Source organism: Humulus lupulus, chromosome 6 (genome assembly GCF_963169125.1).
Source record: "Humulus lupulus chromosome 6, drHumLupu1.1, whole genome shotgun sequence".
Lineage (NCBI taxonomy): Eukaryota > Viridiplantae > Streptophyta > Magnoliopsida > Rosales > Cannabaceae > Humulus > Humulus lupulus.
In genome coordinates, this window is record NC_084798.1 from 220,087,511 (window position 1) to 220,159,599 (window position 72,089).

Sequence of the window (72,089 nt, forward strand, 5' to 3'; positions counted from 1 at the left end):
TTTATTCAACAATGGCATCGTACAGTCCTACAAAGTGTGGCATTACCATGGAGAGGCGCTGCCGTCGCCACCAGCTGTGGTACGAGATCATGATAGAGATGAGATAGCGGATATCCTGGAGGATGTTTACGCTGAAGATGACGTTCCCCATGGAAACTATAATGATCCTCCCCAAGATGATCCTCAACATCGCGACAAGTATGACAATTTATTTAAGGAGATGTCAAGTGAACTGTACCCGGGTTGCCGAAAGTATTCCGCGTTGAACTTCTTGGTGAAGCTGATGCATCTCAAAGTAATTAACAAGTGCAGCAATCATTACTTTGATGGTTTGCTGGAATTGTTAGTCGACGCTATGCCTGACGGAACAATTTTACCTAAGTCTAACTATGAGGCGAAGGCAAAGTTGCGGAGTATTGGATTGGGATATGAGTCCATCGATGCTTGCAAGCATGACTGTGCACTGTTTTGGAAGGAGAATGCGAATTTGGAATTCTGTCCGGTTTGTGGTGAGTGTCGCTGGCAAGATAATCGTGGGAACGGGAAGAAAGTGGCCCATAAGGTCATGCGGTACTTTCCGTTGACGCCGAGATTGAAAAGGCTGTACAGTTCCAGATATACTGCAGAGGATATGAGATGGCACTATTCTAAAAGGCCAAGGGAAGATGGTGTGATGAGGCACCCCGCTGACAGTAAGGCGTGGAAGCACCTTGATGAGTTGTACCCATCTTTCGCAGCCGAACCTCGAAATGTTAGGCTTGGGTTGGCTACAGATGGTTTCAATCCTTTTGGGAACATGAGCAACTCTTACAGCATGTGGCCTGTAATACTTGTCCCATACAACTTGCCGCCGTGGAAGTGCATGAAACCACAGTCATTAATGTTGTCTATTCTTATTCCAGGTCCTTCTTCACCTGGAAAAGATATCGATGTCTATATGAGACCTTTGGTTGACGAGTTGAAGGAGTTATGGATGAATGGTGTCGAGACAAGAGATGCATACAATAGTACATTGTTCAATATGCGTGCAGCAGTCTTGTGGACCATTAACGACTACCCAGCTTATGCTATGATGTCTGGGTGGAGCACAAAAGGGTACAAGGCGTGTCCCACATGCAATGAAGAAACTCCCTCTGTAGGGATTAGAAGTAAAATTGCATACATTGGCCATAGGAGATTTCTTGATATGGATCATGAATGGAGGAGCAAACGAGCACTATTCGACGGTAACAGGGAACTCAGGCCACCACCGAAACATTACTCCGGTGATGATGTTTTGAAGCAATTAGAGAATTTGCTGATTAGACATCCTGGGAAACACAAAGAATTTGGTGGTGTGAAACGCAAAAGGGCTCCGATTGAACTTAATTGGTCGAAGAAGAGCATATTTTTCGAGCTTGATTATTGGAAGGAGTTATTGTTGAGGCATAATTTGGACGTAATGCACATTGAGAAGAATGTTTGCGACAGTGTCTTGGGAACTTTGTTGAACTTAGAGGGAAAATCTAAAGACACTGACAAGGCAAGACTTGATCTAGCAGACATGAAAATTAGGGAAAAACTCCACCTCCGCAAAGAGGGAAACAAGTGGAAGAAACCGCACGCCAGTTACACCCTCAGTGTCCCGGAGCGTCGAGTTTTCTGTGAATTTGTGAAGTCAGTTGAATTCCCGGACGGTTTTGCTGCAAACCTTTCGAAGAATGTCAATGTCAATGATGGCAAGATAACTGGGTTGAAATCACATGATTGCCACGTGTTGTTTCAGCAGTTGTTGCCCGCCGCACTTAGGTCGTTTTTGGTTCCGGAAGTTCGGAAGCCAATTATTGAGTTGTGCGGTTTTTTCAAAAAACTTTGTGCACGGACTTTGAATGTGAAAGACCTTGAGAAGATGGAGACAGACATTATCACCATTTTATGCAAGTTGGAAATGATATTTCCTCCAGCATTTTTCGATATTATGGTGCATTTGGTTTTGCACCTTCCGAAAGAGGCAATTCTTGGCGGTCCCGTGCACTTTAGGTGGATGTATCCCATTGAACGTTCGATGGGAGTTTATAAACAATATGTAAGAAATCGTGCACGTCCTGAAGGTTCAATCGCAGAAGCTTACGTGGTGAACGAGGCTTTAACCTTTTGCTCAATGTACCTGCGGGGGGTTGAGACTCGATTCAATCGACCTGAGAGGAATGACGATCGCGTTGAATCCCAACCAAATCGGGAATATTCTATTTATAAGGCTGTTGGTCGTCCATTTGGTAAGAAATCAAGTATGCTCCTCAATCCGCAGTTAAAGCAAAAGGCTGAGTGGTATATCTTGAACAATTGTGCCGAAATTAAGGAGTACCTTAGGTGTGTTTTCTAGTATTTTTTCAATAATGATGTTTGGTTTATATACCGAGTAAATGCCAAAATCATAGTTTTTTTGTTCATTTGTAGTGAGCATATGGATGAATTAAGAAGACGGGGGGGCTTGAATCTTGAAGTTCAACAAGAAACTGATTTTCCTCAGTGGTTCAAAGAAAGAGTATGTATATTAGTCAATTCTTTTCTGAAACCTCACTTAGTCAATCCAAAACTAACTTTCAATGTTAATGTTGATAGGTGAACGGTTTGCATGAGTCAACACCTACTGAAGTGAATAATGAATTGTATGCTCTCGCAAACAAATCAAGCGGCACCGTGTATTCATATCCAGGGATGATAATGAATGGTGTGAAATTTGTGACTCGTGGTCGTGATATGAAGCTTAAAACACAAAATTGCGGTGTAATGGTGCCAAGTGAGGAAGGAGTGAACTACTATGGAGTTTTGGAAGAAGTAATTGAATTGTCCTACTTGATGGGTTACAGTGTTGTCCTATTCAAGTGTAGATGGTTCAATACAAGTAGAATTAAAGTGGAATCCAATTTTACGAGCGTATATGTGAAAGAAGAATGTTATAAAGATGATCCTTTCGTTCTCGCATCTCAAGCGAAGTTGGTGTATTATCTTCGAGATGTGAAAAATGGGGATGATTGGAGGCTCGTTAATGAATACATTCCAAGGAATGTATGGGATTTCACAAATTCCGATGTTGATGATACTGAGACCACAAATGATATACCAATATTGCAAGAAGTTAATTCTTCTTCATTTCAGTTGTGGGTAGAACTTCCAATTTTTGATAATCTTCAGTATGATCGGGTTGATGTCAATGCCACTGAAGTGCACAACGTTGATGATTTGGTTGGCGAAGGTTCAGATGAATTTGTTGTCGATGATGAAGTTGAATTTGAAGACGACACGTTGGTCGAGTATGAAGACGATGAGGATGACGATAATGTTCTAGTCGATAGTGATAGTGATAGTGATGTTCGTAATGATGTTGTAGTTAGTGATGACGAGGACAGTGATATGTAATTTAAACAAGTGTATGTAACTTTTTATTTAATTCAATGAAAAGTTTATTTATTATCATTAATTAATGATAGTATTAGATATAGGTACACATGCACCTATTGGATGCTTTGGGGATAGTCAATGTATTCATGTACTGGTACTCATTTTTTCAATATATTTGATGAAATATGTTGAAAAAATGGGTAGTCGCACATGTCTGCTTACTATCTCCAAGGGATCTATTAGGTCGGAATAGGGTAGGTTGGGAAAGACAATAAGTAATAAAATGTTAATTCAATAACAAAAAATAATAGTGATGCACCTAGTGGATGCCTTGGGGATAGACAATGTATTCATGTACTGGTACTCATTTTTTCAATATATTTGATGAAATATGTTGAAAAAATGGGTAGTCGCACATGTCTGCTTACTATCTCCAAGGGATCTACTAGGTCGGAATATGGTAGGTTGGGAAAGACAATAAGTAATAAAATGTTAATTCAATAACAAAAAATAATAGTGATGCACTTAGTGGATGCCTTGGGGATAGACAATGTATTCATGTACTGCTACTCATTTTTTCAAAATGTTTGATGAAATATTTTGAAAAAGTGTGTAGTCGCACATGTCTGCTTACTATCTCCAAGGGATCTACTAGGTCGGAATAGGGTAGGTTAGGAAAGACAATAAGTAATAAAATGTTAATTCAATAACAAAAAATAATAGCGATGCACCTAGTGGATGTCTTGGGGATAGACAATGTATTCATGTACTGCTCCTCATTTTTTTTAAATGTTTGATAAACATTTTAAAAAACTGAGGAGAAGTACATGACTTCTTACTATCTCCAAGGGATCCACTAGGTCGGAATAGGGTAGGTTTGGAAATACCATAATGAATAAATGTTAATTTTATAACAAAAAACAATAGACATACATAATTTGAATTAGTTAATTAATGAATATTTTAATGTAGAATGGCCGAAACAAGTAATGACACAGGTGGTGGCTCCAAGAGAGGCAGGGGAGCTTATTACGGTGCCAATATCGAGAAGGAGCTGGCCATCAAAAAAGTTACTCATTTGAAAGTAGAGTTTGATAAAGAAACTGGAAAAGCTATTCAAAAGTACGGCAAGTGGTTCAACAATTCTATGGCTCGTTATTTGCGTAGCACCGTACCCCCAACTACACTAGCTTGGGAACAAGTAAAACCAGCTGATATCGAAGTTATTCGAAAGAGACTATCTGTAAGCATTCTTTAAACCTTTAATAACTCATTATTAAATATTTTGTCTATCTTCAAAATATTTTAACAAATTCCAATTTTAATTGTGATTTTAGGAAAAATTCATTTATCCAGAAGACAATCCAGTAATCAACGATGCCATGGTAAGACAAATGCAAAAACATCTGACTGATTGGCGCCACACGATGAAGAAACACTGGGTAGATGTTGGAGGAGAGGTGGACAATGAGAGAGCGAAGTCAAAACCTTTTGTGTCGATCACTTCTTCTGATTGGGCAGTTCTGTGTGATTTTTGGGTTTCTGATTCTCACCAGGTATGCCGTACATTTTACATTAATTTTTAATTATAAAATTACAATTTAGATTAATGAGTACTGTTTTCTTTTTGAAGCGTATATCGAAGAAAAATAAAGAAGCTCGAGCTAAAATGACCATACCAGGAGGACACGGTTCCAAATCCATCGTTGCCCATGTTTATGATCACATAAATTATAATAACGTATATCCTTACATTTACGAAAATATTATAAATGTCACAATGTTTAAATAATTTGCTTTTTTAGATGGACCCATCTACTGGCCAGCTCCCGAGCATGATCGACACATTCGAGCACCTGCACAAGAAGAAGGATAAGTGGATTAGTGATGCAGCGGCGACAAAACATGTAAGTTGCATAACCTTAACTAATTTATGATCATTTAACTTTAAAAAAGTTTAGTAAATAATTAATAAATATTAATTATTAATTGTTGTTGTCAATTAGTAATTATTTATTAATTATTAATTAAATTTTTAACAATGAAATCTTTATAATCTATGTGCCAATATTTTTATGATTAATGATTGTGGACTAAGATAAAAAAAGAATGTAATTAATGTTGTCCCCGTATCAGGGAGCTTGTGGACTAAAGTAAATTTGGTCATGAAAATCCATATCTGAATCAAAAACATGTAAATATAGTTGATGTATATGTTTGGAGACGTAAATTCCTCATTAATGGAATTAACTGCACTTACCGTATATATCAACAACATCTTCATGATTTTGATTCAGATATGGATTTTCATGACCAAATTTACTTTAGCCCACTTGCTCCCTGATACGGGAACAAAATTAATTACATTCTTTTTCAGTCACTGGTCTGCAGTCATTAATGATAGGATGTTGGCAGATAGATAATAAAGTTATATTTTATATGTTGTTATATTAAAAATTTATAAGTTAGGTTTTCAAATAATGTTATATTGGAATTCGAAATACGTGCTTTTTATTGTGCAGAATGAGATGACCGAACGTCGAGCATCGCAGAGTACGGCCCCTGCATCATCTGCTGCTTCTTGTGTCGGCGATAATGTCGACGGTCATTTCCCGCCTGATATGGATATTGTCACGGATGTCCTTGGACCCCGCTCGCGTTATAAGAAAGGGTTTGGGGGGTTGCCTAGGTTGAAGGCAATTGGCGCAAAGAGGGCAGCATCTTCGTCAACTTCTCAAATGTCCGGGCAATTGCCACCTGAAGTGGACACCATTTTGCAGCAAAATCAGGACATTATGCTAGAAAATCAGAACCTAAAGAAGCATACGACTAAACTTGAGAGTCGTCAACGGCGTCAAGATCTCCTGCTCAGTGCTTTGTTGAAGCAGGTTGGTCAATTGGCTCCTGGTTTTACTGTTGACTTACCAGACCAGGATTCGGACGAGGACGATGATGCTGATGGGGGCGGGAATGATGAGGCGGCCAGTACTCATTTGTAGAACTTTTTTTCTATTTATTTAAAATTTAATTTATGAGACATTTATTTTACTAAATTACTTTTATATTTTAATGTTTGGTGGAGACAATAAATATTAATAGTTGTAATTTTTTGTTTATTTATTTATAAAATTTTAATTTTATTTTTATTTCTAATTAAATAATATTACTAAAAAATTAAATAATTATTAATATATTAAAATTGAAAATTATTAATTAATATTAATATATTGAAAATAATATTAATAATTTAATACAAATTATTATTTTAAAAATACTTTTACCGGCGCAAAATTACGTCGGCAAAGAGTTTCAATCTTACCTTCACATATACACTTTTACCGGCGCAAAAATGCGCCACTAAAAAATTAAACTATTGCCGGCGCATTATTGCGCCGCTAAAAGTGTTTTTCACAATATCGTGACAGATTTTTTTACCGGCGCATTTATATTTTCACCGGCGTATTTTTTCGTCGCCAAAAAAGTCCATTGCCGGCGCATTATATTTGCGTCGGCAAAAGTGACATTAGCGACGGAGATACGACGCAATTCTTTGCCGGCGCAAAATTGCGTCGGCAAAAACTCCATAGTTTTTGCCGGCGCAAAACCATACTTTTGCCGGCGCAAATTTGCGCCGGCAAAAGTCTCCTTTTTTGTAGTGTCTATTAACTGTCGACGTAGCCAGCAACGACGACACTTATTAACTGTCGGCGTAGCTACTTCTACGCCAGCATAAGCAAATACGACAGTTATTCGACTTTCGTCATTGTTCAATAGCGACAGTTAAAAACTCTCAGGAAAGCCCGTTTTTGTAGTAGTGCACGTTGAATGAGACATCATTTTCCACATCATATATTGATTGGTGGGTTAAAGTGAAAGTGAAAAAACATATGTACATCTTTTAATGTTTTCTGTGGCTTTTAAAAACAAATAATTGATTGGAGCATTTTGTGTGAAGATTATATTGGTGGATTTTTGTTATCATTTTCATTATTATTGTCAATTTGTGAGTGTGGTTTTGCCTTTTCCCACGATGTTGAATCCATTTATTTCATAGAATTTTTTTAAAGTGAAGATATATATATATATATAGTTGAAATATAATTATGTTTTTGACAAAACCATTTAAAATTTATAAGTAACCTTGTCGTGGTACAATCACCACCTTTGAATTTTAAAAACTGTATCATCCTAACCATTATTTTAAATCATAAAATTATTTAAATGTTGAAATTTTAAATTAGTATTAAAGTGTCAACAATAAATTAAATTATAAAAATGTTAATTAATAATTTTCTACTTAGACTGTAATCACGTATTATGTATTTTAATGAATAATTAATTTAATTTTTTAATTTTATATATAATTTTAATTCTTAAACAAAAGTGTAAATATAATTTTTATTATTATTTATAACTATTAGAGAAATTAGTTAGAATGATTACTTTTTTTTTTAAGTAATTTTGTACTCTGACCTACTTTTGATAATTTTCTATAAAATAGCATCTATCTAAAAATTCAATTAGTTATCGTTCAGTTGACCCTTATTATTATTATCATTATTATTAAGTTCTTAACGTAAAGGTTTTTTTTTTCTTTTCAATTTTCTCTAAAATAATTTTGTACTATAGCTATGGAAATATTGTAGTGAAAAACACTTACTATCATATAATTATTTTTTTATATGAGTACGGACTAGTAACCAATAATAGCATCATCACGGGTACATTCTTAGTGATAATAGTTAGGGTTATTAGGGTAAAAATAATAATAATTGAGAAATTACACAAAATTATTATTTACCAATAAAAAGATCGACAGATAGAAAGCAATTGAATTTCATTCCCATTAACACAATATTCTTTTTTCATGACCACACACACACTAGCTAGCCGTACGTAGATATTGTAATGTGGGGCACCAATGATAGAAATATCACAAAAAGTAGATTCTTAAATTGCTTAATTAATTATACTTTGTTTGAATTAAATAATAAATCAAGATGATTCCTCTTTTTACATTGATTATCACTTTATCTAAAACAAATTGTAGAATTGTTATGGACCATACAAAACTGAAATTCCGTTTTTAGTAATTACCAAATTAATTAAACCATGAATTAATTAAAATGCAGAATGGTAATTAATTATTTACACAGAAAGCAGTTCTGTCGGAACAGAATCCGAACTTGTCACGACAGAACTGAACACAATAAATAGACAGTGCAAAAATTAAAGAACACATCGAATTTTTACAAGGTTCAGAAACCCTTCCGGATAACCTACTCCTTGGGGCCACGCCCAGAGAATAAACCAATTAGTAAAGAAACAAAGTGTACAAAAGCATTGACTTAAACAATATAAGACTCCATCTTAAACTATTGCCGCAATCTTGTTGTACTCTTCTCTACGAATCTGGTTTGATGAAACGCTGATTCTCTTGAACTCCCTTCAAAGAATAGCGAGTGCACACTTCCTCCCGAAGTGAGACTTGGATAGAATCCTCTCCCGAAGATCCTTATAAACACGTTCACAATAGACACTATCTGTTTATAATGGACTAGATAGATATCCACAAGTACACTCAGCACTCTCACAAAGATTAAGGTGAACAAACTTAATCTCTACAAATAAACACACTCTTCAAAATAACATAATGTTTACAAATATTCCAAATGGAAGAGGTGAGAAATCCAAAGGCCTTGGCAAGGAATTTATAGGCAGGGAAATCGTCCAAGGCCATCATATTCTGGTATCTTTGAAATCAATTTGCGAATTCCTTTGATTTAGGAAAACAGCCAGCCAGATGGATTCTGTGTCGACAGAAAAGGAAATTGATGAGTCAACAACGTAATCAGTTTTATCTGGCAGAACGAACATGGTTGTTTCTTTTGACCATGTTTATTTTCGACACATTCTTTATTTCCGAAATAAACATAATCCCATATAATCCCTGAAAATAATCTCAAGATATTTGCACAGTATATTTTTACCAAAAATTGATTATTTGAGATAAATAAGGCAACAAATATATTCACACTTAAAGATCTTTTCACATTACCAAACCAGCTGAAAATATTGCCAATAAAACCGAAAATCAATATGGAGGTATGCTACTGATTTTTCTTTAAACAATTAAAATATTTTGTCTAAATTAAAGTTTAGCCAAAAAAGGATTTTACAAAACATTAAGCTTAATCATATATAGACATGCACTGTTTCAATTATGGTACCTAAAACCCTAATTTGCAATGTTGAATTCTAATACAATAATATACTTCAATTACTTAAAGATTAAAAGAAATATAATAAAGCCATAATATAAAGGAGTATGTCAGTTGCCCCATTAGCAATGTTTCCCCTATTCAGACTCATTGACCATGAAACAACTTTCTACTTATAGGAATAGAAAGTTTTCAGTAGGTGAATGCATAAAGTAGGGGTGAACATTTGACCCGAAAAACTCGAAAACCCGCTCGATCTGTAACCCGAAAACTCATTTTTTGGGAAAACCCGAAAGATTCAGGTTAAATCCGACCTTAATCCCAAAAAAAAAGTCGGGTCGGGTTCAGGTTTGAATTGTGTTAAACTTGGGTTCGGGTTCAAACCCGAAATCCGAAAAAATGGTATTTTTGAATAAAAGTGTAAAAAAATGGTATTTTTGCAAAATTTGGCTTTTCGGCCCAAAACCCATTAGCCCCAGCCCAACCCAAAATCAAACCCGAAATCTGAAAAAAAAAATGGTAGTTTTGAAAAAAATATATAAAAAAAGTGGTATTTTTGCAAAATTTGGCTTTTCTGCCCAAAACACAAATGGTCCAGCCCAACCCGAACCCGAGTAAAACCGAAAACTCGAAAATTTTGGATCAGTTTCGGTACCATTTTTCTCAACCCAAAACCTGTAATACCCGGACCCGATGAACCCGAAACTTGAAGATCCGACCTGTGTGCACCCCTAGCTTAAAGTATATAAGACATGAAGTATATATATTGAAATTCCGTTTTTTATGATTACCAACTTAATTATTCAAATTAAATAATTAATTGTTGAACTGTTACAGAAATGTTTAAACAGATACAAAGACTGTTTGAACAGAAACCAGATATGTTTAAACAGTTTGTGACGAGAAGATAAAAACGAACATAAAGTAAAGAACACACGAATTTTTACGTAGTATCAGCAATCTTTGCAGATTGCTACTAGTCCACGAGGCCACGCCCAGAGAATGAAATTTATTAGAAGAATATCTAAACGATTACAAAACCAAATTGACTTATACAAATAAAGACTCCCTCTTGAATTTGTCGCAACTGTTGTAATCTAAACTCCTAATCAAATTTATGAAGTGCTAAGATCTTGAACTCCCTTCAAATCATAACACTTGCACTTTTCCTCCCGAAAAGTGACTCACGAACAAGACTTCTCCCGAAGCTTGATGACCAATGTCCAAGTGTGTTCAACCTGCACAATTAACACAAAGAAAACAATACAGAAGTACACTGTAATAAACCACTAAGAGCTTGCTGGACTCAAGTTCTTCACATAATAAAAAGTCTCTCTAAAACTTGAAAAATATTTGGAAAATAATACACCAAGAGAGATGATCAAAAACCAACGACCTAAGGATGATTATATACATTTTAGAATCCCTTTAGGTCGTGAAAAACCAACATGTTTGAAGCTAGTTTTCGGTACTGTAAACTATTCAAAATATTCTAAAAATCGCGCCGATGGTCTAAATAGATATAATATACACGATCATAAAAAATGCGCAAAAAACTATTCAAAGATCGAGAATAGTGAAAGCTCTACCAATAAGACTTAAATATTCACTATATTTATATACAACAAATATTATATGTGTTAGGATATTCCATATTATTTCTCATTAAGGTAAACTATTTGCGGCAAAAATACAAGATAGCAACAAGGAACCATTGTTGGACTGGAATATGAAAAAAGCAACACCGTTTGAATATGGTTCAGGCCATATCCAACCAAATCGAGCTATGGACCCTGGACTTGTGTATGATATAAGTATTGATGATTATCTGAACTTTTTATGTGCTCATGGCTATGATGAAAAATTGCTTAAAAAATTCTCCAAGAAACCACATAAATGTCTTACCTCATTCAACCTAGCCAACTTCAACTATCCTTCCATTGTGGTTACTAGTCTAAGTTCAAAATCAATGATAGTTACTAGAAAAGTTAAAAATGTGGGTCCTCCAAGTACTTCCAAAGCATATGTGAGGGCTCCAATTGGAGTTTCTATTTACGTTAAGCCTGCAAGCTTGAAATTTAGCAAAATTGGTGAGGAAAAGAAGTTGTCTTCACAACAAAAGACAATTAAAATAAGATAAGATTATAAAATCAATTTGATGAGGTTAAGTCAAACTAAATACATATACTTTAAAGATCTCTGCAATATTACTTAAAAATCAGTTACCAAAACTACTATCGAACCCTTATTAATTAATCAACAAGTACATTTCTTGGCAAGAAAATATCTATTGAGATAATAACCCTCCTCAAAATCCATTCAACAAGTAAAAAGTTCGTGTAACCATAAAAATTATAAGAATTTTTAAATTGCAAAACTAATAACAAATAATGGTATGACAATGTGTTGCTTACTCGAGCTCGTTGAAACAATGAGCCTTTCAATAATCCAAGAATTTTTTAAATTGCATTAATTGTGGCGGTTGGAAAAATTTGCTGATTGTAGCCTATGAAGACATAGGCTACGATCAAAAAGTGAGCGACACAAAACTACTCAAAAGTTGAGTTGTGCCGCAACACTTTCAACATGGAAATGACTAAAGAATATGCTATATATATATTACTTATTTTATATCTACTAAAAGAGTTAATATGAAATGAGAGTTATACACACTAGCAAAATACTTCAATTTATATCTACTAAAAGATTATATATATATTTAAATTTAGGGTGTCTTGGTACAATGATTTATTTTTTAAAGTTATTTTGCACTCTAGTCTAGTTTTAATAATTATTTGTAAATAGTCTCTCATAATTTAGACAGATTGTCGAAAATTTTAACAAGTGGTCGAAAAATTTAAATAGTCAGTTGAAAATTTTAGACAAATGACCGAAAAATTTAGATAACTAGTCGAATTTTAGACAAATGTTATTTTGCAAAAAATTATCAAAAATAGACCAGAATACAAAATTACTTAAAAAAAAAAATTATTTTCACCCATTTATTTATTGATTTTAATGACTAGTTGAACAATTAAAGCAAATCACTTTTAATCGAGTCCACTAATACAATAATATATGTTTTGACCGATTATCTTACACGTTATACACACTAGCCATGTAGAGCACATGTGAAATGATTACTTTTGTCTCTTTCTAAGTATTATTATCTATTCATCAATTATTAATAGTTAGGGATAAGGAATCTTGAGGTGACCAAAAGATGTATTTATTGGACTCGTGTCTTTTCGTAATAATTATATATACAGCTCCAATTCCATTGGGTTTCACAGTAATTCTAGTGTTTAAATCTAGGCTCGTAAATTGCTTAATTTTTATATTTTTATCCAAATGTCTTAAATTAAGAGTATTTTTAATAGAGTGTTAAGAATGTGGTGCATTATTATATTTAGCAAATTATCACTCTAATAATGTTGTAAAAATTATGTTAAATTTGACATATAATACTAAAAATTATATCAAATTTAGCACATGAACTAACTATTATATTTTATTTATCATATTGACATTAATTTATTAATTGAAGATTAATTACTACTTTTTTATAATAAAAATTTGAAAAAACAATTATTTTTTGTATATTATTAATAAATATTAAATGAACTATTAATTTTGTTTAATTAATTTTTATCTTGTGCGTTGTAACACAATTATAAATATTAAGCAAAATATAATATTAACTTATTTTTTTGTGTCAAAATCAGTACAAAATTTACATCTTGTATTAAAAATATTCTAATAATAGTGGTCACTATCCGAATCATTATAGACATCCACTAGCTAGCCAGCTACCACACTATAGTAAGTGTACTAATAATAAGGAGTGAGCCTTTGTCCACTCTTTCATATTCTTATCATGGTTGTCATCACTATCAAAATAACAATTTTCACACCGGAGTTAATTCTAAAAAAAAAAAGAGGTGAAATAACCGAATGTGTTTTTTTCAATTGTGTGTTTTTTTTTTTAAATAGAAGCTTGTTTGAAGAGCATTAAGAGAAGGAAATTGTCAAAATTCAGGAGAGAATTCCTTGTGGCTATTATGAATGCTGTTGTTTATTGTATTTTGGAAGCAAGGAATGTTAGTTTGTGGGAGCAAAAAGTCTATACTGTAAATAATATAGTCAAAAAGATTAAATATGATGTTTGTAATATGTTTTCTCATTTTAAAAGAGAGAAAACAAGTAAAGTAGATAGAGATTGGTATGAGACTTTGAGCTCTAGTTATGGAGCTCTTTGATTATTGTTGTAAAGAGTTGTAAAGAGATTGTTGAGCAATAAAAGTTTTACTCATTTCTCAGAAAAAAAAATTATGAAAATATTTTCATTGTAATTTTCCCCTTAATGTTTTGCCCCCTCATTGAAACCAATTTCCAAAATAAAGTGTTGGAGTAAATTATATTCCACAAAAGCAATTGCTTTATCTCTGCTTCAAAGAAAATATAAAACTACGTCATTACATTGTAGTAGTGTTGTTTCTGCTTCTCTTCTTTCAATATGTTGTGACTAATAATTGTTACTAAAGAGTACTTTTTAAAAATAAGAGATAATTTTTTGTTGGGACTAAAAATAGTATTTAGTCATACAAATATATGTTGTGACTAAAAAGTTGTCACTAAAAGGTATATTTATTTACCGTGAAAGTAATATATATATAGATATATTTTTTATATCATAATACCAACAATATAAAAAGATAAGATTACATGAGAGGTGACAAAAGTCTAAGATGATCGTTTATGATAGTAAGAATGTAGGTTTAGTTATATAATTTTTAATATTTATTTTTAATTTAAACAATTTATTAATATAACATAAAACTCTTTTTTTTCAGGCCAAGAAAAAAAGAAGATATACATACAATACACACAATATCAATTCTGTTGTATTTTAAATTAAAGGAAGAAAAAATGAATTTGTAATTCCCAATCAAGTGGTGAATTATAAAAGCAATAAATTTTTTTATCACATTTATACAATATTCTGAATATTTTTTTTTCTTTTACCTCGTTCATCGGAAAGATAGGGACATCTAAAGTGACAAGGAATCCTATTAATTTACTTAGTCAATAATAGAAGTAAGAGTAATGTAGGACCTTCTTTCGATTACAAGTAGTGATGCACATGAGGCAGGGAATTGGCGGGAAGTGCTCCCCCGTCCCTGTCCTCATTTATATTTTTAATCCTGTCTCCGCCTTATGCCCTCTTATTTCTTGTCGAAGGCGAGGTGGGGTATCCTCTATTGGGGCGGGGAATCCCCACATAAAATCTTATTTATTTAAAAAATAAATTTTAAAATAAAAATAGTAAATTATATGTAAATTAAAATATTACACAATATTTATTATTTAAAATATTAAACATTATTCAAAATAAAATTTAAAATATTAAAAAAATTACTACTATACTATAATAACACATAAAAATATATATAAAATACATATATATATATATTATAAAAATGTATAAAAATTACAACAAGTCCTGTCAGAACGGAGAGTGCTAAGATGCAAAATATGCATCTCTAATTACAAGATGCAAAATATGTAATTTTCTTATCTATAAATATGGAAAAACTATGGCAGCCTACTCTCCAATTCCATCTATGCTTTAAAGAAAAACTATGGCCCCACAATGTAGTAGTGTTGTTTCATCTTCTCTTCTCTCAATATTTCTTATTTTCATTTTGCTTCAATCACCGGTGGAAGCCCTTAAAAAGGCAGGCATATAAGTATATACAAATATGCATTTTTATATATATACATATATATTTTCATTTTGCTTCTATTTTCTGAAGTTTTTCTTATATGTATATATGCAGCCTTATATTGTCTACTTGGGAACACATTCACATGGTGTGAACCCTTCCTCAGAAGATCTTGAAAGGGCCACAAATTCTCATTACAGCCTTCTTGGATCATACTTAGGAAGGTAATAATAATTCATTCTCACACAATATTTTATTTTATTTTTAATTTTAGGAATGTAAATAGGGCAGATTTTTCTCACCATTTCTGAAAAAGATTTTCGGGCAAGTCTAGACAAACACAAATTTAAAAAAAAAATATATATCTAATTGGTTCTTTCTTAATGAATGCATAATTCTTGTGCAGTGAGGAAAAAGCAAAAGATGCAATCTTTTACTCTTATAATAGACATATAAATGGATTTGCTGCAATTCTTGATGAGACAGAAGTTGCAGAGATTCAAAGTAAGCTTTTTTTTTACTCAATGTGATGCAAAATATATGAACTCTATTGTTTTGTTGTATATCTAATAATATTAATTATTACATATAGAGCATCCAGATGTGGTATCAGTTTTCTTGAGCAAAGGAAAGAAATTCCACACAACTCATTCATGGGAATTTCTTAGATTGGAAAAAAATGGTGGTGCTGTCTCTTATCAATCAATTTGGAACAAAGCTAGATTCGGTGAAGATGTAATTATTGCAAACTTGGATAGTGGTAAATATTTACTAATTTATATTTTGATGCTTCATTAACTCACTATCAAATAAACTATAGCCACTGATCTATCATCTCACTAGCTAACTCTTATATATATTATATATAATGATTGTTATATATATATATAGTAATAGATGACAATAATCTGTGTTTTTTAAGGATAGTAAGTGTTGGTTTGGTAGGTGTTTGGCCTGAATCTAAGAGCTTTCATGAGTTTGAAGGAATCGGACCTATTCCATCAAAATGGCATGGAGGTTGTCAACCAGTCATCAAGGATAAAGTCCACTGTAATAGGTTGGTCCACATTCTTTTTTTTATATATATATATATATATATATATATATATGGTTGAATGAAAAATAAAATTTAAAAAAAAAAGTAAATTTTTGACATAAAAACTCAATATTTTTACTTTGATGTAGTTATATACTTTTTTTTTTTTTTGGCAAAAATACACAATCTTACTAAACTAGTGATTATGTTACTATCTCATCCGTTTTTCTCTATTAATTACTGACTTGCAGGAGCTAGAACACGTGCTAGTTCCTCATTGATACGGGCCAATTAGAGTGGGAAATCCATACCACCATATACATGCTTATCATTTAAAGAAATAGCTAATTATTTTGAGACTTAAGTGCACTTTTTTTCATACCAAAATTTTGTTGAATAATACCTTTTTATTTTCCACAATACATAATAAAGTAATTAAGAAAAAAATAAGAAATGAATTGCTACGACATATCTATATGGAAGGACAATTTTGTTGATGCATATCAAATATATATATGCTTCTTGCACTTACATTTCTTAACCTGTAAATGGTGAGATTTAAATCTTTCTCTTCCCAATGAAGAGGTGAATGAGCCAAATTTAAATTTCTAAACATGTCACTGTACATTTTTTAAATTAAATAATCTCTTCTCTGTTTTCCAATCTCTAGGAAGCTAATAGGAGCAAAGTACTTTAGCAAGGGCTATATGGCACTTCTAAAGACTCTCAACACTTCTTCTCTTCAAACTTATATACGCAAGGCAAACTTTTTCACCAGTCGAGACTTTAATGGGCATGGGACTCATACTCTTTCCACGGCTGGTGGTAGTTTCGTCTTTGGAGCAAATGTGCTCGGCAATGGGAATGGCACAGCCAAGGGTGGATCCCCCAAAGCCCGTGTCGCCGCTTACAAGATTGGTGGTTGGCTGCAAACTGAAGATGCACCTGCTTACACCGATGCTGATGTTATGGCTGGCTTTGATGCTGCAATAAGTGATGGTGTGGACATAATCTCGGCCTCTATTGGTAGTGATCACCCGATTGAGTTTTATGAAGATGTGATTTCAATAGGGAGTTTTCATGCCGTTATGAATAACATTGTTGTGGTTGCCTCGGCTGGCAACGAAGGACATGATCCAAAGACTGTAACTAATGCATCACCATGGACCATAACCGTGGCAGCTAGCACAGTCGACCGTGAGTTCAGCAGTTATGTATCTCTTGGCAATAAAAAACACCTTGAGGTACGTAAAACGCCCTGAAGTATCTCAAACTTTTGATATGAAAACAAATATAATTAAGTGTTCATTTTTTGATATAATCACAGGGAGCAAGTCTTTCTTCACGCGGCTTGCCATCTCAAAAGTTTTATCCATTGACCTATGGGTTAGTATAAAAAATAAGAGTAATAATACGTGCACCTAAAATATACACTCAAACATTACACACAGTGATGTGGCAGTTTAGCCTAGCCAATCACATTTATAAAAACATCACCCACTGTTTTAAAAAGTAGTGACACATCACTGTATGTTTATGTGTTTTCCAGGGAGTTCTGCAAGCCTAAAAGCCTAAATCCAAAGAATGTAAATGGGACTATTTTGGTTTGTTATGTTGGGGATGAGACTTCAAAACTTGAAAAGGGCCACCAGGCATTTCTTGCAGGTGCTGTTGGAATGATTCTAGTTAATCATCCCTTAATTGGGAATGAAACAGATCCTGAGGCTCATGTGCTCCCTGCATCTCATCTCAATGCTATTCAAGGAAATTTAGTGATCGAATACCTCAAAACTACCAAGTACAAACAAATAATCTTAAAAGCTGTATTTCTTTGTAGATTTTATATCAAAGACAATAAATTTAATTTGACATAATAATTATGATACTTTTGTGATTCTAGGGCTCCCATGGCTTACATGACTCGACCAAAAACTGGAGTTGGAGTTAAGCCAGCTCCAGCCATGGCTTCATTCTCATCGAGAGGACCTAATGTTATTCAGCCAGCTGTGCTTAAGGTCTACTTTGAAAATTTTCTTATTTAGATTTTACTATTTTTGTATAAAGAAATGTTAACCAATTTTCTCAATTGCACACACAGCCGGATATCACAGCACCAGGAGTCTATATTATTGCTGCATATAGTGGAGCTGTTGGACCAACTGATGAAATATTTGATAAGCGTCGAGTCCAATTCAACACAATTTCAGGTACTTCAATGTCATGCCCTCATGTTTCTGGGATCGTTGGCCTTCTCAAAACTCTTCATCCAGATTGGAGTCCAGCTGCAATTCATTCAGCTATAATGACAACAGGTATATTTATTCACATATGCCCAAATATAATGGATAATTTTTATATAGGAGTTTCACTTTAAGTCCTACCGGTGGGGCTCAGTGTTATCGACTCTTGAACAGTTTTCGGCAAATTTTTTTTTTTATGACCGTGTATATTGTAGTTGTTTAGAGCTTCCTGCAATTTATTCAGAAAATTCTGAATAGTTTACAGTACCAAAAACTAGGTTCAAATATGTTTTCCACGCGTATAAAAAAAAATTAGTTACGCGTGCAATAATATGTTTGAACTTAGTTTTCGGTACTGTAAATAATTTGGATTTTTCTATAAATTTACAGGATACTCTAAATAGCTACAATATACGCGGCAAAAAAAAAATCGCGCCAAAAACTGTTCAAAGGTCGAGAACACTGAGAGCTCCATCGGTAGGATTCAAAGTGATGCTAATCTATATATATATATATGAATATTTGACAAATACTGGTATTATTCTTTACTTCTCATCGAGCTAATCTATTTGCAGCAAGAGTTAGAGATAACAACAATGAACCGATGTTGGATTGGAACATGAAAAAAGCAACACCCTTTGAATATGGTTCAGGCCACATTCAACCAAACCGAGCTATGGATCCTGGACTTGTGTATGAAAGAACTATTGACGATTACATGAACTTTTTATGTGCCCATGGCTACAATGAAACAATGCTTAAGAAATTTTATAAGAAACCGTATAAATGTCCCAAATCATTCACTCTAGGAAATTTCAACTACCCTTCCATTACAGTTACAGATCTAAGTTCACAATCAACAACAATCATTACTAGAAAAGTTAAGAATGTTGGCCCACCAGGCACCTACAAAGCATATGTGAGAGCCCCAGCTGGAGTTTCTGTTTATGTTAAGCCCACAACATTACAATTTAGCAAAATTGGTGAAGAAAAGAATTTTGAGATTATTTTGAAGCCAAAAATTGTTGGACAACCTAAAGATTATGTGTTTGGACAATTGAAATGGACAGACGGGAAGCGCTATGTTAGGAGTCCTATAGTAGTCAAGTACTAAAAGGAGTCAGAAATTAGTATGGCAGATTAAAATGTAAAATATTTATTTTATTCAAGCACATTCATCGAGAAAGATTGTATGCATTGTCTGTCATATGAATTTAGTATAATTACGTGTTTATATATTTTTGGACTATTTGTTTTGTTCCATTATGTGTTTGGACCATTTATTTTGACAAATTACTTTTTAAATCTTATATTTTGTAAAATTGTTAAAATAGAATCCTAAACCCGATTTTGGTCAATGATTTCTCAACTAAAATCACAAATAATTTACTAAACTAATAATTCAGAACAAAAATAAAATCATTCTACTTAAAAACTGTGTTGTTATATTCAATTTTTTCTTTATTAAAAATGAGTTTAGGGTTCTATTTTAACCATTTTACAAAACATAGGGTTCAAAAAGTAATTTGTCAAAACACAGGATCCAAATAAGTAATTAGACAAAACACAAGGTCCAAAAACGTATAAACTCTATAATTATTCATAATACGAATATTCATTAATAGAAATTCCAAGAATATAATTGGAGTTATTTAATTAATGTGATCAAATAGTATTTGGAATATATCTAACTATTATCTCATGTTGTTGGATTGAGATTCCTTGTTATTGTACTACCAAACAATTTGTTGGAGTTTTACTTTGGCCTTATATCAGCACTAGATACAAGCAATTCAATCCGGTGTTTAGTTTTATTTATAGAATTTATTAATTATTTTTATTAAATTTGTATTATAATCATATAAATTTCAAATAAATAAATAATATTAAATATAAAATATTGACATAAACATATTAAATGAAAAATAAAATCAAAATATTGTTTATGATTTTTTTTAAATATATATATATAATATGATAACATTTTTAAACATAAATGATCATTTTTTATAATAAAAATAAAAATAAAAATTATGTATTATATATTATTATTATGATATTTTATAATATTTAAATTTATATTAATAATATTTAAATATATTAATATTATATAATATTATTATAATAATATTTAAATTATATTAATATAATTATTAAATATCTAGTCTTGTATTATATATTATTATAATAATGATATTTTATAACATTTGAATTTGAATTAATATAATTATTATATATGTAGTCTTATATTGATTATTATTATTATAATAATGATATTTTATAATATTTTTTAATTTATATTAATATAATTAATAAATATCTATTTTTAGTTAGTTTTAAAAGTATATTCATTAAATATTTAGAACATTCTTTTAAAGTTAACAAAATAAATCGTTTGAAAATTAACTTTTAGACCTCATGTTTTGTCAAAAGATCAAAAGTATGAAGAGATATATTATTTATTATTATAAATATTTTTTATTGACATATATTATAATTATTAGTAGAATAAAAAAAATTATAAAATAGATAGAGTTTCTCCCGTAATTAATTAATAACAATAAACTTAAAATATATAATAATTTGTAAAAATATCTCTAAAAAAAGTAGAATAATTTTTTTATATATATATATGTAGAAAAAAACATTAGAAAAATTTAGGAAATAGATTAAGTAGTTTGGAGAGATTTTAGAGTGCCACATTAACTCATTGTAGCTCTCCTTTATATAAACATTTGATACAAGTAATGTGTAATACACGTTTGCTTAGTTTTATTTATAGAATTTATTAATTATTTTTATTAAATTTGTATCATAGTCATATAAATTTCAAATAAATAAACAATATTATATATAAAATATTGACATAAACATATTAAATGAAAAATAAAATAAAAACATTGTTTATGATTTTAAAATATATATATATATAATATGATAACTTTTTTAAACATAAATGATCATTTTTTATAATAAAAATACAAATAAAAATTACGTATTATATATTATTATGATATTTTATAATATTTAAATTTATATTAATATTAAATATTATTATAATAATAATATTTTATAATATTTGAATTCATATTAATATAATTAGTAAAAAAATTAGGATTATATAATATTATTATAATATTATTTAAATTATATTAATATAATTATTAAATATCTAGTCTTGTATTATACATTATTATAATAATGATATTTTATAACATTTGAATTTTGAATTAATATAATTATTATATATGTAGTCTTATATTAAATATTATTATAATAGTGATATTTTATAATATTTTTGAATTTATATTAATATAATTAATAAATATCTATTTTTAGTTAGTTTTAAATGTATATTTTATTAAATATTTATAATATTCCGTTAAAGTTAACAAAATAAATCGTTAAAACCAATTTTTTTTTTATTTACACACTTTTTATATAGAAGATATATATATATTAGGGGTGTACATTAAATTCAATCCACATTATATTGCTCATAATTTATTTGATGTGCAATAAGTGTAAATTCTAAATTTCTAATCCATTCAAATCCGCCATAGTGCGGATTGAATTGGTTATTTTAGTGCATTTTTTTAATATTAAATTATTTAATCATTTTCTCTAAAGTATACATACATTTTTTTCTCATAACCAATTAATCACGTAAATATTAAAATAAAGTATTCTTATTAAATTTAAATATCACAAATAAACAAATTCCAATTGCATATAACATTAAGCTCTTTAAGGCTTCAATCTCTAGCAACAAAATAAATATATATGTAAAGCAAGCACATTAATACAATTATTTAAAATATCATATATTAATTTTTTAAAATATTAATATATTATTTTTGAATATTTAAAATGTTAATTATATATTTATAATTCTTTAAATATATATATATATAGATGTTGATTAGATTGCATCAATTACTTTTACAAGTAAAAGTGCATCCAATCCTCACCAATGCGAATATCCGTACTTTACCTTAGTGATAATAGTTAGGGTTATTAGTGTAAAATTAATAATAATTGAGAAATTACACAAAAATTATTATTTACCAATAAAAAGATCGACAGATAGAAAGCAATTGAATTTTATTCCCATTATCACAATATTCTTTTTTCATGACCACACACACTAGCCGTACTTAGATATTGTAATGTGGGGTACCAATGATATAAATATCACAAAAAGTAGATTCTTAAATTGCTTAATTAATTATACTTTGTTTGAATTAAATAATAAATCAAGATGATTCCTCTTTTTACATTAATTATCACTTTATCTAAAACAAATTGTAGAATCGTTATGGACCATACAAAATATTAAGCTTAATCATATATAGACATGCACTGTTTCAATTATGGTACCTAAAACCCTAATTTGCAATGTTGAATTCTAATACCATAATATACTTCAGTTATTTAAAGATTAAATTTTTTTTAATAAAGCCATAATATAAAGGAGTATGTCAGTTGCCCCATTAGCAATGTTTCCCCTATTCAGACTCATTGACCATGAAACAACTTTCTACTTACAAGAATAGAAAGTTTTCAGTAGGTGAATGCATAAAGTAGGGGTGAACATTTGACTCGAAAAACCCGCAAACCCGCCTGATTCGTAACCCGAAAACTCATTTTTTGGAAAAACCCGACGGATTCGGGTTAAATCCGACCCGAATCCGATAAAAGTTGGGTCGGGTTCAGGTTTAAAATTTGTTAAATTCAGGTTTGGGTTCAAACCCGAAATCCGAAAAATGGTATTTTTGAAAAAAAAAATGAAAAAAAATGGTATTTTGCAGAATTTAGCTTTTCGGCCCAAAACCCATTAGCCTCAGCCCAACCCGAAATCTGAAAAAATGGTATTTTTGAAAAAAAATATAAAAAAATGGTAGTTTTGCAAATTTTGGCTTTTCAGCTCAAAACACAAATGGTCCAGCCCAACCCGAATCAAACCCGAACCCAAGTAAAACCCGAAACACGAAACCGGAAAATTTCAGATCGGTTTCGGTACCATTTTTCTCAACCCGAAATCCGTAAAACCCGAACCCGATGAACCCGAAACCCGAAAATCCAACCTATGTGCACCCCTAGCATAAAGTATACAAGACATGAAGTATATATATGTATAAAGTTGAATTAATGTACTTTTCTTCTGCTTCAAGATCTTGTAATATATATTACTTTACGCCACAATTAGGGATGGAATTATATAAATATATATATATATATATAGCTAGGTTTTGAAAAAGAAATGATTAATTACTGTGAAAGACATTTATCAACAATTTTCCACATAACCTTATGGATTGATTGTGTAGTTAAAAAATAAAACACTTAATAATTTAAACAAAAGCTATAGATTTTAAAAGAGTTCTTAGTTAAATATATTTCCTGACTAATAATTGCAGTTAATAATAGTGTGTATTTAATAGTTAATAATTTGGAGCTCACGCGTATCTGAGGAAGGCTTATGACATGGTGGAATGAGATTTTATAGAGGAGATGTTAAGTGCTTTAAGGTTTCCTGAGCATTTAGTAAAGCTTATCATGATTTGTGTTCGAACACTCAGATTTTCTATACTGCTAAATGGCTCAATGCAGGGATATTTTCCACCACAAAGAGGACTCAGGCAAGGAGATCCCATGTCACCTCTACTCTTCGTGTTAGGAATGGAATATCTCACGCGTATCTTGAGGAAAATAGGTAACAAACCAGAATTTCAATATCATGAAAGGTGTGCCCAACTCAAGTTACATCACTTATGTTTTGCGGATGATGTCCTATTATTTTGCCATGGTGATTTTAAATCAATCTATTTGTTATTACAAAGACTCAAGTTATTTTCTCAGACTTCTGGTTTGCATCCTAATGAAGCCAAATCGGCTATATATTGCTGCGGAATGAGTACCATGGAAGTTCAAAAAATCATGGATATTTCTGGTTTTGGGAGAAGTAAGTTACCATTTAGATATCTAGGCATCCCAATTAGTTCAAAAAAAATATCAGCTGAAGAGTGTGAAATGTTAGTGGAGAAAATGACTCTTCGAATTAGAACTTGGAGCTCTAGAAATCTCTCATATGCAGGTAGAGTTGTTTTAATTAATTCAGTTTTGCTCACAATCAGTTCATACTGGTCTTAGATCATGATTTTGCCCAAAGGAGTGCTGCAGAAAATAAATGCTATTTGCCGAGCCTTTTTATGGAAAGTAAAGTCCAAGTTCTTGGGGCCTGGCTTGGTTGGTTGGGAAACACTCTGTAAATCAAAAAAGGAGGGTGGATTGGGATTTAGAAATGTCCTAGAGTGGAATAAAGAAGCGATAGGGAAATATATATGGGCTGTGGCAACAAAACAGGACAATCTTTGGATCAAGTGGGTTCACCATGTATACTTGGGTACAGCTGACTGGTGGAGTTATGAAGCTCCATCAGCAAGTAGCTGGTACTGGAAGCAAATTGTCAATGTCAAAAATAGCTTCAAACAGCTGGTGGATACTCAGGAATTTCAGTCTGAAGCATACCAGATAAAAAAAGGCTATCGATTTTTATGTCCAATACAGAGCAAGGTCATATGGCATCATCTGGTTTGGGATAACACAGCGGTACCAAAACATAGATTTCTGTGTTTGGATAATCATGTGTGGAAGACTGCCAGTTAGAGAGAGGTTACAGAAGTTTCATATATGTCAAGAGGTGGAATGTGTAGTGTGTGAAGTTGCTGTAGAGAGCATACAACATCTTCTCTTTGAATGCACGTACAGCAGTAGAGTATTAACAGAAGTAAAGAATTGGCTAAAATGGAGGACACCAGCTACTTCGATCCATGGATTGATGAGCAATATAAGGCATAGCAAGTTCAAGAAAGGCGTGCTCACAGTCACTCTGGCTGCTATGTGCTATCAGCTCTGGCTAAATAGGAATGAAGTGTTATGGCAACTTAAATGTAAACAGGCAGTTTTACTTGTACAAAATATTAAAAATGTGGTCAAATATAGGATAAAAGACATCACAGGCAAAGGCTTCACAACTAGTGATTTGAATTGGCTGGATCAATTGTAATTAGAACATCAAAATTCAGGCCTTTTTTGAGGTGCTGGTAGGATGTAAATATGTTTGGTCTAATATGTTTGGTAGGATGTAACTTGATTGTCGGAGTATTTTTGTCATGACTTAAATGTTAAGATCAAACTTATTACTTAAATCATGCTAACACTGACTAAAAAAAATTCACAACTTATTACTAATGCCTAGTTTTAGTTATAATAAATTGTAACTTTTATAACTGATTTACTTCTAGCCACAAACATTTTAGTAACGATATAAACAATTTTTTCATTTTAGGCTTGTGTATATCTTAAGTTTTAACCGACACTACATACTTTAGATGATGAAGAAAAATGAAAGCAATTAACATACTTTTAAAACATTATGGTACAATTATTCCATATCAATCAATTTAATTGATTCAATTATAAACAGTTTAGGTGAACAAAGAGTCTTGGACCCATATCTCAAATTAAAGTGACAAGGAATCTAATAAATAATTACTTTAATTCTATTATTTAACGTTAATTGAGTCCTGTCAAAAAATCAAAATGCATCGCACATCATCACTTTATCTAAAACCCTACACTTATAAATATATGTGCTACAAAAATACAGCACACAAATTAAAATTTGTCCCCCTTTTATTTTTGTCAATAAAAAATATCCTTCTTATATGTATATATATATATATTATTTAACTGACATTAATTAAACTTTCCTATAGTTAGAAAATAAAATTTAATGCCAGTTTAAAAAATATACTTATAATAAGATGAATAATAAATAAATAAATAAATAAATAAAATATGTGTAATGATCCATATTAATTTTTCTTTATCACTTGAGACACTAAAATTCAAGCTATATATCTTTTTAGTGTTTGGATTCTCATCACATTTCAAATATATATCACATATCTTCAAAAAACTCATATTTTTGGCACAAGAATATTTTCTGTAGTTTTACCATGGTACTTTTCCCTAGGCCTGGTATTCCATGTCCCACTATCCAAAAGAAAGTACTGAATCAGTAAATATTAATTCCACAAAATTAAATTATTGATGTACTATAGTTATAATGGAAAGTCTATAGATGTAGTTAATTGCTTTGTCTATAAATAGAGTTGAAACCAAAGCCTTCTCTACAATTCCATAGCTCTCCTTCAAAGGAATAATATGGCACCACATTGTAGTAGTGCTGTTTCTTCTTCTCTTCTTTCAATATTTTTTATTTTCATTTTGCTTCAATCACCGGACGTGGAAGCCATTAAAAAGGCAAGAATATAATTCATATATATATATATAAATATAGGGAGCGACTACAACGTATCCTTTTTTTTGCAACACATGTGCATCCTTTTTCTATTTCGGCACCTGAATAGTTATAATCCCAAACTAATTTATATGAATGTGTGTATTATAGCTATCCAGGTGCCGAAAATAGAAAAAGGATGCACCGGTGTTAAAAAAAAAAGATGCGTTGTAGTCGTTCCATGTAAATATATTAAATCTGTTATATTTTTCTCTTCTATTCCATCAATCTGAAGATTTATGTTACAATATGTGTATGCATGCAGCCATATATTGTTTACATGGGAACACATTCGCATGGTCTGAACCCTTCCTCAGATGATCTTGAAAGGGCCACAAATTCTCATCACAACCTTCTTGGATCATACTTAGGAAGGTAATAATCATATCTCATACATCTTTTCTCTTTTTATTTTCCTCATAAAATGAAAATATAATTCTTTAATTTTCTTGTGCAGTGAGGAAAAAGCCAAAGATGCCATCTTTTACTCGTATAATAAATATATTAATGGATTTGCTGCAATTCTTGATGAGGCAGAAGCTGCAGAAATTCAAAGTAAGTCATTTGTCTTTTCTTTTCATGCAGCATACAACATATTACGTAGGGGTACACATGAGTTGGATTTTCGGGTTTCGGGTTAAGAAAAATGGTACCAAAACCTATCCGAAATTTTTGGGTTTTATTTGGGTTTGATTCGGGTTGGACTGGGCCATCTGTGTTTTGGGCTGAAAAGCCAAATTTTGCAAAAATACCATTTTTTACATTTTTTTTCAAGAATACCATTTTTTAAATATAATTTTATTTTTGAATTTTGGGTTGGGCTGGGCCAATTGGGTTTTGGGCTGAAAAACCAAAATTTTCAAAAATACTATTTTTTACACTTATTTTCAAAAATGCTATTTTTTTACACATTTTTTCAATAATACCATTTTTTTCGGATTTCGGGTTTGAACCCGAACTCGAGTTTTAACAAATTTCAATCCCGAACCCGACCTGACTTTTTTCAGGTTCGGATCGGATTTAATCCAAATCCAACAGGTTTTCCCAAAAAATAGGTTTTCGGATTGCGGGTTGGTCGAGTTTGCGGGTTTAGCGGGTCAAATGTTCACGTGTTCTATTTTTAAATATTTCAAACAATTGTTTTTTTTTAAATATACAACTGGTTTAATTATATATAATAATAATAATTAATACAGAGCATCCAGATGTGGTATCAATTTTCTTGAGCAAAGGAGTGAAATTGCACACGACTCGTTCATGGGAATTTCTTAGATTGGAAGGAAATGACGAAGTCGTTGCTTCTCAATCTATTTGGACCAAAGCACGCTTTGGTGAAGATGTAATTATTGGAAATTTGGACGGTGGTATATATTTCGCTTACTCGTCTATTCTCTTTATATATGTATATATATTAGCAAGACAAAAATATATTATCTTAATTATAACTATACTTTATTTTCTTCTTATACTATAATAATGGCATAATTGGTCCCTAATAAAATTATAGTTTTTATTTTTATTTTTAAATTTTTACAGAAAATACTTAATTTTGTTAAAATATTACATTTTTATGGTTAAATATTTTTTATATCAAGTTTATGATTTTAAGTAAATTTTTTCATTTTTATGTTTAGTTGTTCTGGTAAATATTGTGTTTTTGTATTTTGTTTTAAGTTTATTTTAGTTTGATGCAGTGAGTAATTTTTAAGTTTTTTTTCTTAAGACCATGTTTTTATAATTATATGAAACTTTGAAAATTGTATTTTTAAAAATTTGAGTAAATATTTTTTAAAAAAAAATTAAGAACAATAAAAAATTAACTTTATAGTAACAGAGATTTATAGACAAGATTACAATGTAATTAGTTTGGGTGGGTTGTTTTTATTACCTCTGTTTGCACGGTTTTTGTGGGGTTATTGTCTTGTTTAAGTGTATTGGTTGGTTGATTAATGAAGCTCATTTCCTTCTTGATAAAAAAAAAAACTAAAAAATTATGTATTTAAGAAAAAATATTCCTTTTATTTTTAAGAGGGGTGAGAGTTTGTTTATAGGTGTTTGGCCTGAATCAAAAAGCTTTAGCGAGTATGAAGGGATTGGGCCTATTCCATCAAAGTGGCGTGGAAGTTGTCAACCAGTCATTGATGATAAAATCCATTGTAATAGGTTGGTCCTTTTATCTCCACTTTCTGTTATTATTACTAACAATGTTTTTCACATGGAGTTTGTTTTCTACCCTAGGGTATAAAATCTATACACTACATGAAAGCATTTATTAAACTTTATTATATATAGAAAATTTCAGCATAAGAAAATTGTGCTCTAATTTCACAATATTCACAAAATGACGACTAAAATATCTAATATTTTTAAAATGTTGTACTTTTATACCCATTTTTTTACGGTAAATATATTCAATATCTTCAAATGTTGCACTTTTATATCTAAACTTTTTTTTTTTGCAGTAAATATATCCAATATTTTTAAAATGTTAAAATTTTATACTTACTTTTTTAATTATTTTGACAAATAATAAGAAAGTAAAGGAAAAATATAGGATTTTAGTTATTTTTAAAATTTTAAATTATTTTCACTTTCAAAATAATAAAAAGAAATAAGATTCTTAAAATTAATCAAAATAATTACAACTTACATTTTTGCTTTACTTCTTTTCTTTCAAAAACTTATGTTAAATTGATGAAAATATATAAGTTTTTAATTATTTTAAATAATTTTAATAAAATATTTATTATTGTTTAATTTAAAATTTAAAAAATAATTAAAATCCTATATTTTTCCGCCACTTTCTTATTATTAATCAAAATAAAAAAAATAAGAGTATAAAAGTGCAACATTTTAAGAACATGGAGTATATTTACCGGGAAAAAAATTTAGGTATAAAAGTGCAACATTTTCAAGACATTGAGTATATTATTTACCGCAAAAAAAATGGTTAGGTATAAAAGTGCAACATTTTGAAAACGTATTTTAGCCACCATTTACTCTTTTTTAAATTCTATACAATTAACTTTTTTTCTTTTGTATCAAACATGAGATAAAGTTTTGATAACTTAATATGTATGTATAATTGTATAGATGTGTAATATTTTATTCATGTGAAATTTATGTATAGTGCATGTTAGTAACAAATTGTAACATTCTCATCCATATATTAATTCCTTACTATTGTAATAAGCAAAAAATGCAACCAAATGCCACTATTCATTTATAGTATTAAAAAATTACTACTTTTCTCCATGACAAGAATCATGAGACTCCATCAATATTCTTATACTTATTTTATGTGGGATATCATAGTCTAATATTCCCCCTCAAGATGGTGGCGATTTTTTCGCTCATCTTGAATCACCTTATCACAAGTGGCCTATTTTGTCTTTTCGCACTATGCGGATCTCATGCAACTTTGCTCACTCTTTGGATTGGTGTGGATCGAATGCAATTGGCTCTTGATACCATGACAAGAATCATGACGCTCCATCTAAAAACCAATTGGTGATTAGTGGAGTTACACATGTTCTTATTAATGGTTCAATAATTTTACACTTATTCCATGTGAGACACCATAGTCTAATACACCATTTTCCATTTGTTAGGAAGCTGATAGGAGCAAAGTACTTTAATAAAGGTTATCTTGCATATCTAAAGACCGTCAACGCCTCTACACTCAACAAAAACTTTTTCACTAGTCGGGATGACTATAATGGGCATGGGACTCATACTCTTTCCACAGCTGGGGGAAGCTTTGTCCCTGGTGCAAATATATTTGGCAATGCAAACGGCACTGCAAAGGGTGGCTCTCCCAAAGCCCGCGTCGCCGCTTACAAAGTTTGTTGGACTCCAATCAATGGCATACCGTGCGTTGATGCTGACATTATGGCAGGATTTGACGAGGCAATAAGTGATGGTGTTGACGTGCTTTCCATCTCTCTTGGTGGTGCCCCTCAAGAATTTTTTGAGGACGCAATCTCAATTGGGGGTTTTCATGCTATTATGAATAATATTGTTGTGGTTGTCTCAGCTGGCAACAATGGACCTGATCCTGAGACTGTGAGTAAAGTGTCACCGTGGTTATTAACTGTGGCAGCTAGTACAATCGACCGTGACTTCAATAGTTATGTAACTCTTGGAAACAAGAAGCAACTTAAGGTAAAAATAATTTATAAGTCTATCAAAGTTTGATTTCATGTTTTGTAATAAAAGTTTCGTATGGTAGGGATCAAGCCTTTCCTCAAGTAGCTTGCCATCTAAAAAATTTTATCCGTTGATCAGCGGGTCAAAAGCTGCTAAAGTAGATCCTTTATCTGCGTAAGTATAAATAATATTAACAATAATCTTGTTGGAAAAAATCATACTGGTATTATTATTATTTAATAGTTGTATATATATTTTATTCAGTCAAAAATGTTTGCCGAAAAGCCTTGATCCAAAGAAAGTAAAGGGGAAGATCTTGATTTGTTATGTTGGGGATGGAAGTTCACCCCTTGAAAAGGGTCACCAAGCTTTTATTGCGGGTGCTGTAGGAGTGGTTCTAATTAATGATATCTTGCTTAATGACAATGATCCCGATCCTCATCTTCTTCCTTCATCTCATCTCAATGGCACTCAAGGAAAATTTGTATACGAGTATCTCAACAGTACTAGGTAGTGACTTATTTCCTTATATGTTTCTTTTCTATATCTTTTTTTTTTTAACAACAAGATATAATATTTTTAGCTTCACTTTAACTCATCATGATACTTTTGAGACTACTTCAGAAACCCTAAAGCTTACATAACTCGGGCAAAAACTGAAGTAGAAGTAAAGCCATCCCCAATCATGGCTTCATTTTCATCCAGAGGACCTAATGTCATTGAGCCAGCTTTGCTCAAGGTCTACCTTCCAAGCTCTTTTTATTTTATTTTTTTTGGTTTAATGATATGTTAAATAACTTTCTCCATATTATTACCTTTACAGCCGGATGTCACAGCACCAGGAGTGAATATTCTTGCAGCGTTTCCTGAAGCTTTCGGCCCAAGTGATCAACTACCATTTGACAAACGTCGGGTCCCATTTAACATAATGTCAGGAACTTCAATGGCATGTCCTCATGTTTCAGGGATTGTTGGTCTTCTCAAAACCCTTCACCCAAATTGGAGTCCTGCCATCATTCATTCGGCGATCATGACAACAGGTTAATTTTACATATACATACATATGTATATTCCACAAATACTTGTCTTGTAATAAAATTAATAATAAATATTAAAACCTAAACTAATAAATATTGACAACAGGTTAATTTTACATGTACATACATATATGCATGCATATATTTGTCTTATAATAAAATTGGATCCTTATCTCTGATTAAAGTAATAATTATTTACAGCTAGAATACAAGATAGCAACAAGGGACCACTGTTGGACTGGAATAGAAAAAAAGCAACACCTTTTCAATATGGTTCAGGCCATATCCAACCAAATCGAGCAATGGACCCTGGGCTTGTCTATGACACAACTATTGATGATTATTTAAACTTTTTATGTGCTCACGGCTATGATGAAACAATGCTGAAAACATTTACCAAGAAGCCATATAAATGCCCCACCTCATTCAATATGGCCAACTTCAACTACCCTTCGATTGTGATTACCAATCTTAGTTCACCGTCTGTGATAGTTACTAGAATAATTAAGAATGTTGGTGCCCCAGGCACTTACAAGGCATATGTAAGGGCCCCAATTGGAGTTTCTATTTATGTTAAACCTACCAGCTTGACTTTTGGCAAAATTGGTGAGGAAAAGAAATTTGAGATTATTTTGAAGCCAAAGGTTGCCAAGAAGACTGAAAACTATGTGTTTGGACAACTTAAATGGTCAGATGGGAAACACTATGTCCGGAGTCCTATAGTAGTCAAGTACTAGAAGATATATAATAAAGTAGTATAACTTAATATCATGTACAATATTTTGAAGATTAGATACAAGGGTATTTATATTTATAATACATGTTTTTTTTGTCATTTTCGTTTTATGTAATATTATTGAAGACTGAAAAGTTCTTTCAGTAATAAAAAAGTTAGATCATCATTGTTAATTACTTCTTTATTTAAGTTTTATTCAAGTAGTCTTTGGGAATATATCCAATCCTTCTCATCTCCAATTGATGGTAAGAGATGACGTGACTACATTTTGAGCAAACACAATATCATCAACATAAATTTGAGCAATAATAATGTCATAACTTACATTTTTTTATGAACAATGTTTTATCTACACCACCTTTTCTACACCTACTTAACACCAAGAACTAAGTTAATCTTTCATACCAAGCTTAAGGAGCTTGTTTCAATCTATACAGAGCCTTTTTCAATCTTAAAACATGATCAAGGAAGTAGGGATATTCAAATCCTTAGGTTGTTCCACAAAACTTCTTTATTAAAAAGGCGGATTTAACATCCATTTGGTATAAACGATAACATAGGCAACAACCTAATTGGTTCAAGTCTGGCTATAGGTACAAATGTTTCATCAAAATCTACCCCTTTACTTGAGTGTATTCCTAAGCCACCAACCTACCTAGCCACGTTTCTATCTATTATACCAAACTCATCAGTTTTGTTTTTAAAAATTAGTAGGTCCACTAATCTTTTGTTTTCATTCATTTTTCTTTTCCAATATTTATATTTTTCTTTTGCTACTTACCTTTCTTTTCCAATAGGTCCCACGTACATTATAAGCACTTGGTGGGAGCAATGGAAATTACTTTAAACATTAGGGACTTTACTTTTGTTTCCTTACAAATACTTTACATACTTTACTAGGGATTATATTAATTATGGACCATGTGTTTTGTCACATTACTTGTTTAGTAGCTACCTCATTTCGAGGGATGACACTACAACAAAAACGGTTATTACCGGCGTAGAAAACCGCCAGCAATAGTCAGGAAAGCCGCTGGCAATACTTTTTACCGGCGGGCTCCGCCGACAAAAATCCGCCGGTAAAAACCGGTCGGTAAAGGTCATTATTGCCAGCGGAACTAGCCTCCCACTGGTAATAAGATTATTACTGGCGGATTATTACCGATGGAACCCGCCGGCAATAATTTGGTTAGAATTCATGTCTGACACATTATTACCAGCGGTTTTCGCCGGTAATAATCCGTCGGTAATTGTAAAACATATTTAAAATAAATAATTAATTTTTATAAATTATATATAATTAATATTAAATAACTAAACTTATAATTAAAAAAACATTAATAAAATTTAGAAATAAAATCAATATTATTTAAATTAATATCCAAAATAAAAACACAACTTTAAAATACTAAAATTGTCTTTTCAAAATAAAAAAACATACACTTAAATTTAATAATAAATAATAAAACCTAAACTAATTGTTATTGTCTTCATCAAAAGATTCATTTAAAAAATCTTCAACATTCGTGCTTCGACTCAAACCTTTATGAGACTGTGGTACTGGTGGCGAAGGATAATATGGCCGAGGCTGTGGGCGAATCAAATGAGACTGTTGTTGTTGTTAATTCGGAGAAGTGTAGTACTGTTGATTATAAACGGGCTGCTGTGTCGATCCTCCATAATGAGGATATACCGGCTGCTGCTGCATGAATGGCCAAAATTGACCATACATAGGCTGTTGTTGCTGCTGCTGCGGTAATTCTCCAAACTGACTTCCCATAGGTTGTGTCTGAGGAGACTGGGAAGAAAGTCAAAACATATAATTAAAAAGTGGCGACTGAGAGGAACCACCAGATATGTTTAGAGAATTTTGTTGTTGTTGTTGTGGCATCGACGATGTTCCCGGGCTTTGATTAGATGTACTACCTTGTTGTTGAGAAGGTAAGAACTTCTGCAATAAATTTTCATAGCGTGGGTCATGGAGGGAAGAATCAGTCTGAAAATTTCCTGACTCAACCTTATCACGCATCTTAACCTACATCTCAGCCAAAACTCCCATCATCTCTAGAGTCACATTAGTAGGAACTTGTGACTGAATTTGGCTTGGACTTCGACTTGTGGAGTTAGGTGTTGATTTCTTCCCTTTGCCTTTAGGCCTGTATCCCACTCCTCTTTCATAATCAGACCTCGAGCCAAGAACTTTATCCATAACCTGATACTGTATTGATTTAGCAGTAGAACCTTCACTAGAAGCAGATTCAGAATCTGACCAACTACTTTGAATATTTTGCCTCTCCATCTCTTGGGTCATTTGTTCCTGCCAAAAGAAAATGTTAAAATACCAATATTACTATAATTTAAGATCAATAAAGAAAGAAAAAACTTTAACTTACATGTAGTTACTTGCAAGTTTCACTAACCCAAGTCTTTGTAGATTTTTTTATATGAGTATCTCTCCAAGCATCAATAGCATGCTCATCAGGTTCATCCTACAAAATAATATTGTTAGTTTAATTAATAATATAATAATATCAAATAAAGTTAAGTATTTTACTTACATATTCGTTACGGATCGCTGCCATTGATTTAGAGCCTTGTGTCGACAAATACTTCATTTCCTTTCTATTTCTCTTGTTCTGCGTGGATCGCGCTATAAACTTTGGGCTCAAAAACAAATCGACGATTTCTTTCCAGCTCTCCTTCGAGCACAAGTCAGGAATAGCATTGAGAGCACTATCCAAATCATTCGGATTTCCAGAATAATATTTTAGGAAATGAGTATGCCTAATATTCTTTCTCTCTGAATATCTTTTGCGCATCTCTGTATACAGAGTTCACTACAACAAATTTGATATACAATGACTCCCTACAATGTCTTACACCATTGGTGTAAGACATTAAAACTTATCAGGGGTTTTAAATGTCTAATGGTGTAAGACATTGAAAATGTACATTAATGGCTACAATTGGAAGACATTGAAAATGGTGGAAGACGTTGGAAATAGGCTGGGGTAGTGTTTATGGGTACATCCAACGTCTCTCTCTGGGAGACGTGGGACACGTGGCACGTCTCCCAGTGGGAGATGTTGGATGTAATTAATTTAATATATTTAATTATAACAATTTTAAAAACTTAATAATTAATATGTAATTAATTGAAATTATTTTTATTTAATTAATCCTATAACTATTCTTTTATATAATTACTTAATAATTGTTTATATATATTATTTAATAATTACTTTTTAATAAATAAATTTTTATTATTCTCATATCAATTACTATCTATGTTATTAAAATAACTTTTTTCTATAATTTAATATTTATTAATATTTTATTTCTCTACCATTAAACTACTTTTTTAATAATTAATAACAAATTTATTAAAATCTAAACTTCACAATATTAAAATAATTTTAATTAAACTATAACAAAAATACATTATAACATTCTAACAATATAATATCAATTTAACAATAATAAAAAATTATCCTTTAATAATATCTAACAATATTTTAATATTCTAACAACTTAACAATAAAAAAAAAACAATATATTATCAATCTATCAAACAAAATATTATTATGAAATAACATATATTACTATATAATCATTTTTTTTAATAGATTAACATTAACAATATTACTAACATATTAACCTAATAACCTAACAATATTATTATAAAATAACATATATTACTAATATAACAATAACATTACTAACATTAACTGCCGGTCACCGGAATCGCAGAACGCAGGAAAAAACTTAGGAAGAGCGGAGTCCACTGAGATGGGCAGAGAGGAATCCGAATGGCTAAAAAAAAAACAATAAAAGAAAATGGAGTTTTTTTATATAAACAATAACATAATCATTTTCTTTATATAAAACTATAACAGCACAATATATAGACGTACCCCCTTCACTATTGCAATTGCCGGCCATCGGAATAGCTTCTGGAACGCCGGAAACACCACGGGCAGAGTGCACTTGGCGGATGCAGGAGAGAATCGAAAGAAAAAAAAATGGAGGAGAAGGAAATGGGGGAGGGGAATCGGGTTGCAGAAATATATAGATTATTATTGCCGGCGGAGGTCCGCCGGCAATAATATATAACAGTTATATTTAATAATTATTACTGGCGGAGCCCGCCGGTAATAATCGAAATATTAATTGGGCGGCAGTTTTGCCGCGGTAATAAATTCTTATTATTACCGGCAGTTTGTCCGCCGGTAATAATAGGTTTCCCACCGGTAATAATTAAATAATAAGAATAAAAAACAGATTAATGCCGGCGGACTTCGTTTTCTGTCGGTAAAGATGGTATTATTACCAGCGGACTTTCTCCGTCGGTAATATTTCCGCCTATAAAAAACATTTTTGTTGTAGTGTGGGACTTAAACTTCCTAAAGAGTTTCATAATTGATGGTAACTTATCTTAATACTAATTAGTTAACTAGTATTATGTTCAAAACAAAAGTCTTAACTACTTGCCGCCCACCACATTTAAGATAATTAAATATCATATAGAGTAGTTAAGACTTTAGTTTTGTTGCTTGTTTGACAACTACATAATTGAATATTTGGAGAAAGACTTCTATGCATATATAATTGAATGAGAATTGTTGGTGCCCAACACTACAAGTACTACAAGTAGTTGACATACTGTTATTAGTGTAGTCTAATATCGGGTCTTATTTATTTGAATTTAATAAATATTATAAAATATTGCTAATAATCATGAGGTACCACCTCAAAAAAAAAACAAATAACAACCCTCATAACTAACTATACATAATTGACGTGGGCTTAGAAACTCACTGTATAATATATATATATATATAGTAAGAAAACTTTTGCTCTCATCTCATGGGCAACTGCATGGAAGATGACATAATGCATGAATAATTTGACCGCAATTAATTATAGTAGAGTGGAGTGTCCCACTCATTAATATTATACTACAATTTGGACTATAGATGTGCAGAGTCGTAGTATATGTGAATTTAATATTATTATTATTTAAGATTTTTGTAAGCACACTTGATGATATTGTAGCAGACTTGAATGTTGATCCACGGTTTCTTTTTAATATATAAATCTATGGGCTTTCCATGGCTTCATTTCCTCTGAGTTTCCTGCATTGACAGACGACGTCGTTTTCATCATTTCTAATCTCAATCACTCTATATAAATATATATATATATATATTGATAAACAAGGCAATATAAGCAATTAGAAAATAATCATAATATGAAGATGAGGCAGCTATTATGGATGGTCTTCCGCTTCTTATTTGTTATTCTTATTCTGTCTCAACATCCCTCCTTTGCCGCCCCCGCCCGCTCCTGTAGGTATATTTTTCTAAATTCAATACACAATTTGAATTAATTATTATTTCTCCTAATATTTTTACTTGAATTATTGTTTATTAGCGGTATAAATACTCATACTTTTTCTATAGAGTTAACAATTAATAACAAAATCATTATTTGGCTTAACATTAGCTATTAATTCTATCAATTATCCTTAGTTATGTATTCATAATTTTATATATATCATGTATATAAATGTAGAGCATCTAATTATATATTCTCTTTCTCATGTTTATAGAAAAGAGGATAACGAAGAACGAGGTGCTCTGGATTGTGCCCCAAAACGAGCTCCTCCACCCCCAACAGGAGGTGTGCGTGGAAACCATTAACAAGAGACACTACAAGAAATAATAGTAGAGGCGACTCTATTAGGGGTGACTCGTCTTTAATATTCATATTTATATATATATATATAGTTATTAATTGTGATGTTGTGAAATTTTATATATGATAACATTCGTTCTACCTATTTCGTTTGATGTGGGAATATTGTGTTTTACTATTTTCATCGTGTGTGTAATGTATTGCTATGCAAACTCTTCTTGAATAACTATTTTTACATTTATATTCTTCTCAATAAATTTTTGTCATTTTATTTCTTGTTCAAGTGATATATAATTTATGAGATTGCATATAGTATAATGAGCAATTGATTTAAGAAAATAAAATATATTGCAATATATATGCCCTCTTTTTATTATTTTATTCACATCAACAATTATTAATTTAATTATATATTGCATAATTATAATGCAAGTAAAAAATCATTATAATATATAATGTATTATGATAATTATAATAGCGCACAATTCAAAATTAATAATTAATTCAATTACTCATGATCAAGCATTAATAGTAGTAAGTAATAAGCTTTAAAACCACATGAATGAATACTACTTCTGTAATGACTCACTAATCTAGACTATTTGGATCATTAACAAAACTATACATAAACTTACATTTTTTGCGAAAATATCATAATTTTATTAAGTAACTTATAAAAATAAGAGTTACTTACAAAGTAAATACCAAAACGGATATGGGATCCCATTGTCTTTAAAACAAAAACATAATTTAAAATAATAAGACATTACATAATTAGTGCGGAAAATACATGTAAAAAGACATAAAACCGAAACTACATCCTCGAATCGAATAACGCTCGGCCCCTTGACTCCATTCATCATCGATACACATCCTCTAAGCGTCACGAACCTTTCCACCTCTAAAGCTTATTTTCCTGCACATAAAACAAAAAGGAATGAGCCTAATGCCCAGCAAGGAAAATCTAACACATAGTCATATACATAATTTCATAAGAAAACATAAAGACTTAACATAATACATATAACATACACTTATTATAATGGCCATTATTACTTGGGGTCCCATAGACTAAACAAGCATATGCCCATGGGATTAGTGGGGTCCTACTAGCTAAGTAGGTCATATGCCCATAAACCATTTGGGGTCTTGTTAGTCATATGGGTCATATGCCCAAGCCTACAAACATATGTACATATCATAACACATTTAATAACATAAAACATATAGATAACATAAGCACATAACATATTGATTCTAGCCTATTTTCCTTGCCAAAGTTACCGGGATATAATGGACTTAGTTGGGACTTTTTGGAACACTCCTAAAACCATAAGAAATAGTGAGTCTAAAGAAAGGAGATGAAATGAAAGAGATGGAAAGACTAAACCATAAAAAAAAAACATACTTACCGACTTATATGCTTAAGAACTTGGATTCCCTAACCAAAATAAGAATGAGGTTAGGGGACTGAGTAGAAGGTTTTGAGAAAGGAAATAACATGAAATAAATGAAATAGAGTTTCGCGTTTACCTTAAAGATTTGCAAGATCAATCTAACCTCCACCGAAATACTATAGAACTCACTTCCCAAAGTGTTTGATAAGCTTATGATGTTTAAGCTTATAGTTTTTCCCAAACCAAGTATTTACACTCTCACACTCACTTAACACTAGCAGCTTCTGAACTTAGAGCAAATGGTGAATAATGGCTGGGTACTAGTACCTATTTATAGAGTTTGGGAATGAAAGTATCTTGATTTTACTTGAATAAAAATAATGGCTTTTTAGGTGAAAATCATTTGAATAATCGTTCAGCAGAGGCTGAAGACTCGTTCAAAAGATGCTGGACTGTTGAAGGAGTTTAAATGGCTGAAAGGAAATGAATTCAAAAACGTTTGAAAACATACTGGAGGAGGCGATATATCGCCTGGGCCAGTATGCCCGAGGCGGCCGTGCATCGTTTCGTGTTTTCCGTATTTACGTGCTGCGATATATCGCCCCCTATAGCTGCGATATATCGGCACACGCTGAATATTTAAACACGAAATTACACATTTTTAGCTAAGTTTGAATGGAGTAAACAGCTTTGACTAAGCTCTCAACGTTTTCAAAGCTGCTGACTGACCCTATAACATTCAAACTTTACCCCTTATTAAATTTAATCCTAAAAAATACTTAATCCTTAATCACCATTCAAAACATGTGCTTAAAATCCTATTGGTTGATGTCTAAACCTTATAATATAATAAATATAATCCTTAATATCAGTCATATTAATCAAACCTTAGGTTATACTTAATATTCTTAAACTATAGATTAAACTTAGAAAATCTATAAGTACTACTATGAGTGTCTAAATAATTCCCGGTCTGAACGAAAAATCCATAGTAACAAAGATAACACTAAACATACTATAATACTACTAAACAATTAGCTAAGTAAAGTTCTTGGACTCTACAACTTCAAATTGTATTTAACATCTGAACAAAATATCAATATACAAAATATTCAAATTGCATTTTTATCTTTTTGATATTGACAACGAAGAAGTTTTAGTTTGAAAAAGTTGTGGTTTTGAGTAAACCACAATAAAAGTGGCCATCTTACTCACTTTCTCGTGGCACTACTCTTGCCTTTGGACATTTGATAATTATAAAGTAATATTCTCTTGAACTCTATGATAGTAATCTTGTTCTATGTTGCAAATTAATTATAAAAACATAAATGAGATAAGAAACTCTACGATAATTAGCTCCATTTTGTTGCTCTTCTCACCCATTCGTTGCCAAACGCTTTTCCTTCATGAGACTTTAAGTGTTCTGTCTTAAAAAAAATATATTGAAACTTTAATAAAATCATCAAAATAATATGTAACAATATTAACTGAGTTTCTTCTTCTCAGAGAGAACGGTTAATTTTTGTAAAGACTAGTTCCTAATATATAATGCACTTATATCTAAATATGTTTTATTTTTATTATTTAAAATTTAACTGATTAGTTATAATAGTTTAAAGAAAAATATTTCAAGATTGTATGTATAAATTTTAGTAAGAAATTTAATATGGTTGTACGAAATTGTGTTCATCTTTATTTGAGTCTATGTTGGTTCGTTTATGGTGCTGAAAGGAAAGAATCATGCTACTATATTAATTTTTAAATATTGAATGGGAGAACTGATAGAAAGCTGAAGAAAAAGAACTAACTGAATATTTAAAGCATATAATAAATGCTAAACTGGAACACATATAGGGCTAGAAATTATACTTGTGATAGGGTTTAGTACATCAATATAGAAAGGTGCGCGTATATCGCATCGACCACATACTTAATACAAACGAGAAATGCGATGATTATTCAAAACCATAGTATACTACTACAAATATAAACAACACAACAACATTTTGGTTCCTTCTCTCATCAGCCCCTTATGCTAAAGGTCTCCACTAACCAGTTGGGCTTTCGCGCAATGACAACTTTTCCAATGAACCACCCAATTAAGAATCCACATCCATATCCTACTGCCACAACTTTCCAACCAAATTGAAAAGGAGAATTTCTCTCTTCTTCATAAGAAGGAAGTGGTTGTTCCAATGCTCCACATAAGTTTTGCAGTAGAATGCCACATAATCCCAAGTTCCCCTCGTAAAAGCTACTATCAAATGTGATGAGATGGGTGTGTGGTATAGGCCCTGAGAGATTGTTGTACGAAACATTGAAGTATTGAAGGAAAGAGAGATGGTCCAAGTCACTTGGGATCTCTCCTAGAAGAGAATTTTGAGAAAGGTCTAAGGATTCGAGCTTTGTTAGATTAGTCAGTGATGTTGGAATGCCCCCTTTGAGAAGGTTGTTGGATAAATCAAGAGCATGAAGCCCTACCAAGTTTCCAATGATTTTATGAATTTCTCCATCAAATTTATTGTTTGAGAGATTTAACACTGCAATAATATTTTGGATCTTTTCATAGTGTATACGAATGCCTTTGATTGCTATTGTAATGTCGAGATAATGTAGGTAAGTCAACAAACTATTCTTTGCTCTGATTTGAAAAGGCGTTATCATCATATAATAAGAGTAGTTGACATTAATGCTTGTGCTTCTCGTTTGAAAAGGTATTGTCATCATATAATTAGAGTCGACAAGGCTTGTACTTCTCATGGTCTTCCAACTCTGAATGTATTTCAACGGCAGTTTTCCAAAAAAGTTGTTGTAAGATATATCTACAATACGCAACTTTGGAAAATGAAGGTTTGTTCTGGGCTCTTCTATAACTCCACGGAATTCATTTTTCTGCAGCTGAAGAATTATTAACTCTGGGAGAGTCCCCAGCCAATAAGGGAAAATATCATTCAATTTATTGCTTTCCACATTGAGGTAACGAAGCATCTTACAATGAGTAAGTGATTTCGATAGTTTTCCTTCAAATTGATTGTAACCTAAATTAATGATTTTTAGTTGGTTTCCCTTTGTAAATTCAGGAATGTTGCCAGAAAAAGAGTTATTGCTAAGGTCCACTATCGATACTAACTTACTAAACTTACCGAAGCAATGTGGAAGCTCACCACCCAACTTATTATTGGAAAGGAGAAGGACTTTCAGAGAACTTAGATTGCATATTGCAGATGAGAGTTCCCCTATTAAAGAGTTTCCAACAAAGGATAAGATCTGGAGATTTTTTTGATGCATAAGAAAATGAGGAAAGGTTCTTAAGTTGCAGCAGGACAAGTGTAGTACAGTGAATTGTGGAAAATTTTCATTTATCCAAGAACTAAAAATCAGTGAGAGTTTATTTTGGGATAGAACAAGGACGGTGACGTTTTTCAAGATAATAAACATGTCAAAATTCAAAGTGCCACTCAAATTATTTTCAGAAAGATCGAGAAAAGTGAGTTGGTTCAACTTACTTATGGAAGATAGAATCGCTCTTGAAAAGTTGCAGCCACTAGCCTTAAACTCAGTCAAAGATGCAAGTTTCTCAACTGGTGATGGTAGATCCCCATAAAAGCGAGTTCCGCTCAATAGCAGAGATTTGAGAGAACTCCTCTGGTTAAGTACTAGAGGTAATCTTCCACTGAGGTCTTCGTTAAACCGTACACTAAGATATTGTAAATTCGGTAGCTGAAAAATATCAACAGGGAATTCACCTTTTAAATGGCAATCCCTTAGGAATAGGGACGTCAAAGAAGATAAATTTGCCAATGATTTAGGAACAGTAGATGATATGTAAACATTGTTGAGAAAAAGTTCCTCAAGGCTTGTCAAGTTTGAAGTCAAGCTCTCGAAGATGGGCTTCTTTAGTTCCAAAAGACTTTTTCCGAATGGATCAATGTTATTGCACAAAGAAAGTTGCAACAATTTGGATAGTTCTGAAACTTCTGACGGAATTTGGCCAGAGAAGAAAGAATCTTCTAGGCTGAGATAGGTGAGTTTAGAAAGCCGTTTGATAGCATTGGGTATTTGAGAGTAGTTGAAATCGTTGTCTGCAAGATCAAGTATTTGAAGGTGAACCAAGTTGAAAAGGCTACTATTAGAGTCAAGAGAGCCATAGAGATAGCTGCTACTGAGATTAAGGCTGATGACATGACCTGTGATCTCATCGCACTCAACACCATGCCACATACAGCAATCTCTTGACTCTTCTTTGTTGGTCCAGAAGGCAACCTTTGAATATGCATGAGGCTCATCAGAAGCAGAGTAGTCAGTAATAAAACTCTCCTTAAACTGCAATAATGAAGACCTTTCTTCATCACGGCAAACTGGTTGCGAGAAAGAAAAACGAAATAATGTAAGAAAGAGAAGGATATATATGACATTTAATACAAAACTAGTGCAGCTGAAGCAAAGCATTGATGATCCCATTTAGTGGTTTTATGTTTCACACTCAGATGAGCAAGTATTAAGACTTGTGCTCTTCTATTTATAGGATAAAAGCTTTAATCTCATTTTAGCTACATTTCAAACGCAACTGGAAGATGACACTGATTAGTAACTAATTAATTCCCTATTAGAATGAAAAATATATGTTAATAAGTCAAGTCATCTGCCTTATCGGAAAATGTTACACGATAGAAGTTGCCAATATTTTTTTCAGTTGTTTTGATGTATGTGAGACTAGACATATTTCAATTGTCAATTGAACATGTATTCTACCATATATACATGTCAGGGATAGGTATAGATATTTAGAGGAATCTTGAATATTTCAACTAAAAGATCATTGGTTATTCTTCCATTAATTATTGATTTCAAAATTGAATTTCTTCAACGAAATGAGAAAAAATGGTGAGGCTCTTAGTGTTCTTGACCTTTAAACAGTTTTCGGTGCAATTTTTTTTATGACTGTGTATATTATAACTATTTAGAGCATCAGCGCGATTTTTAGAAAATTATAAATAATTGTACAATACTAAAAATTTGATTCAAACATGTTGTTGCACGCGTGTGGAAAACAATATGTTTGAACCTAGTTTTCGGTACTGTATTCGGAATTTTCTGAAAATTTGCATGATCCTCTAAACAACTACAATATACACAGTCATAAAAAAAAAATCGCGCCGAAAACTATTCACGAGTCGAGAACATTGAAGAGTCCCACTCCGATACAGCCACAACCTCAGGATCAGTTTGGGGACCTCACACGCTTGGATGATCTTCACAACGGCCTTATATTCCTTAACGCCACAGATACAGCCGCTGCCGCCGCCACTGCCACAACAAAATGTTGACGATAAAGATAATTACAATATTAACCTTAATGATTTTATTTAGTTCTTAGTTTATGTATTTTGATTAAATTGACAGTCTATTTATTTTTAATAACAATAGTGATATTAGTTAGTTTGATAAATATTAAAATTATATATTAATTTTAATGGTAATTATGTTTTAATTAATTAATTAGTCATTTTGTCAAAATTTATTATGAATTATTTTTAAAAATATTTAAATTTAATAAATATTAATTTATTTCAAATTATTTTTTTTAAATATATAATAAAAACATTATTAGTGGTGAACCCCGCGGCTAATAATGTCGCATCTGATATAGGTATTAGCAGCAAGCATCGCCACTACTATCCGCCGATAATAATATGTTATTAATGGCGGGTGTGTCAGTCCACCTCTAATAATACTTATTAGGGGCGGGGCATTAGCGGCGGATCTCCGCCACTAATTCTAATTGCCAGCGGACACCTACCTTATTAGTGGTGGACTTTCCCGCCGTTAATTTCCTTTAATCTTGTAGTGAAGGGTCAAAAAATTGATGCATTTCTATATTATAACACATTCTAAAAGAAATTATCACTTTAACAGAGTTCTCAAAAGTGGGTTATTTTTTGTACATGCTAAAATTTATACTAAATTTGATTCAAGATATAGCATAAGCCAAATTAGCATACAATAAATTTTGTTTTATGGACGTTTGGGGACCAGCCCCTCTAATTTCTTTTGATAATTTTCAATATTTTGTTGTCCCAGTAGATTAATTTTCTATATATTTTTGGCTTTACCCTCCTAAACACAAATATAATTCAAAATGCTTGTTGAAAACTTCTGTACCACAACTAGGACAATAGTAGTGTAACAGATGATAGTCGTGAGGCCATCCGTTTTGGACATTTTCATAGGATATATAGCGATATGCAATCTTTATAGTTTCGCGGTGACCACTCCCATATGCATCATAAGTAGGAATGTGTATTGACTAAATAATTAAACAAAATAAAATATAATTTGGTGGAAAGAATTTGATTCAAACAATAATAATAATAATATTCGGTCATCTTAACTTATCTTTTGGGTCGGAAATATTGTAATTTTATCATGTCCTATGTGTGTATATATATATATATGACAATTATTTTATATGAGCTTCACTTTAAGCCTTACCGGTGGGGCTTTCAGTGTAATCGAACTTTGAACAGTTTTTAGTACGATTTTTTTATGATCGTGTATATTATAGCTATTTAGAGCATCGACGCGATTTTTAGAAAATTCTGAATAGTTTACAATACCGAAAGCTAGGATCAAACATGTTGTTGCGCGCGTGACTAATTTTTTTTATACGCGTGAAAAACAACATGTTTGAACCTAGTTTTTGGTACTGTAAACTATTCAGAATTTTCTGAAAATCTGGAGGATGCTTTAAACAACTACAATATACACGGTCATAAAAAAAATCATGCTGAAAACTATTCACGAGTCGAGAACAATGAAAAGCACCGCCGATAGGGCTTAAAGTGAAGCCCATACAGGATAATTCTCCTATATATATAAAGTATTAATACATACACAAATGATAGATACATTATTATACATAGGGTATTGCAACTTTTTTAAAAAAAATAATAATTAAAAACCGTAGTTGTGCGGGCGTACAGAACGCCCGCACATCAGAAATACCCTATATATATTATCTAGAAATAACGTCTATACAATTTAAAACAAAGAGATGAACAATTTTACAGGGTTAATCCAACAAAGTTTTTTGCTTCGATCTTGTGTATCAAAGTTATGAATCAATTAAAAAAGAGATACAATTACAATTAAAAATTATGTGCTTGTTTGGTAACCATTATTTAAATGGTTTTCCATTTTTTTAATTAAAAATTTAACAATAAAATAGGAAAGTTTGTTTGGTAAGTCTATTTTTATTTTTTACTTTTTTAAATTATGTTAAATTTTATCAAATTTTAAAAACACATTTTTCTCACTTTTATATAAGTTGTGTTTGGTAAAATTTTTGTTTTTGAATTTCTTAAACACAAAAATAGAAATATAATTTTATTTTTGTTTCTTTATTTAAAAAAAAACATATTTGGTAACTACTTTTGTTTTTTGTTTTTAAAAACAAAAAATAATAAACGTGTTTGATAACTTTTATTTATATTTTTTGTTTAATAATATGAGGTGTTGATTTGAAGATAAGAAAAAAAAAAGTAAAAGTATAAAACGGTTTAAAAAATTTTGAAAGTGAAAAAATTCTATTTTTCAAATTTAATAAATTTTAACTAAAATATTTTTAAAATAGTAATAAAAATGGAATTACTAAACACATTTTATGTTTAATTATCAAATTTTTATTTAATTAAACAAAAACTATTTTTTTAAATGTTACCAAATAGCATTATAGTTTCTCATTTTTTCCTCTTCTCTCTTCTCACACCAATGGCTTTCAAAAATGTTTACCAACTATCTAAGTCATCAAATATATTTTTTATTTTTATTTTTTTTTAAAATAAAAAACAAAAGTAGTTACCAAACACATTTTTATTTTGAAATAATCAAAAAATAAAAATGAAAACAATATTTCCAGTTTTACGTAAAAAAAATAAAAAATAAAATTTTACAAAACACAATAAATATATATATATATATATATATTTATAAAATAGCCGTCTTCAAAGACATTAAAACTTAAATGTTGACTATCATTTCCTTTTTGTCAAAGTCACCATAAAGTAGGTAAGATTTTGAGTAATGTGCAATTTTGACATAACATGCATCTAATAAGTCATCAACAACCCTTGTTTTTTTTTACTATATATTTTTCATTACCAATTAGTATTTAATTAGAACAACTTAATATATTTGCGGAATGGAGAATAAATTATTTGTACAGAAAATGATTCTATGATTACAGCTCGATAAGTTGTCACAATAGAGTAATGAACCAGAAACAAAAAAAAAAATAATCAACATTGGAAATTTTTATGTGGTTCAAAAATTCATTCGGATAATCTATCTCTATGGAGCCACGTCAAATTAATTAATTACTAAAGAATCATTAAGTACTAAAATATTCACTTAAACAAGACTCTCTCGTAAACTATTGCTGCAATCTTATTGTATTTCTCTCTACAAATCGGGTTTAGATGAAATGTTAAGTCTCTTGAAATCCCTTCAAAAAACAACAGATGCTATCTTCCTCTCGAAGTGATGAGACTTGAAGAAATCTTCTCTTGAAGACCCTTGGGAACACATTCACAAGAGATGCTATCTATTACACAAAGAACAAGATAGATACAAAAAAAAAATGCACTTAGGATAAATACAATTATTAATGTGAATAAATTAATCTTTACAAAATAAAAATGGCAAGGTATTTATAGCTGAGAAAAATATTCATGATCAGGTCTTCTGAAATCTTGCAATTAATACAAAAATATTTATAAATTTTTTTTAATTGAAAAAATATACCAAACATGTTGATTCTATTCCAACTCTTGACAATATGTGTAGAGACGTGTTTTAGTATAGTTATTTTTTGTTCCATCGCTCTATGTTGTAGATTAATTATTCCATAATAACAAGGGCAGTACGAAATGCAAAAGACTAGAATGACACAATCTTTCTACTGTAGTTAAGGATATGGACTTGTTACCCTCGAACTAAGTTGAGAGATCTTTTATGTACATATCCCTATTAGAATGAAAAGTACATTTTCAGTTAAGTCGTTAGCCTTGTAAGAAAATGTAGTCAGAAGAATATTGTTTTGAGTTGTGTTATTCACGGCCAAAGTCATATGTTAGTAGTCAAGTTTAACATTTGTTAGAATGTAGAAAGTGATGCATGGTAAGAAGTATGAGGTTCCATCTCAAAACCAATTGGTGATGAGTGGAGTAACTCATACTCTTATAAATGGTATGATGATCCCACATACTTTCCATGTGGGATTCTATTCTCTAACATCCCCCCTCAAGATGGTGGCTATTTTTGCTCACCAATCTTGGACGGCTCGATCGCAAGTGGCTCGTTGGCTCTTTTTGGCTCACTATCCCCGAATCACATAGGGCTCTTTTGGCTCTCTTTTTTTTTTGGACCGGTTTTTGGATTTGGATCGGACATACTCGTTAGAGTTTTCTTTGGCTCTGATACCATGTTAGAATGTAGAAAGTGATGCATGGTAAGAAGTATGAGGTTCCATCTCAAAACCAATTGGTGATGAGTGGAGTAACTCATACTCTTATAAATGGTATGATGATCCCACATACTTTCCATGTGGGATTCTATTCTCTAACAACATTTATCACTAATCATCAGGACCGCTATAGAAATTAAGAGCAATGCTGACTGTTTCAACTAGAAGTTCATTCGTTCTTCTTCCATTACTGATTTCAAGCTTAAATTTTTTTGATTAGGTTAAAAAGTGTGTCCTATCATACACTATCATTTGCCTTTGCAATTATTGACCTAGCACTTTCTCAGTTAGTGCACAAATTTTAATGGAATTTCCCAAATGCTTAACTAAAATAGACTTTTCAAAATGTTATTCATTACACGTATGGTTTTTGTTGTGTCCTATATGGAATAAGTGTAAGAATATTGAACAATTAATAAAAACATGTGTAACTCTACTAATCACCAATTAGTTTTTAGATGAAGCTTCATAATTCTTGTCATATGGTATCAAGAGCCAATTCCCTAGCGGGCATTCGATCCACACCGATCTAAAAGAGTGAGCTAAGCCGCAAGAAATCTGCATAGTGCAAAAAGACACTTGAAATCTAAGATCTGCATAGTACAAAACAACACTTGAGATCCAAAAAAATAAACGAGCTGAAAAAAAAATGGTCATTTGTGATCAAGTGATTCAAGATTGGTGAGCGAAAAATCGCCACAATCTTGAGGGGATATTAGATTATTGTGTCCTAGATAGAATAAGTGAAAGAATATTAAACCATTAATAAAAATATGTATAAATCCACTAATCACCAATTGAATTTTAGATAAAATTTCATAATTCTTGTCACCATAAAACAACTTTCTACTTGCAAGAATAGAAAGTTTTCAGTAGGTGAAAGCATAAAGTATATAAGACATGAAGTATATATATATGTATAAAGTTGAATTAATGTACTTTTCTTCTGCTTCAAGATCTTGTAATATATATTACTTTACGCGACAATTAGGCATGGAATTATATAAATGTAAATATTTATATATATTAGCTAGGTTTCGAAAAAAAAATGATTAATTACTATGAAAGACATTTATTAACAATTTTTCACATAACCTTATGGATTGATTGTGTAATTAAAAAAATAAAACACTTAATAATTTAAACAAAAGCTATAGATTTTTAAAAAGTTCTTAGTTAAATATATTTGAACTTTCAATCTTCTACAACAAATTCCTGACTAATAATTGCAGTTAATAGTGTATTTAATAGTTAATAACTCGATTGTCATGACTTAATAAATGTTAAGATTTGTTATACCCAGATTTCGAGCCATAAAGATTATGACCTCGAAAGATGGATTCGTAATAAATGAACTCGTAAAGTCTGGAACATGTCCGAAATCTAAGCATTGAGCCGACGAGACAGAGACGACTTCGAAGATGATAGCCTCGAAGATCTTCACAAGCCTGAAAGACAGACCCCGAGGTACGTCTATTCTCGGGATAGCCTCGGATCAGGGCTCCGAGCCTGACACACGTATGGGCTCGAAGTCGGGTGGTCTCGGGAAGATGTTGTAGCTCGAAAATCGATAAAAGACCTAGGTAAATAGGGCCTTGGCAATATAGGATAATAACTTTGAATATCCTAATGAATCATCTGTAAGAGACGCGGTCTACATTGATTATTATAAATCCCCTATAATCAAGGGATTTATTTCTTCAGTTATACGCCCCCTGATCTTCAGGGGACGTTTCCTTGTATATAGGATTGCTGGCTTTTAATGTCATTTAATTTATTTGCATATACAGAATAACTTCCCGAAATATGTGGGATTGTATTCTAAAATCTTCTCTATAAATAGAGAGGTCATGCACCATTGTAAGTGACCGAATTTTTGTAATCTTGAGAGAAAACTCTGGAGAATTCATCATTGAAGAATTTTCAGAGATCATCTTAAATTTAATAACAAAGACTCGTGGACTAGGCATATTTAACTGCTGAACCACGTAAAAAATCTCGTTTGTATTATCATATTTTATTTGGCCATAACTGATTATCGTTTTTGTGCTCCTCTTTCACTATTGAAGAAAAACGGCGTCAACAGTTTGGTGCCTTCATTGAGAGCCTTAAGCATTCACCCTGAACAAGTTATGGCCGCTAATAATCAGAACATTCCTGAAGAAGATTATCCAAGACGTCCTGGGAAATAGCCGATGGAAAACCCAGATGTCGAAGAAAGAAGTGGATCCTCCGATTCTCACGGACCACCTGCTCCACCACGAGATGAGGATATGTATTACAATCCTGAGAGATATGTTCCCATTGTGGAACTTGAGAACCGGCAGCTGAAACAGCAGTTGGCAGAGGCCAACAAGCGGAATGAGGAGTTAGCTAGAATAGCCGCAGAGGCGCAGGTGGCACAGCCCCCGCCTCCGCGTGAAAACCAAGCTCCTCCTCCTAGGGACGTGCATGTTCCTCCCTGTAGGCCGCGTGGGCGTCCGCGAAAGGATGCTGCCACAAGAAGGCCAACACAACCTCCGGCACCAGCAGAGCCAATCGCTCCCCCTAGGCCCTAGAGAAGTACTCGGGCTAGGGCCCCGGTTAATCCACCTGTGGAAGTACCTGCGGGAACCGAGAAGAACCGAGCCCCTGCAGAGGTTCAGACTCAAGTTCCTGGGAGCGCATCGAATGCAACCGACCCATCTCGGGCAAACTCCGGACCATCTAGGCCGCGAAATGGGTGGCATCCACCGTCACCCATACGGTTCCCTCCATCGCCTATAAGATATCCTTCATCTCCTCGCAGGAATGCACAACCAGTTCGAGATCAAGACAAAAGGCATGCGGAGAGGAGACAAGGAAACAGGGGAACTTTTCAGGAGTGGAGAGGTGCCCTAAGGAGTCAAACATCTCGGTCTTGCACGGCAGAAACGAGGCGGCGCGGAAAAGACCCATCTCGAAATAATCATGCGACAAGTTTTACTAGTGACGACTCTGGAGATACTAGATCGGTCAACATGCATGTAATGACCCACTAATCTAGACTAATTGGACCATTATCGAAACTATACATAAAACTTACATTTTTACAAAAATACCATAATTTATTGAGTAACTTGAAAAATAAGAGTTATTTACAAAGAAACAGAATACTAAGAAGGATTATGGGATCCCATTGTTTTAAAACAAAAGATGATTTAAAAATGAAAGACATTACATATTTGTTGCGGAAAATACACATAAAATCATAAAAATTTAAAAGGAGACTACATCCTCGAATCGAATAACGCTCGGCCCCTTGACTCCATTCACCATCGATACACATCCTCCAAGCGTCACGAATCTTCCCACCTCTAAAGCTTATTTCCTGCACATAAACAGAAAGGAATGAGCCTAATGCCCAGCAAGGAAAAATCTAACACATAGTCATAAACATAAACATAATTTCATAATAACGTAAAGACATATCATAACACATAATTCACTTATTATAATGGCCATTATTACTTGGGGTCCCATAGACTAAACAAGCTTATGCCCATGAGATTAGTGGGGTCCTACCAGCTAAATAGGCTAATGCCCACAATCTTTTTGGGGTCTTGTTAGTCAAATAGGGCATATGCCCAAGCCTACAACATACACATGCACAACATATTCATAACATACCCATATCATATCATAACACATAAGATAACATAAACATAAACATATATATTCTAGCCTATTTTCCTTACCAAAGTTACCGGGATTATGGACTGAGTAGGGACTTTTGGAACACTCCTAAAACCATAAGAAAGAGTGAGTCTAAGAAAGGAGATGAAATGAAAGAGATGGAAAGACTAAACCATAAAAAAAAAACATACTTACTGACTTATATGCTTAAGAGCTTGGATTCCCTAACCAAAATAAGAATAAGGTTAGGGGACTGAGTAGAAGGTTTTGAGAAAGGAAATAACATAAAATACAGAAAGGAACTATAGTTTTGGGTTTACCTCAAAGATTGCAAGATCAATCTAACCTTCACCGAAATACTATAGAACTCACTTCCCAAAGTGTTTGATAAGCTTATGATGTTTAAGCTTATAGTTTTTCCCCAAACCAGGTGTTTACACTCTCACACTCACTTAACACTAGCAGCTTCTGAACTTAGAGCAAATGGTGAATAATGGCTGGGTACTAGGTCCTATTTATAGAGTTTGGGAATGAAAATATCTTGATTTTACTTGAATAAAAATAATGGCTTTTTAGGTGAAAAATCATTTGAATAATCGTTCAGCAGAGGCTGAAGACTCGTTCAAAAGATGCTGGACTATTGAAGGAGTTTGAATGGCTGAAAGGAAATGAATTCAAAAGAGTTTGAATCCATGCTGAAGGAGGCGATATATCGCCCCCTGTAGGCGATATATCGCCTGGGCCAGTATGCCCGAGGCGACCGTGCATCGTCTCGTGTTTTCCGTATCTACGTGCTGCGATATATCGCCCCCTATAGCTGCGATATATCGGCACACGCTGAATATTTAAACACGAAATTACACATTTTTAGCTAAGTTTGAATGGAGTAAACAGCCTTGACTAAGCCCTCAACGTACTCAAAGCTGCTGACTGACCCTATAACATTCAAACTTTACTGCTTATTATATTTAATCCTCAAAAATCTTTAATCCTTAATCACCATTCATAACATGTGCTTAAAATCCTATTGGTTGATGTCTAAACCTTATAATATAGTAAATATAATCCTTAATATCAGTCACATTAATCAAACCTTAGGTTATACTTAATATTCTTAAACTATAGGTTAAACTTAGAAGATCTATAAGTACTACTATGAGTGTCCAAATAATTCCCGGTCTGAACCAAAAATCCATAGTAACAAAGATAACGCTAAACATACTATAATACTACTAAAAAATTAGCTAAGTAAAGTTCTTGGACTCTACAATTCTCCCCTACTAAAAAGAATTTCGTCCTCGAAATTTACTTATCACATAACTCCGGATACCGGCCTTGCATGTCTTCCTCCAACTCCCACGTTGCCTCGCGTTCAGAACTATTTCTCCATAGGACTTTGATTATAGGAAGGCTCTTAGACCGTAACTACTTCATCCCTCTATCTAGGATGCTAACCGGTCGTTCCTCGTAACTTAAGTCTTTCTGGAGTGCTATCGTATCGTACTTGAGGATGTGAGATGGGTCTGACACATATTTGCGTAACATCGAGATGTGGAAGACGTTGTGACTATCGGCTAATGCTGGTGGTAGGGCTAGTCTATACGCAACTATTCCCACTTTGTCCAATATCTAAAAGGACCTATGAATCGGGGACTAAGCTTGCCCTTCTTTCCGAACCGCTTGACACTTTTCATAGGAGATATCTTGATCTCCAACTTGGAATTCCACATCGCGTCGCTTGGTATCCGCATAGCTTTTCTGACGGCTTTGAGCAGCAAGCATACACTGTCTAATAAGCGTTACTGCTTTTTGAGCTTGCCTAACAGCTTCGGGCCCTAGAAGCTGCCTTTCTCCTACCTCGTCCCAGTGCAACGGTGATCGGCACCTTCTTCCATATAGCAACTCATAAGGTGCCATCCCGATCGTCGACTGGTAGCTGTTGTTGTACGAGAACTCGATCAGCGGTAAGTACTTGTTCAACGATCCTCTGACATCAAGTACACATGCGCGTAGCATATCCTCTAAAATTTGAATCGTACGCTCAAACTGCCCATCTGTTTGAGGATGGAAAGCTTTACTAAGGCTTAACTTAGTACCCATAGCTTGCTGTAAGCTTCTCCAAAATCTTGACGTAAATACTGATCCTCTATCTGACACTATCGTCTTGGGGATTCCATGCAATCGTACAATCTCTTGGATGTAGATGTCTGCGTATTGGTCTGCCGTGCATGAAGTTTTAACAGGCAGAAATGAGTCGACTTGGTTAGTCTATCTATTACTATTCAAGCGGAATCATGCTGCTTGTTCGTCTTTGGTAGCCCCGTCACAAAATCCATGGCTATATCATCCCACTTCCATTCTAGTATGCTAAGCGGTTGCAATAAACCTGCAGGCCGCTGATGCTCTGCTTTCACTTGCAGGCATACCAGACACTTAGATACATACTCCGCTATGTCCTTCTTCATCCCTGGCCACCAATAGACTGCCTTGATGTCATGAGTCATCTTGGTAGACCCTGGATGAACTGAGCACGGGGTGCTGTGCGCTTCTTCTAGGATCGTCTTCTTAATACTCTGATCGTCTGGTACGCATACCCGATCCTTATATCTCAATAAACCTTAACTGGATATTGAGAAATCTGTAGTCTTTCCTTCTCTGACTGCATCCATGTGTGCTTCTAGCGATTCATCACGTCTCTGACCATTCCGTATGTCTTCTAGCAGATTCAATTGGATAGACAAGTTAGCCAGCTTGCCTACAACCACTTCTATTCCGGCACTGATAAGCTCCTGCTGTAGCGGCTTTTTAATTCCGGATAAGGCTGCTAAGTTCCCATAGCTTTTCCTACTAAGTGCATCGGCAACTACGTTCGCCTTCCCTGGATGGTATAGGATTTCGCAGTCGTAATCCTTTACTAACTCCAACCACCGGCGCTGCCTTATGTTAAGCTCCTTCTGTGTAAAGAAGTATTTTAAATTCTTGTGGTCCGTATAAATCTCGCACCGTTCTCCGTAAAGAAAATGGCGCCAGATTTTCAACGCAAAGACCACCGCTGCCAACTCCATATCGTGAGTTGGATAGTGTTGTTCATACTCTTTCAACTGATGTGAGGCGTAGGCTATCACCTTGTCATTTTGCATCAACACGCATCCCAATCCTAGCTTTGATGCATCACAGTAGACAACGAACTTGTCGTTGGGTGTTGGGACACTAAGTACTGGTGTTGGGCAAAGCTTATCCTTAAGCAACTGGAAGCTTTCCTCACACTTATCATTCCAGTTAAACTTTTGTTGCTTCCGGGTCAGGTTGGTGAGTGGAGTGGCTATCTTAGAAAAGCCCTCTACAAACTTTCTATAGTAACCTGCTAGCCCTAAGAAGCTTCTTACTTCCGACGCGTTCTTTGGTCTAGGCCAATCCTTCATGGCCTCTACCTTCGATGGATCTACTGCAACTCCATCTTTCGATATGATGTGCCCGAGGAATGCCACTTGTGAGAGCTAAAACTCGCATTTCTTGAACTTCGCGTAGAGTTGGTGCTCCTTTAATCGCGTCAAAATCATCCTCAAGTGTTCCTCGTGCTCCGTTTCATCCTTGGAGTAAATTAAAATGTCGTCGATGAACACAACGACGAATTTATCCAAGTAGTCTTTGAAGACCCTATTCATTAAATCCATAAACGCGGCTGGCGCGTTAGTAAGACCAAAAGACATAACCAAGAACTCGTAATGTCCATAACGAGTCCTAAAGGCTGTCTTAGGAATATCTTCTCCCTTTACCTTGAGCTGATGATACCCGGACCGTAAATCGATCTTAGAAAATACAGTCGCGCCTCGGAGTTGATCAAACAAGTCATCAATCCGAGGTAGCGGGTACTTGTTCTTAATCGTTACTTTGTTCAGCTCATGATAGTCTATGCACATCCCCATACTTCCGTCCTTCTTCTTCACGAATAGTACCGAAGCTCCCCATGGTGAATGGCTTGGCCTAAGTCTAGGAGTTCTTGTAGCTGCGTCTTTAACTCCTTGAGTTCCGTGGGTGCCATCCGGTATGGTGCCTTAGAGATAGGCTCGGTGCCTGGTACTAATTTTAGTCTATCTCTCGAGTTGGCGGCAATCCTGGCAAGTCATCGGGAAATACCTCTGGAAATTCTTGTATAACTCAAACATCTCCATCCTTGAGTGGCGTCTCCCTTTCCACGTTCGTGATGCTGGCTAAGAACGCTTGACATCCTTTCTCTATCCTTTGTTGAGCTTTGAGAGATGACACTAACGGGGTGCGTAATCCTGAAGCTTGTCCCATGAAGCATTGATGGACCCAAAACGGGTATGTTTAAAAATTTATATATCGCAAGCGCACGAATCGTCCATAAAGAATAGTGATCGTGTAAGCAAGGATGTCGAACCCAAGGGAGTTGTCTAAAATCGAAAATGAAACTATTTTAAATCAAAAATAATAAATTCTAACCTAGCTCCAAAGATTGATGAGTTTTAATATTATGAACATAAAATAAAAGATTGAAAAATAAAGTTATTTAAGAGAATAAAAATAAAGCAATAATGAGTAGAAAATAAGTGTTAAAAGAAAAGATTATTAAGATACTAGAATCCACAAAATGTAAGTTTAATAATATTTATTAGTATATTGATTCCCAAGTTTTAGTTATAGTTAAAATATTTTAAACTATCATTTTCCAAAAAGATTTATAATTTTAAGCACAAATTTCTTATAAAAAGATAGGATTTTTCTTCACTTTTCAAAATTATAATTTCAAAGCATTTAGTGTAAATCAATCTAATGAAATAACAAATAAATCAATGAACATTATTTATAAGGAAAAACATAATATTTTTGTTCTAAGCATGGATGTGTACAATTTAATGACACATCTTACACAAAGAATATTATGTTTATGCACTAATGAAGAACAAAGTGTAAATATGTTCTAACAATCTAAAATACAAGATATTTAAGATGAAAGAAATATATGTAGAAGAAAAATCCATAAACTTTGTTGTATTACAATGGAAATCAACATACAACATAAATATTACCTAGTTACAAGTTGCTTCATCATGATCTTAATAATCTTATGAAAAAGATTAGAAGCACATAACTTGAGTAGAAATTACAAAATAAAAGACATACATACTTGCAAAATTCTCTTGAAAAACCCAAATGGAAGAGAGAATGGTAGAGAGAAAATGGGAGAAAAAGATGGTAACCAAAACATTAAGCACCCCAAAAATGGTCTTGAAAGTCCATATTTATAGCCAAAGTGAGTTTATTAAAATAATCAATTTAAATTAATTAAATTGATTAGATTAATTAAATAAAATAAATATGGTATGTAGAGGTAAATTATAGGGTGTAATGATGATGTTGTGGTGAAAATGTGTAGGAAAAAGGGTAAAAAGTTGGCATTTTTGTCATAGGGGACAAAGGGACAAAATGCATTTTTGTTGGGCTCAATAAGGGAAATGGCAGCAATGTGGTGGTTGGGTGTTGGAGGGGGGGCCACGGGTTGGGCCTAGAGTGGGCCTCACGTGGTTGGGCTTTTGGAGAAACACCATTTTTCTTGTTACTTTCTTTCAAAATTACCATCTTTCCTTTGATTTTCTTGCTTTTCAAGGGCAATAATTTTCCTACACAATAAATTATAAACTAAATTAAAATTAAATATTTTCATTAATAAAATATATCATATAACTCCCATGAAAACATTAATTAAAATTTAATTTACATAACATTTAATTTCAATAAAATCATATTTTTAGCATTCAAACTAACAATACTAATTTTAAATAATTAAACTACAACATATTATAATAACATATCTATAAAAACATATAAAAATCTAGAAAACTACAATAAGACTAATAAATTAAAAATTACATAAAAACTTAATAAGTTAATTAAAAACTCATGAACTAAGCAACAATTAGCATGTAAAACATGGTAAAATAACTCTATTTTGTAGAGTTATCAAGCATCGTCTCTGGCCGTTCAGGAGTCTCGAACATCACCTTCTTGCGTTTGTTGTCGATCGTTGCGCCATGCCGTGCTAGCCGATCCATGCCTAGTATTACGTCGAAGTCCTTGATCACTAGCTCTATCAGGTCTCCTTCTAGTCCTATGTCCTCAATCTTGATCGATATGCCTCGTACTATTCGTGATGATAGAACTACTTTGCCCGAAGGCAACTCGGTTACAAACCTAGTTCTAAATCTTTCACTAGGTTTGTCTAGTTTTTCTATCATTCCTAACGAGATCTACGAGTATACAGCTACCAATCAAGCGATACTAGAACATATACTATCGAGGATAGGATCTGACCTGTAAAACCTTGTTACTAGCATGGGTTCCTCCTTGGGTCAAGGCAAAGACCTTGGTCTGGAACCATCGTTTAATCCTTCTTCTCCTCACTAACCTTCCTCTGAATCCTTTCTACTTCTATTTCCGTTTCTAGAACATTGGCATAGGTAGTGGTTCCCAGGTTTGCTAACTTAACCCCTAATTCCATCTTTGGTCTAAGTCCTCTGATGAACATGGTCAACCTCGTAAAGTCGGTTGGGACCAACTCTGGTGCAAACTTGACCAATCTGTTGAACTGATGAGCATATTCTTCTACCATTAGCGATGACTACCGAGGTGTAATATTTCTTGTGGAATGGCTCCACAAATCTTGTCCATATCATGGTGGTGACATCGTTAGTCTGCTGAACTAAGTCCCACCATATTCTGGCATCCGTCCTGAGTAATGACGAGACGCAGGATATGCAGTCCGTATTACTGAGGTTCATGTCCATAAGAATTTGCTCCACATTCCTTAGCCACTCTTCTGCCTCAAAGGGGTCTATAGTCCCTTCGAAGTTTGGAGCGTGCTGATTGCGGAACCTTTCATACACTGACTCCATATTCGGTACTGGATGTGGCGCGTAGTTCGTCACTGGCCATCCCCCATATGGACCAACTTGTTGGGGTGCTAGGGCCATTTGTTGTAGCTGCGGCTGCGGTTGCGGCGGAGGCTGAGGCTGAGTCTGCGCCTGTTGACGCTGTTGCTGCAAGAATTCCTCGACTTGTTGTCGCCGTCAAGCAATTTCCGCGGTGTTGTCAGCTGGCGGTGTCGACGTGTTGCGGCTAGCAGTAGCACGCACTCCTCTTCTGCGAACTGGAGGGCATCATTGGTCGTTGGAACAACGTTGGAGGCGTTTCCGTTGGTGCGTGCAGATCTTCGGAGCGACATCTTCACCAAAAGTTCTAACAGTCGAGAACTTGTTAGAACTTACCCTAATAGGATCTAAGGCAAAAACTTATTCTAAAACAAACATATCTCGGACCTATTTATTATGACTTCTTATGAAAAATTATATAGGTCTTTATTTATTATTAGAGTGGGTTTCTATACTTAGAAAAAAAACAAGTCATCTTTATTTTCTAAGTGTGTTTCTAATCTTCCTATATGACTTAATTCTCAGGCTCGAAACTTATCTTTGTTCCAAAGTTAACCATATTGAGGGAGGGCTGGGATCAGTAAAATCGTTCCCACTACTAAGGCCCCCTAACTCTCAATAAGGAAACTTGGTTCATTGATTTGTATCCACCCTCACTGAACTTGGTCATTATTCATTTTATTTATTACTTATTATGATTGCAAAAATAAAATCAAACTCATACATGATGATAAAATAACATGAAATTAATTTGGAAAAAAAAAATAATTTTCACTTATTACAATCATAAAATAAAGAAATAAACAAAACAAACAATGAAAAACTAGCTATTCTTAAAAATCGGGATCTTCTACATCCGATCCTTCATCTAGCATATCATTATCTATCTCCTTATAATCATCATTGTCTTGAGCCTCAAAATTTCCTCGGGGAAGATTCAAGAAGATCCTATGTTGTTGCTCATTAGTGAATTGAAACTCTAAATCATAGGTGACTTAAGTATGAGAGAATAATATCTTAGGGCTGCTTGTAAGTCATCATCATTATTTATATTCTCCCATATTTCTTCTAAAGTTAAAATTGCTGAAGGAAAATCTTTTAAAAGCCTAATTACTAGGACATATTGTTCTGCAGCTCTCATCATGATTTGCTTAGACTCTTGAAGGTGACCTATCTCTTTGTGGAACAAGATCAATCTTTGAGTGATCCTTTCTAGTGCTCCTACGATGTTTCTTGGCTCCCTTATTCTTTTTAAAGCCTTAATGGCTCGGATATCCTCATTGCTTAAAGCTCCGTTCATTCTTAACTAAAAACATAAACACTAAAATTGTTAGCTATACACATAGACAAAGTAACTTGTAACTTGTAACTTAAACACTTACTTGGCGGTCAGATTCGGAGCTTTGAGCATGTGTATCGAGGAGAACTTCATGCGAAGGAACCGTTTTCTCTGATACCAACTGTAATGACCCACTAATCTAGACTAATTGGACCATTATCGAAACTATACATAAAACTTACATTTTTACAAAAATACCATAATTTATTGAGTAACTTGAAAAATAAGAGTTATTTTCAAAGAAACAGAATACTAAGAAGGATTATGGGATCCCATTGTTTTAAAACAAAAGATGATTTAAAAATGAAAGACATTACATATTTGTTGCGGAAAATACACATAAAATCATAAAAATTTAAAAGGAGACTACATCCTCGAATCGAATAACGCTCGGCCCCTTGACTCCATTCACCATCGATACACATCCTCCAAGCGTCACGAATCTTCCCACCTCTAAAGCTTATTTCCTGCACATAAACAGAAAGGAATGAGCCTAATGCCCAGCAAGGAAAAATCTAACACATAGTCATAAACATAAACATAATTTCATAATAACGTAAAGACATATCATAACACATAATTCACTTATTATAATGGCCATTATTACTTGGGGTCCCATAGACTAAACAAGCTTATGCCCATGAGATTAGTGGGGTCCTACCAGCTAAATAGGCTTATGCCCACAATCTTTTTGGGGTCTTGTTAGTCAAATAGGGCATATGCCCAAGCCTACAACATACACATGCACAACATATTCATAACATACCCATATCATATCATAACACATAAGATAACATAAACATAAACATATATATTCTAGCCTATTTTCCTTACCAAAGTTACCGGGATTATGGACTGAGTTGGGACTTTTGGAACACTCCTAAAACCATAAGAAAGAGTGAGTCTAAGAAAGGAGATGAAATGAAAGAGATGGAAAGACTAAACCATAAAAAAAAACATACTTACCGACTTATATGCTTAAGAGCTTGGATTCCCTAACCAAAATAAGAATAAGGTTAGGGGACTGAGTAGAAGGTTTTGAGAAAGGAAATAACATAAAATACAGAAAGGAACTAGAGTTTTGGGTTTACCTCAAAGATTGCAAGATCAATCTAACCTTCACCGAAATACTATAGAACTCACTTCCCAAAGTGTTTGATAAGCTTATGATGTTTAAGCTTATAGTTTTTCCCCAAACCAGGTGTTTACACTCTCACACTCACTTAACACTAGCAGCTTCTGAACTTAGAGCAAATGGTGAATAATGGCTGGGTACTAGGTCCTATTTATAGAGTTTGGGAATGAAAATATCTTGATTTTACTTGAATAAAAATAATGGCTTTTTAGGTGAAAAATCATTTGAATAATCGTTCAGCAGAGGCTGAAGACTCGTTCAAAAGATGCTGGACTATTGAAGGAGTTTGAATGGCTGAAAGGAAATGAATTCAAAAGAGTTTGAATCCATGCTGAAGGAGGTGATATATCGCCCCCTGTAGGCGATATATCGCCTGGGCCAGTATGCCCGAGGCGACCGTGCATCGTCTCGTGTTTTCCGTATCTACGTGCTGTGATATATCGCCCCCTATAGCTGCGATATATCGGCACACGCTGAATATTTAAACACGAAATTACACATTTTTAGCTAAGTTTGAATGGAGTAAACAGCCTTGACTAAGCCCTCAACGTACTCAAAGCTGCTGACTGACCCTATAACATTCAAACTTTACTGCTTATTATATTTAATCCTCAAAAATCTTTAATCCTTAATCACCATTCATAACATGTGCTTAAAATCCTATTGGTTGATGTCTAAACCTTATAATATAGTAAATATAATCCTTAATATCAGTCACATTAATCAAACCTTAGGTTATACTTAATATTCTTAAACTATAGGTTAAACTTAGAAGATCTATAAGTACTACTATGAGTGTCCAAATAATTCCCGGTCTGAACCAAAAATCCATAGTAACAAAGATAACGCTAAACATACTATAATACTACTAAAAAATTAGCTAAGTAAAGTTCTTGGACTCTACAATGCATGATCGAGGTCGTAAGAATACTGGGAGCCACAAGAATCGCTCCGACCTATGAGAACATTTGAATCAAAGTTGGGGTAATGTTGACCCGATAAATTCAGACCTGAGGGATCGCCTGAATAGGCGTAAAGATCCCTTACGGAGGCGCGAACCTGGAATTGTGATCGACGACAACCGATTCCAGACAGTGCCTCTCGCGGACCCAGTCCAAGAAAGAATTGATCAGCTAGAAAAGGCATTTAGGCTTTTCAAAAACGAGCAAGGACACGATCGATATGAAGATTCTGATGAGGAGCTTGAACCGTTTGCTCCCCATATTTCCAACACTCCATTTCCCCGAGGGTTTCGGATCCCTCACGTCCCAACGTTTGAGGGAAAGACCGACCCGTACAATCATCTGAGTACGTTCAACACCATAATGAGAGCCAGTAACATGGGTTACGAGCTCAGATGCATGTTATTTCCAGCATCATTGACAGGACCAGCCAAAAGCTGGTTCGAAAAATATAAGAGACACTCAATAACTTAATGGGAGCAGCTGTCTAAAGACTTCAAGAAGCAGTTCAAAGACATGATGGGGGTTCGACCTGAGGCGTCAACCCTAACTAACGTTCGGCAACAACCAGGCGAAACATTAAAAAGTTACCTTACAAGGTTTAATTTGGAAGTTGCCCGAGCTCGGAATGTGGATGACAGTGGACACCTAATGGCTGTCCAAGCCGAAGTAATGCCAGGAAGTGCCCTCTGGGACGATATGCAAAGAAAACCGGTGAGGTCCTTAACTGAGTTTAATAGACGAGTGCAGAGGTTTGTTAATGTAGAGGAAGCGAGGTCGACACTTAATGTGACTTCCCAACCCGAAACTACAACGATAAACATCAACTCTGCCTCAACCTCGGCGAACCCAGTAGCTTCAAAACCTGTTGCGGAAAACCCTTCCAAGAGAAAAAAGAACGAAGGGGGTAACCCCGAGGTCGAAGAAGGAAAGAAAAAGAAAGGGGAGAGATATTTCTCCATGTACAAAGTGTACACCGAGCTCAAAGAATCTCGGGAGAACATATACCTGGCTAATGAAAACCAGGTCCCCTTCAGGCATCTGGACCCAATGAGAAATCAGAAGTCCAAGAGGGACTCCAGCAAGTATTACCGATTTCACAGAGACACCAGGCATACTACTGATGAATGTCGACAGCTGAAAGACGAGATCGAAGGATTGATCTCGAGAGGTTACTTCAAAAAATATGTCAAGAACCAGAGTACTAATCAGGCGACCGCGAACCAGAGAGCAGCCGCGTCGCAGCCCACACAAAACAATAATTCCCGAGCTTGGGAAGAAGATAGGCCCCCGTCGATAGATGGAGAGGATGTAATAACCATTTCGGGAGGGCCTCATCCCTCAGGAATGGGCAGAAATGCCCAAAAGAGATACGTTAACGAGCTGAAGACTGGGGACGGGTCTCCCTATGAACCCGAACCTAGAGCTCCAAAAAGTCAGAGGATTGAATCCCAACCAATAACCTTCACTGAGGAAGATGCGTCCCATGTCCAGTTTCCTCACCATGATCCACTGGTCATCACTCTCCAGCTGGCATATAAAAGGGTCCATCGAGTTCTCATAGACAATGGGAGCTCAATTAACATTCTCTATAAAGCAACCCTCGAGAAGATGGGACTCTCCCTTCGCGACCTGAAAGTGTGTGCAACTACTTTATACGGCTTTTTAGGAGAAGGGACCGCCTGCATGGGCTCCATCGAGCTCCCCGTAACCTTGGGAGACTACCCAGTCTCGACAACTAAGATGATGGAGTTCGTGGTAGTGGATCTACCTTCAGCCTACAATGTGCTGCTCGAGAGACCTGCCCTGGTTGGGCTGCGGGCAGTGTCATCAGTAAGGCATCTGGCCCTTAAGTTCCCGACCCCTAGCGGCGTCGAAACATTAAAGGGAGATCAGTTAGCTGAGAGGGAATGCTACAGCATTTCCTTGAGAGGAAAGAAACAGACGAGCGCATAAGCACTCGTCATTAGTCAAAGTAAAGACAGGACGATCTTAGAGATTAATGAGGTGATCGATCCAAGGATTGAGGAGAAAGGTGACCTCGAACCCTTAGAAGAGCTCAAAGAAATTCAGCTCGAGGAAACCGATCCCTCGAAAAAGGTGAAGGTTGGAAAACATCTCCAGGATGAGATAAAATAACAACTAATTTGCCTTTTAAAGAAGAACCAGGATGTCTTCGCATGGTCACATTCGGACATGGTGGGAATAAGCCCGAATATAGCAAGCCACGCGCTAAATATAGACAAAAGCTTCCCTCCGAAGCAACAAAAGCGAAGACAGCTGGACAACGACGGAAAAAAGGCATTGAAGGAGGAGGTTGACAGGTTAAAAGCAATCTGATTCATTAGGGATGCCTTTTACATTGACTGGGTAGCCAATCCGATGTTGGTCCCGAAGCCTAATGTGACGTGGCAGACCTGTATTGACTATTCAGACCTCAACAAAGCTTGCCTGAAAGACTGTTTCCCATTACCAAGGATTGACCAGCTCGTGGATGCCACGGCGAGGCATGGCCTGATGTCGTTCATGGATGCCTATTTTGGATATAACCAGATTCCCATGCATGCCCCCGACCAGGAACATACGAGCTTCATAACGGATAAAGGGCTATACTGTTATAATGTCATGCCATTCGGGCTAAAAAATGTTGGGGCCACATACCAGCGGCTCGTGAACATGATGTTTTCAGAACAGATAGGCAACAACATGGAAGTTTATGTTGACGACATGCTTGTCAAGTCTCAACTTAACAATAACCATGTTGATGACCTCGAAGAGTGCTTTGGCGTGCTCCGAAAGTATAACATGAAACTGAATCCTCAGAATTGCACATTCGGGGTATCTTCAAGAAAGTTCTTGGGCTTTATCATGAACGCTCGTGGAATAGAAGCCAACCCTGACAAGATCCAGGCCCTGATTGACATGCCCTCACCTCGAAGACACAAGGATGTCTAAAGTTTGACCGGCAGGATGGCAGCCCTAAGTAGGTTCATTTCAAAATCTACGGACCGTTGTCTCCCGTTTTTCAACCTTTTGAGGGGAGGTAAGAAATTTTAATGGACAGAGTAGTGCGAGCTGGCATTCCAAGAGCTTAAAAAGTGCCTTGCTGAACCCCCCATCTTATCAAAACCTGAAACGGGAGAAGTACTGTACCTATACCTTTCCACCACTGAACACGCAATAAGTGCAGTGCTCGTTCGAGAAGAAGAAAAGGTAGAGACCCGTTTATTACATCAGTAAAAGGTTACTGGGGGCAGAATCGAGGTACCCCTTGGTGGAGAAGCTGGCACTCAGCTTAATACATTCATCTCGTAAACTTCGACCCTACTTTCAGGCGCATCCCATCCATGTGTTGACTGATCAACCACTTAGGCAAGTCTTGTCTAAACCAGATACTTCTGGTTGACTTCTTAAATGGCCAGTTGAACTCGGACAGTTCGAGATCACCTACCACCCGAGGACGACCATTAGGGCTCAGGCTTTGGCTGAATTTATAGTGGAATGTACTGGCATGGCCAACGATGAAGTTGTAACCCCGGCCCACGAGCTGTGGAAACTTTACGTCGATGGCTCATCCAATGAAAATGGATCGGGGGCAGGAGTCATTTTGATTACCCCCGCAGGGAGAAGATTTCATTCTGCCTTAAGATTTAACTTCAAAGCGTCGAATAATGAAGCCGAATACGAGGCTTTACTGGCGGGACTTCGTATAGCCAAAGAGCTCAAAGCTAAAGTTGTACATTGCTATAGCGACTCCCAGCTCGTGGTTAATCAAATTTTGGGAGAATACCAGGCTCGTGGCACGAGGATGGCAGCTTATTTAGAAAAGGCAAAGTCCGTATTAGAGCATTTCGAATTTTATGCGATCGAACAGGTTCCCCGAGCGCGGAACTCAAATGCTGACACCTTAGCTCGGCTCGCCACCTCCGTAGAGAACGATGAATTAAATGTTGTGCCCATAGAACACCTCTCGGCACCTAGCATTAACGAGCCAGAGGACTATGACATGTGTATGATTGAATCCGAGCCTACCTGGATGACCCCGATAGTTGAATATCTCGAGACTGGAGTCCTTCCAAAAGATCGGAACCAGGCTCGAAAGTTAATGTATCAAATTCCCCGTTACACCATTTTAGACGGAAAGCTATACAGAAGGGGGTATTCCATGCCATTACTTCGATGCGTAACTCCACCCGAAGCTAAGAAGATCATCGAAGAAATTCATGAAGGATTCTGCGGAGACCACACCGGGGGGCATAGCCTATCCAAGAAAATCATACGCCAAGGATATTTCTCACTACCAGAAAATAGGGTTTTTACCTACCAATTGTAACTGTAGGTAAAACTAGCCTAATGGTAGGTAATATGGTTTACCTACCAATATTGAATTGGTAGAGATTGGTAGGTAAAAGTTAGTGGGGAAAGAGTCTTTACCTACACTTATTAACACTGGTAGGTAAAAGAATCAGTGGACCCCACTAAATTATATTTAATTGGATTCTTTCTTAGTGAATGCATAATTCATGTGCAGTGAGGAAAAAGCAAAAGATGCAATCTTTTACTCTTATAATAGACATATTAATGGATTTGCTGCAATTCTTGATGAGACAGAAGTTGCAGAGATTCAAAGTAAGCTTTTTTTTTACTCAATGTGATGCAAAATATATGAACTCTATTGTTTTGTTGTATATCTAATAATATTAATTATTACATATAGAGCATCCAGATGTGGTATCAGTTTTCTTGAGCAAAGGAAAGAAATTCCACACAACTCATTCATGGGAATTTCTTAGATTGGAAAAAAATGGCGGTGCTGTCTCTTATCAATCAATTTGGAACAAAGCTAGATTCGGTGAAGATTTAATTATTGCAAACTTGGATAGTGGTAAATATTTACTAATTTATATTTTGATGCTTCATTTAACTCATTATCAAATAAACTATCGCCACTGATCCATCATCTCACTAGCTAACTCTTATACATGATTGTTATATATATATATATATATATATATAGTAATAGATGACAATAATTTGAGGATAGTAAATGTTGGTTTGGTAGGTGTTTGGCGTGAATCTAAGAGCTTTCATGAGTTCGAAGGAATCGGACCTATTCCATCAAAGTGGCATGGAGGTTGTCAATCAGTCATCAAGGATAAAGTCCACTGTAATAGGTTGGTCCACATTTTATATATATATATATATATGGTTGAATGAAAAATAAAATTAAAAAAAAAAGTAAATTTTTGACATAAAAACTCAATATTTTTACTTTGATGTAGTTATATACTTATTTTTTTTTTTTGGCAAAAATACACAATCTTACTAGACTAGTGATTATGTTACTATCTCATCCGTTTTTCTCTATTAATTACTGACTTGCAGGAGCTAGAACACGTGCTAGTTCCTCATTGATACGGGCCAATTAGAATAATACTTTTTTATTTTGCATAATACATAATAAAGTAATTAAGAAAAAAATAAGAAATGAATTGCTACGACATATCTATATGGAAGGACAATTTTGTTGATGCATATCAAATATATATATATTTATATGCTTCTTGCACTTACATTTCTTAACCTGTAAATGCATATCAAATCTTTCTCTTCCCATTGAAGAGGCGAATGAGCCAAATTTAAATTTCTAAATATGTCACTGTACATTTTTTAAATTAAATGATCTCTTCTCTGTTTTCCAATGCTCTAGGAAGCTAATAGGAGCAAAGTACTTTAGCAAGGGCTATATGGCACTTCTAAAGACTCTCAACACTTCTTCTCTTCAAACTTATATACGCAAGGCAAACTTTTTCACCAGTCGAGACTTTAATGGGCATGGGACTCATACTCTTTCCACGGCTGGTGGTAGTTTCGTCTTTGGAGCAAATGTGCTCGGCAATGGGAATGGCACAGCCAAGGGTGGATCCCCCAAAGCCCGTGTCGCCGCTTACAAGATTGGTGGTTGGCTACAAACTGAAGATGCACCAGCTTACACCGATGCTGATGTTATGGCTGGCTTTGATGCTGCAATAAGTGATGGTGTGGACATAATCTCGGCCTCTATTGGTAGTGATGAACCTATTGAGTTTTTCGAAGATGTGATTTCAATAGGGAGTTTTCATGCGGTTATGAATAACATTGTTGTGGTTGCCTCGGCTGGCAACGAAGGACATGATCCAAAGACTGTAACTAATGCATCACCATGGACCATAACCGTGGCAGCTAGCACAGTCGACCGTGAGTTCAGCAGTTATGTATCTCTTGGCAATAAAAAACACCTTGAGGTACGTAAAACGCCCTGAAGTATCTCAAACTTTTGATATGAAAACAAATATAATTAAGTGTTCATTTTTTGATATAATCACAGGGAGCAAGTCTTTCTTCACGCGGCTTGCCATCTCAAAAGTTTTATCCATTGACCTATGGGTTAGTATAAAAAATAAGAGTAATAATACGTGCACCTAAAATATACACTCAAACATTACACACAGTGATGTGGCAGTTTAGCCTAGCCAATCACACTTATAAAAACATGACCCACTGTTTTAAAAAGTAGTGACACGTCACTGTATGTTTATGTGTTTTCCAGGGAATTCTGCAAGCCTAAAAGCCTAAATCCAAAGAATGTAAATGGGACTATTTTGGTTTGTTATGTTGGGGATGAGACTTCAAAACTTGAAAAGGGCCACCAGGCATTTCTTGCAGGTGCTGTTGGAATGATTCTAGTTAATCATCCCTTAATTGGGAATGAAACAGATCCTGAGGCTCATGTGCTCCCTGCATCTCATCTCAATGCTATTCAAGGAAATTTAGTGATCGAATACCTCAAAACTACCAAGTACAAACAAATAATCTTAAAAGCTGTATTTCTTTGTAGATTTTATATCAAAGACAATAAATTTAATTTGACATAATAATTATGATACTTTTGTGATTCTAGGGCTCCCATGGCTTACATGAATCGACCAAAAACTGGAGTTGGAGTTAAGCCAGCTCCAGCCATGGCTTCATTCTCATCGAGAGGACCTAATGTTATTCAGCCAGCTGTGCTTAAGGTCTACTTTGAAAATTTTCTTATTTAGATTTTACTATTTTTGTATAAAGAAATGTTAACCAATTTTCTCAATTGCACACACAGCCGGATATCACAGCACCAGGAGTCTATATTATTGCTGCATATAGTGGAGCTGTTGGACCAACTGATGAAATATTTGATAAACGTCGAGTCCAATTCAACACAATTTCAGGTACTTCAATGTCATGTCCTCATGTTTCTGGGATCGTTGGCCTTCTCAAAACTCTTCATCCAGATTGGAGTCCAGCTGCAATTCATTCAGCTATAATGACAACAGGTATATTTATTCACATATGCCCAAATATAATGGATAATTTTTATATAGGGGTTTCACTTTAAGTCCTACCGGTGGGGCTCAGTGTTATCGACTCTTGAACAGTTTTCGGCAAAAAATTTTTTTTATGATCATGTATATTGTAGTAGTTTAGAGCTTCCTGCAATTTATTCAGAAAATTCTGAATAGTTTACAGTACCAAAAACTAGGTTCAAATATGTTTTCCACGCGTATAAAAAAAATTAGTTACGCGTGCAATAATATGTTTGAACTTAGTTTTCGGTACTATAAATTATTTGGAATTTTCTGAAAATTTACATAATACTCTAAATAGCTACAATATACACGATCATAAAAAGGAATCGCGCCGAAAACTGTTCACGGGTCGAGAACACTGAGAATTCCATCGGTAGGTCTTAAAGTGAAACTAATCTATATATACATGAATATTTGACAAATGCTGGTACTATTCTTTACTTCTCACTGAGCTAATCTATTTGCAGCAAGAGTTAGAGATAACAACAATGAACCGATGTTGGATTGGAACATGAAAAAAGCAACACCCTTTGAATATGGTTCAGGCCACATTCAACCAAACCGAGCTATGGATCCTGGACTTGTGTATGAAAGAACTATTGACGATTACATGAACTTTTTATGTGCCCATGGCTACAATGAAACAATGCTTAAGAAATTTTATAAGAAACCGTATAAATGTCCCAAATCATTCACTCTAGGCAATTTCAACTACCCTTCCATTACAGTTACAGATCTAAGTTCACAATCAACAACAATCATTACTAGAAAAGTTAAGAATGTTGGCCCACCAGGCACCTACAAAGCATATGTGAGGGCCCCAGCTGGAGTTTCTGTTTATGTTAAGCCCACAACATTACAATTTAGCAAAATTGGTGAAGAAAAGAATTTTGAGATTATTTTGAAGCCAAAAATTGTTGGACAACCTAAAGATTATGTGTTTGGACAATTGAAATGGACAGACGGGAAGCGCTATGCTAGGAGTCCTATAGTAGTCAAGTACTAAAAGGAGTCAGAAATTAGTATGGCAGATTAAAATGTAAAATATTTATTTTATTCAAGCACATTCATCGAGAAAGTATGTATGCATTGTCTGTCATATGAATTTAGTATAATTACGTGTTTATATATTTTTGGACTATTTGTTTTGTTC

The 72,089-nt window shown here is 33.8% G+C and overlaps 4 protein-coding genes across 4 annotated transcripts; 3 read left to right on the forward strand and 1 right to left on the reverse strand.

Moving 5' to 3' along the window:
- Positions 1-15,229: 15,229 nt before the first annotated feature.
- LOC133783427 (subtilisin-like protease SBT5.4) lies at positions 15,230-19,842 on the forward strand. Its single transcript, XM_062223051.1, has 11 exons — positions 15,230-15,340; positions 15,443-15,552; positions 15,735-15,832; positions 15,921-16,088; positions 16,274-16,385; positions 17,035-17,608; positions 17,692-17,750; positions 17,914-18,162; positions 18,265-18,379; positions 18,463-18,676; positions 19,180-19,842. The coding sequence occupies exons 1-11, from the start codon at positions 15,245-15,247 to the stop codon at positions 19,716-19,718; spliced, it is 2,334 nt and encodes a 777-aa protein (XP_062079035.1). The 5' UTR covers positions 15,230-15,244; the 3' UTR covers positions 19,719-19,842.
- A 4,918-nt stretch (positions 19,843-24,760) lies between these two features.
- Positions 24,761-33,053, forward strand: LOC133786127 (subtilisin-like protease SBT5.3). Its single transcript, XM_062225340.1, has 11 exons — positions 24,761-25,216; positions 27,238-27,347; positions 27,430-27,527; positions 28,169-28,336; positions 29,024-29,135; positions 30,584-31,136; positions 31,204-31,295; positions 31,386-31,631; positions 31,746-31,860; positions 31,945-32,161; positions 32,360-33,053. The coding sequence occupies exons 1-11, from the start codon at positions 24,761-24,763 to the stop codon at positions 32,893-32,895; spliced, it is 2,703 nt and encodes a 900-aa protein (XP_062081324.1). The 3' UTR covers positions 32,896-33,053.
- An 8,957-nt stretch (positions 33,054-42,010) lies between these two features.
- LOC133786128 (receptor-like protein Cf-9) lies at positions 42,011-44,449 on the reverse strand. The gene has a single exon (XM_062225341.1). It carries the CDS (start codon positions 44,447-44,449, stop codon positions 42,011-42,013), a length of 2,439 nt encoding a protein of 812 aa, XP_062081325.1.
- Positions 44,450-68,533: 24,084 nt separating this feature from the next.
- Positions 68,534-72,030, forward strand: LOC133786129 (subtilisin-like protease SBT5.4). The gene is made up of 8 exons (XM_062225342.1): positions 68,534-68,539; positions 68,634-68,725; positions 69,262-69,835; positions 69,919-69,977; positions 70,141-70,389; positions 70,492-70,606; positions 70,690-70,903; positions 71,404-72,030. Exons 1-8 carry the CDS (start codon positions 68,534-68,536, stop codon positions 71,940-71,942), a joined length of 1,848 nt encoding a protein of 615 aa, XP_062081326.1. The 3' UTR covers positions 71,943-72,030.
- Positions 72,031-72,089: the final 59 nt, after the last annotated feature.

Coding starts and splice junctions, on each gene's coding strand:
- LOC133783427 (XM_062223051.1), top strand. CDS start 15,245: ATGGCCCCACAATGTAGTAGTGTTGTTTCATCTTCTCTTCTCTCAATA. Junction 16,089..16,273: donor TATTGCAAACTTGGATAGTG/GTAAATATTTAC, acceptor TTGGTTTGGTAG/GTGTTTGGCCTGAATCTAAG. Junction 18,380..18,462: donor TTCAGCCAGCTGTGCTTAAG/GTCTACTTTGAA, acceptor TTGCACACACAG/CCGGATATCACAGCACCAGG.
- LOC133786127 (XM_062225340.1), top strand. CDS start 24,761: ATGATTTTGCCCAAAGGAGTGCTGCAGAAAATAAATGCTATTTGCCGA. Junction 29,136..30,583: donor GATAAAATCCATTGTAATAG/GTTGGTCCTTTT, acceptor TCCATTTGTTAG/GAAGCTGATAGGAGCAAAGT. Junction 31,632..31,745: donor GAGTATCTCAACAGTACTAG/GTAGTGACTTAT, acceptor AGACTACTTCAG/AAACCCTAAAGCTTACATAA.
- LOC133786128 (XM_062225341.1), bottom strand. CDS start 44,449: ATGGGATCATCAATGCTTTGCTTCAGCTGCACTAGTTTTGTATTAAAT.
- LOC133786129 (XM_062225342.1), top strand. Junction 68,726..69,261: donor GATAAAGTCCACTGTAATAG/GTTGGTCCACAT, acceptor CCAATGCTCTAG/GAAGCTAATAGGAGCAAAGT. Junction 69,836..69,918: donor GCAATAAAAAACACCTTGAG/GTACGTAAAACG, acceptor ATATAATCACAG/GGAGCAAGTCTTTCTTCACG.